General features: G+C 50.5%; 1 protein-coding gene across 1 annotated transcript; it reads left to right on the top strand.

The window, feature by feature from the left end:
* Positions 1 to 16,930: 16,930 nt before the first annotated feature.
* Positions 16,931 to 53,898, top strand: LATS2 (large tumor suppressor kinase 2; the record flags this gene model as incomplete). Its single annotated transcript, XM_079721695.1, has 7 exons — positions 16,931 to 17,328; positions 43,418 to 43,550; positions 44,552 to 45,831; positions 46,736 to 47,318; positions 48,264 to 48,446; positions 50,079 to 50,185; positions 53,401 to 53,898. Exons 1-7 carry the CDS (start codon positions 16,984 to 16,986, stop codon positions 53,896 to 53,898), a joined length of 3,129 nt encoding a protein of 1,042 aa, XP_079577821.1. The 5' UTR covers positions 16,931 to 16,983.
* Positions 53,899 to 70,997: the final 17,099 nt, after the last annotated feature.

Consider the following 70,997-nt stretch of genomic DNA (forward strand, 5'->3'; position numbering starts at 1 on the left):
GAAGATACCTCCAAAAACAAATTTGAGGTGTCGGTCCACAGGACGGCACCAGCACCCCAGTTACGTAAGTGAGAACCCAGGAGCCACGCCCTTCTCGCGTGGTCCAGACGGTCAACCCAGCACTGGGGTCTCAAAGTTTGACCACTGTTATTTCTCCATTTCAGCTACTTTTCCCCTCATCCATTGTTACCATCCTGGCTCAAGCTGCATCACCTCCCTCTGCAACTAGTAACATTCTGGCCCTCTGTCTCCACCCCCACCCCACCCCCAACTCATTCCCACACAGCCGATCCTGTCATTCCTCTACTTGGGACCCTTTCATGACTCCCACTGTTCTGAGTATTAAGACTGAAATCCTTAAAGTGACCTTAAAGGCCCTGGGTGCCTACCTCTCCTTCCTCACCTCCGATCTCTCCCTGCATCTCTGCACTCCAATCACAAGGGTCTTTTTCAGTGTTTGAGATGCTGGGTCTTGTTCCTTCCACCACAGGGCCTTTGCACACGCAGTGCTTCCCCCCACCGCACCCCCTCTCAGAATGCTTTCCCTGTTCGTCTTGTTAATTTCTCCTCTGCTTTTGCATCTCAGCTAAAGTGCTTCCTCATTTCCTAGACCAACCAGGTCACATCCCCTCTATGATAAGAGCTCAAGGAGCTGTGTGTCTTTCCTTTACAGTATTAATCACAATCCAAAATTTCCGTGAGTTTGTAGTGTTACCTGGTGATTATTTGCCTCTCTGCTAGACTTGGAAGCTCCACAATAATGTCTGTTGTCACTGTTTTGTCCCCAGGGCCTAGCACATCTGGGTGCCCAATAATGTTGAACAAATTAGATGCTGCTGGAGAGGGTGACAAGCCTGGCATATCGTAAGTTCTCAATAAATATTTGTTCTTTTGACTTTCAAAGGTTGTCGAGACACAAACGGGAAAATGTCTAGCAAGTAGTTGAAAGTGTGAAAATGAAAACATTGGATTTTTGTGATGCAGATCATAACTTTTGTGACCCATGAACACACCAAAAATTCCCATTTATGCAAAATACCAGAGAGAAAGGGTAGGCAAACTCAAGACCTTGCTTTTCCTTGAGGTCGTCTTTCAGTGTGGACGTAAACCATGCTCCACCCTTTTGCCCTATGAACCCTGGGCACTGTGACGCCTTCCACCAGAGTGCAGTCCTCTCACCTCCGACCTCTACTTGAGCTCAGTTAAATGTTCTCGCACCTCCTGGGACAGCTCCCAAACGTTTCTTCAGCTCCTCTTTTCCCCGAGGATTGACGCGACAGCACGTGGTCACGGAGCTGCCACCCACCTGCCCTCCGCCTTCTCAGAAGCCCGCTCTCTGCGTGTCTTAAATGCCTGCCGTCCTGTGACTTGCTTCTGCCGTCCCCCCCTTCCCAGACCTTTGCCTTGAACTCTAGTTCCTCCTCTCACCTCTGACTTTCTGAAGGGCATTAGCTCTAGGACATTTTTCGAGTTCCAACCCCCAAGCCCAGAAACTCTTCTTCTCCTGGGGTTACAAGCAATCCGATGCAGTCTGCATGCCTGCTTCCCGACGTCTGTAGGTTTCCCTTTGCTCTGTCAAGTTGGGCAGCCGGTCTGTCGTGGGCCTCCTTCCACTTCTGCACAGGAAATCACCTTATGATAATCTCATCATGGGTTTCATGATCAAAACCCATTTATCCAGCATCTGAAGAAAACACTCAGTTTTTCTTTTCAGGTCTGGTTGATAAAGCAAAATACATGGTCTTAAAAGCAACTGTTGGGCTTCCCTGGTGGCGCAGTGGTTGCGAGTCCGCCTGCCGATGCGGGGGGCACGGGTTCGTGCCCCGGTCCGGGAAGATCCCGCGTGCCGCAGAGCGGCTGGGCCCGTGAGCCATGGCCGCCGAGCCTGCGCGTCCGGAGCCTGTGCTCCACAACAGGAGAGGCCACAACAGTGAGAGGCCCGCGTAATGCAAAAAAAAAAAAGCAACTGTTCAGTGACAACCATAAGAACAGTTAGTAGTTAATTATAAATTAAAAGTTAAAAATAGACCATGAAAATGTTCTTTTTACAATTACACAATTAAATATTTCCGGTCAATTTAGATTGGCTCAGATGTTTCCCTTCGAAAATGTTAATTTTGTTATAGAGATTGATTTTGTTGAGACAAGAGTTGGAGCCTTACACTTTTTGTTCTTCCTAGAGCAAGTTTTACCAATGTTCACTGCAAAAGATTAGATTAAAAATCTGAATGGAATGTTTTAGAACATCTAGGAGCATACAGACCTTCACAGTAGGATTTTTCTTTCAATTACAGACACAAGAACATTCTGCTCATGTCTGCAAAGGAAACAGAAGTTGCAGCCAACTATAAATGTAATGAGAAGTAAGTAAATAGCTTGTGTCGCTGTCACAGCTCACTCAGCATAAAAAGTAAACTAACGGAGGATGTGGTAAGAAAAGAAAATTCGTTTTAGCAATTGTCTCTCAATAATGTAAAGTGTCAACATAAGAATTCTTTAAATGCAGAATGTGATTTTTATCTTGACAGTGTTTCTTTGAAGTCTTCTGGGAACACGTCTTAAATTATTGAGCAATTCTGACTTATGCAATCACATACTTCATTATTCATCTGAGAAGCAGAGTGGCTATTCGGAGAATGAAGCTGGGTTCTGTGTTGGAAAGGGCTGGAAAGGCAGGTCTGCAGAGACTGGCAAGGTGGCCACCCTGTAAGGCCTGCTGTGACCCTGGGCCTTTCCCTAAATATGCCCTAGAGGTTTTTACCAAATTTTCCAGGAAGCTCTTTTTTCCAAAATGGCTCAAAGCAATTAGAAATAAATTAAAATCAGAGAAAGTTTACTCTCTCATGATTTTAAGATTGGAAAACACATGTAAGAATTGAAATTTAGGAAATTCCCTGGCAGTCCAGTGGTTAGGACTCCACACTTCCACTGCAGGGGACATGGGTCCCATCCCTGGTGGGGGAACTAAGATGTTGGAAGCCACATGGCGTGGCCAAAAAAGAAAAAGAAAAAAAGGAAAAATGGTTAAGATGGTAAATTTTATGTCAGGTATTATTTAGCACAACTGAAAAAATAAAATAATTTAAAAAAGAAACCTAGTGGTAGAACTATTACATAAAGGCTTTTGAAAAAAATATAAGGTATGAAACATTTCTGGTTATTCATCTACTATCTATTAATTGACTACTCTCTTAAAAACAGTGATAATCCACTTTTCCATAAGTCTGACTTCCAGTAATATAAACCCTTTGGGAAATGTCCAGAAACTGAGGACAAGAGATGTTTTAATACTTGAAATAGCATCACAGGGTCCTAGCTCTCCTCTGCATAGGAAAGGCTTTTAGGAATAAGAGGTTTTGTTAGCTCTTAGTTTACATACAGTTTTGAGAAGCAAAGTAATCTTTCATAGCCAACAGCAGATTAAAAGCAGAAAATTAGTGGGAATTCCCTGGCAGTCTAGTGGTTAGGACTCCATGCTTCCACTGCAGGGGGCGCAGGTTCGATCCTTGGTTGAAGAACTAAGATCCCGTAAGCTGTGTGGCAGAAAATTACCTAACGGAGGAAAACAACAAAAAAATCCCTCAAAAGAACAATCAAGGTGGGGAGGGAAATAGGGTATTAAGTGTTTAATGTGGACGGAATGTCAGTTTGGGAAGATGAAAAAGTTTTGGAGATGGATGGTGGTGATGGCTGCACACAATGTGAAGGTACTTAATGCCCCTAAACTGTACAGTTAAAATGTGATAAAATGGTAAATTTTATATTATGTATATTTTATTACAATAAAAAAAGACAGTAAAAAAAAAGAAAAAAGAGTTCGTCATCAAAGCATATCCCCCAACTAATAAACCTGGTACTGCCAAGTCTTTCTAGAAGTTCCTACAAGTTTGCAGAACCAAAATCTCCAAAGAAGAGTGTACCAGGAGATCTCCCTGGCTGACCCAGAGTGCTTGGTTCTGAGAAAAAGGTGATCTTTAAAATGTTGATATTTCAGACATTAAAAGAGCCTTTAAAAGTTCATTCAATGCATTCAGATCAGCAGTTAAGTTCTCTATATGTAGTTTTGGGGGGAGAAAATGGTCCTTGTTCTTGAGGAATTTATATTTATAATCTAATTAAGGAGACAGACCACATGGGTATAAAAAAAATTAAATCAGTGTAGCACATCTTCTTTCCAGTTTTCCAGGCCTTTCACAATCTAACCCTACTCTACTTTTTCACTACCCCCCACAGAGAACATTCTTTGTAGTTAGGCAGATTTGCTGTGCATCCTCCACGGATTATTAACAACGAGGCCTTTTCTTTCCAGAAAGACAAAAATTGTCTAGAGACCAGAGCCTGCTTTCCAGGCACTAAGGTATAAAGAGGCTGAGTCATAATCGGGTTTCTTGCATTCACGGGTGGGGGAGGGGAAGCAGGTAGGTAGTCTCAGGGCGCATTGCACAGCAGCCTCAGGGAGAACCCCTAAAACATCCTGGCCCCGCCTCTGCAGGTGAGGTGATGCTGGTTCCTGCCAGCCCTCAGCCTCTGCTCTGTCTGCTGCGGGAGGCCCTGGGCCCCGCTTCCTCACTCCACAAAGACCATTCCTCTCCCCTCAAAGTAAAAGGGAGCTGACTTGGTTGCAGTTTCCTTATTATTAAGTACATTGCGATCATGACTGTTTGAGATGACCTGAAGACAGCTTTATAATTCAGTGCTTCCAAGCTCTGGCATCAGATCTACCAAGGTTGGAATCCCAGCTCTTTGGTGTCTGGTGAGTTAGTTGGGCTCTGTGTATTTTAGGGTCTTCTTCTATAAAATGGGGTTAATAACATGGTTGACTAGAGGATTAAATGAGATAATACACAAGTTTAGGGCAACACCTGGTATACACACATAGTATACATGTTAATCAATTAATTTATACATGGAGAGGTTGCCACTGCCACAGGCTTTGTGCTCAGGGGGACTTGTGCTGTCTCTCTCTTCTCCTCTTGGCAACTGGATGCATTATGTGGATGAACTTATGTAGCTGATTATTTAAACAGTTTTTAACTATCCTATTTAGAAGTATCAGGAATTATAAGACAGAAATCACCCAGAATCACTATATCCAGAGAATACCACTTTTAATATTTGGCTGCATACTTTACTGGACATATATACATATTTTTGTTTGTTTAATATACGTTATATATTTTATACTATATAATATATATCATTTATATTTTATGTATATAGCTTAAATATAAATACATGTACTTATATTGTTTCACCAAATTAGATCCTGTACCCTATTTTGTTACTATATTTCTTTTTTTTAATTTTTATTATTATTATTTTTATTTTTTTGCGGTACGCGAGCCTCTCACTGTTGTGGCCTCTCCCGTAGTGGAGCACAGGTTCCGGACGCGCAGGCTCAGCAGCCATGGCTCACGGGCCTGGCCGACTCCACGGCATGTGGGATCTTCCCAGACCGGGGCACGAACCCGTGTCCCCTGCATTGGCAGGCGGACTCTCAACCACTGCGCCACCAGGGAAGCCCTCTTTTTTTTTTAATTTTTATTTATTTATTTAAGTTTTGGCTGCATTGGGTCTTTGTTGCGGTACGCAGGCTTCTTATTGCGGTGGCTTCTCGTTGAGGAACTACTAGGCGTGCAGGCTTCAGTAGTTGTGGCACACGGGCTCTAGAGAGCAGGCTCAGTAGTTGTGGTGCACGGGCTTAGTTGCTCCGCGGCATGTGGGATCCTCCTGGACCAGGGCTCGAACCTGTGTCCCCTGCACTGGCAGGCAGATTCTTAACCACTGTGCCACCAGGGAAGTCCTATCGCTATGTGTTTTGAACGCATCAACAAGAGTGTAAGCTCCACCAGTGGGTAAATCGTGTAGTTTTGCTCACTGTAGTACCAATGGTGTTTGGTTTAATCCATGGTTCATGGCAGGTCCTCAAAAAAATTTAAAAAACAAAAAACCCGAAGGAATGATTGACTGCATGTCAATAAACGCAATGTTCTTCTATATGGTGTATCAGTTTCCTCAAGTAAGCCTCTGTTTGGAAAATTACCCATTTCCAATTTGTTTTATATAGATAGATAGATAGATAGATAGATAGAAATGTTTAAGATATTTTTTAAAAAGGCACAAAGAATAACACAGTACACATTATTGAATCTAATCAGAATCAACAAATTTTAAGATTTGGACAATTTGTTTCAAATAAAGAAATAAAGCACTGGAGAGAAAGTCGATGTCCTTACGTTCCTCTCCTGAGTCTAGTGTCTGCACTCCTTTCTACACCGGCCACATCTGTCATGAGTCTGGTGTGTACATTTTCAGTCCGTGACTCTATTTGTATAAAGAACGTGATTAGCATAGGTTCTGTGGGGTTTTATCTATCAACGTGGTATCATAGTGTACATATAGTTTTGCAACTCCCTTTTCTCCACTCTACAATGATTTTTGAAGTCTATCTACATATCCTTTGAAAAGTGCAGCTAGTTCATTCACTTAGCTATTTTACATATTTTATTTTCCCACAGCTCCCTACTGCTGGACTTTTAGGTTCTTCCTGATTTTTCACGATTGCAAACAATTCTATAATGGTCATTGTAATCCCAAAATTTGATTAGGTGTCTCGCACATAAATTGTAAAGTCCATTAAATTCCTTTTATTTACGATATACTTCTTTCAGTTACCTATGTTTCTGTCGTTGAAGACAGAGCAAGGGCAGGACCTTTACCTGCACACAAAGGGAGGAGGGGGCCAGCCCCTGGGGGGGGCGGGGGGCAGGGAGGCCTGTCCGGGTGCGAGTGCCCGGGGCGCAGGTGAGGGCGGAGGCGGCGCCGCGCCGCGCGTCCAGGTGAGCCTCGCGGGGGGCGGGGCGCAGGTGAGCCGGATCCCGGCGCTCAGCGATGGCCGGGCCATCGGCGCGCGGGGACCCCGGGCTGTCCCCTGGCAGACAGTCCGGAGCCCGTCCGCGCGGGAGGACGCGGGACGGCAGCGCCGCGGGGGGGACGGCGGCTGAGGCCGCGGGCCCCGCACGGACGGGCGGACGGACGGCGGCCGGGCCCCGCGCCCCCTGGGCGGCCGGCGGGCGCGGGCGGGGGCGGCGCTGACGCGGCGGTCACGTGACGCCCCAGGAATGCCAACAATGTAGCGAATGTCCCGCTCGGGCTGCGCGCTGGGCCGCGGCGCGAGCGCCGGAAGATGGGGCCGCCCGCCCGCCCGTCCGCCCGGCGCCCCGCGTCCCCGCCCGCCGGCCGCCCCAGGGCTCGGCGTCCCCCGCGAGGCCCCGGAGCCGCGGGCCAGGCGGCCGCGGACGGCGTAGACGGCGCGAGGTGAGCGGGGCGGCGGGGCCCGGATCGGGACTCGGGACGCGGCGGCGGGCGGGGCCGCGCGCTCGGACGGAGGGGGGTCCGCGCCGTCGGGCCACCTCGGCCCTCGGCCCCTCGCGGGCAGGTCGTCCCCGGACGGAGGCCGCGCCGCCCTCCCCCTCGCGGGCCTCCCCTCCCCCCGGGCCGCGCCCCCGGGTCTTCCCCTCCCCCACCTTCCCCCACCCCCACCCCGACCCCCGTCCGGAGTCCGGCCTCCCGCGGCGCTCCCCTGAGCTCGGCGCCCGCCGGGCTCCGGACGCGGGTTCCGACCCAGTTCGCGGCGCCTGGCGACCCGGCGGAGGCAGGTGGGGCCGGGGAGACACACGTGCCCCGCCCGCAGGCCTCGGTGGGACCCGGACGGTGCGCGCTGTGTGCGGGGTTCGTCGTGTGGACCGATTACACGTACGTGGGGGGCAGGGGAGGGGGTCTCCCTGGACAGGAGACCAGACTTCAGAACTCACTAGCCCGGGACTGTGTGAGACCCAGCGCTTGGCAGGTAGAAATGCAGTGGCCAGACAGCTCTCTTCCCAAAGTGTTCAGCAAATACGTGCAATTGTAGGGGAAAGTTTGCCCCCATTTTACTAAGAAACTTGAATGGAAAGTCACAAAATGTGTGATGTTCGCAGAGGTGTTCAGTTTGAATTTTAACCTAGGGGTTGACAGGCCTTCCCTTAGTAATGGAGAAAGTAACTCCTGGCCCATTATTAGGGAAATTGTGCTCAAGAGAGCTTGATTCATAGTTTTAGTTGAATCTTAACTAAAATCCCTGCGTGATGGATCACGATTTTTGAGCGCTCAATCAGGAGACTAAGCTACTTTGTATCTTTTAAAAGTTTTTTCTTTAGCAAATGTATTAATAAGAGAGTAACAGAAAAATCTTCAAAATAAGAATGCACAGACTGTTTAAGAAAGTCTGTTTTAAATTATAATTAACAAGACACTGTGTTATTCAGCCTGTCATAAAATTTGGTCTCATTATCCAGGTATATATAGCACTGTTTAAAGAATATGCCAGCATTCCTTTGAAATTAAAATTGCTGAACATTTAATGAATCTCAAAATGTCAAGAAATTTAAAATGATAATCTGGGCAGAAGCTGTCATAAAAAATTATTAAGGTGAATTATGAAAATCTCGGAATTTTTGAACCGGAAAAGATTCTTCTAGCCTCTTCATCTAATTTGAAATCGTTTTGACTTAGGTGTAAATGGGAGCTGTACATATTTCTTTCTTTCTTTAGCAAATCGCAGGGTTGGGGGAGGGACTTTCCTTTGGTGGGAGGGGAATGTTTTCACAATAAGATGCCTTGTTATTTTAAATGATGTGCTGTAAGTAGCCAACCCCGGGCTCCTAAATCCCACTGCATGTGTGGGTTGGACGTGAGGAGGGGTGTTGAAGCTGACAAATTCGCCGTAAACACCCAGGAAACATTTGGGGGAACTTTGGGGGGGTGTTCTGATTTGTATTGGAAAAACCAGACTAACACAGGTTTTGAAAAGCTGCTTTTATGTTTTATTTCATGGTTATAATAATGTGAAACTTCTAAATAATGTTCCTTACTGACTTTAAAAAAATAAAAGGTTTGAAGAAATACAGAAGATAAATTCACTGCATTTACTTTGTTTTGACTGTAAATCTGCTCTAAAAAGGAGCAAAATATTCTGATCAACAGAACGAAGAGCTTGGGCTTGAACATTTCTAGAACATTTCCGACTTCCAGCATGAAAAATTCCCTGAATCTCCTTACTTTTTTTAAAAAAAGCCTATTGCTCAGTAATCCCTATGGACAGAACTGGGCGTCCCGAGTCCAGGGGTCACCATCCCCACTGTGTGCTGGTGGCTGACGCTCTGTGTGGGGCGGGGAGTGGGCTTTATTACAGAGAGCACCTGTGACAGCTCCCAGAGCCTGGAGGTAGCCCTGTTTGGCCACTCATGTCACTAAGTGTTAGTGTTAGTACTTTTGAGCCTAATGCTGTTTGATTTACAGTTTCATTTTGAAAGTATGATTAGAACAAGGTAATGCTGGAAGTAAGGATAGTAGTTACGGTGCTAAAATTAGGCTGGAAACTGGACGTTGTTTAATGTTTGCCGTTCACTCTACGAAAGCTTTATTTCGCTTGCCACTCGACCACGTCAACCTAACAGTGACAAGTGGTTGTTTAAGTTAATTAAATACTTTTTGTTCATATGCCAATATTTGACATTCATAGGAAATTTTCTGGAGGACAAGGGAAAACTCTCATATTGTGTAGCAGTGGCTTGTGTTTACTGTTACCTGTTCCTATACTGTGGCATAGAGCAGATCCTGTAGTCTCTAAATTCGTTAGCGCGGTGAGAATCTTTTCGAGGTTGTAAGCTGGCTTTTGAATGGAGTGGGCTTCTCTTTGGAGTACTGACCTCCCTGTCTCCAGGCCGTGGTCTTGAGCAGAAGTGCTAGGGACCAGCTCGTTCCTTACTAATTAATTAACTCCACCCTGTCTCAGGAGTGTCACTCCTGTGTTTTCATTAAACGTACCCAGATGCACCTGCCTTGCTCCCCGACATTATCTGCCTGTTCATCTTTTCTATGTTTGAGCCTTTTCACAGGAAGTTCCGGACTCCAAGAATAGCTTCACGCTTCCTCCATCAAATCATAGCCCTTGTGCCTTTCCAACTTTGGTGAAGCGACCCTTTCTCTGGGAGGTTTTCTCCAAATAGGCCTGTGCACTGGGATTCCTTGGATGGTCATGTATCACCTCTGTCCACAGCAGTGACTCTCCAGTGGCATGGGTGGTCCAATCCCTGGCCGCGGAGTTTCCGAAACTTGAAGGGGAGAGGGTTTCAGAGGAGGTGAGGCTCCTCAAAGAGTGAAAGCCCCTGCCGGGGTGTGGAATGGAATATAAGGGGACCCATCCTGTTGGGTTGCTTGCTGTTATGATTGCTACAGAGAACAGGTGACAGATTTATCTACAGCCTGGTCGTTCCACGTGGTCATCTTGAGTACAGACTTCTCTGGCTCCATTTCTTTATGCTGTTATTCATAATGTGTGTCTCTAAGTGTATGTATGTGTATATCTATATACACACACATATATATATATCATACAGGTATCATGTACAAAGCAAACAGGGCATGTGGTAGTTTGTTTTCCCTGGATCGTAAACTTATTTGGAGGTGAGGCCCAGTTTTACCTGAGTGAATCCATACAATGTCCAGTACAGCCTTTGGCACGAGTGGAGACCTCTGTACCCACTGAAACCTTGTGACTGCGCTCTTGGTTGGAGAGACGTCCTCAGGGACCCTCCTGGTGAGGGGTATCCCCTGTGAGGGTTTCCTGGCTGGGGCAGCCCTGGAGAGGTCCTGCAGCACAGTGGTGTTTGGTTCTGACATTCAGCATCTGGCTGCAGGCCTGGCCCGGCTGCCTGGTTTATTTCAGCTTTGCTAGTTAGTTATAGTAAGGATATGATTTAAATAATAACTGGAATTTTAGGTCCAAGAAATACTGTGTAAAAAATGCCAGCATGTGTCCTTAGTGCGGGTCCTGCGGTCCGTGGGTTTGGTTGGTTCCTTCGTTGGTCGGGGCTGAGTGTGTGTTTGGCAGCCAGTGTGGGTTGTGAAGTACTGGGAGAAATTAGAATAAAAATTCTTCAACATCTGATAGCATTTTCCAGGATTGGTTTAAGAACTAGAACTGGGTTTGGTAGGGCCAAATTAAGGGATGATTAAAATATTGCTCTCATATTAAGTTTTTACAGGAGCCACCTATACTAGGAATAGGATTTAGTAGTTGTCACAGCTCCAGATTTGAAAATGAGTTGTTTTTGTCTTGTGAGTTGTATTGCAGTTTTTGTTGTTGTTTTTTTTTTAAGAGGCATGAGAGAATAACACTTCATTGTTAGGAGATAATACAGGGGCTTTCTTTGCACACCGAGAGTATTGCAGTTTTAAAATTCCAGTGTCTTGTAGTTTATTTTACTATTTTATTTATTTATTTATTGGCTGCTTTGGGTCTTGGTTGCTGTGCACGGGCTTTTCTCTAGTTGTGGTGAGCGGGGGCTACCCTTCGTTGCGGTGCGTGAGCTTCTCACTGCGGTGGCTTCTCTTGTTGCAGAGCATGGGCTCTAGGCGTGCGGGCTTCAGTAGTTGTGGCTCGTGGTCTCTAGAGCGTAGGCTCAGTAGTTGTGGCTCCGCGGCATGTGGTATCTTCCTGGACCAGGGCTCGAACCTGTGTCCCCTGCATTGGCAAGTGGATTCTTAACCACTGCTCCACCAGGGAAGCCCTGTAGTTTCTTTTAAAGTATATTTAAATCAGTTGATACCTAAGAAATTTCTAAAATTAGATTACTTTGCTTGCTACTCCTGTTTTTTTTTTCTTTTCTTTTTTTTTTTTTGGCTGCACCGTGGCCTATGGGATCTTAGTTCCCCAACCAGGGATCGAACCTGGGCCCCAGTAGTGAAAACACAGAGTTCTAACCACTGGAGCACCAGGGAATTCCACTACCCCGATTTTTTAAAGACCCATCCATGAGGCTTTAAGGTTGTATTTGTAAAATTCTTGATGAGAGAGCTTATTAAAATGATACAGTAGAGTGTCAGAGTAGCTCATTTCCAGCTGCAGTCTTAATTTGACTGATGAGTATTCTCATGAAAAATGCTCTCAGAAGTTCATAATTTCACCATGAAGTCAACTGTCGTCAAACTAACGTCTAAAATACAAGGTCACAAGCTGAGAAAATACTTTCATTCTCTGTGTAACTGAAGGAGAGTTTCTTCCTTACCACATTATTCAGGCAGGACCAGTTTGCCTGTAGGTGTCCTACGTCCTCACCTAGGGAGCCAGGTATGCCCAGGAGACCGAGGTGGGAAGGTGATGAGAAGGGGGTGGGTCCCGCCCGGCCCTGCACACAGGAGCTTTCCCAGGCGCGGCTTTAGGAGGTATCACTGAATAACTCTTCCAGCTTTCCAGTATGTTTGAAAATTTTCATAATGAAATGTTGAGGGGGAAAAAAGAAAAGAAACCAGGACGTCTGATCCAGTTTCTGTTTGGGGGTACCTCCACCTGGTATTTCTTAGCTTGGGTAGAAACACAGATGTCGACACAGAAATGTCTAGTCTCTCCCGCGCTGCTTGGCTTTATAATTGGAATGTTTGTGGGACACATGGGCACTTAAACCCCCAGTATTTGCAGGCGCATGGCTCTGGGAAGCCCCTCCCCGTTGTGTGTTTCAGTGTCCGGGTGGAGTGCGGAGGGGCACGAGGTTCAGACCTCCTGCGAGGAGAGTTTGTCCACTGCCAGCACCCAGTTCTGAGGTCCGGCCTTTCCTCGTGTAGCTGTGTTTAGTGAGGGGACGCGATCAAACACTAGCTGGATGTGAACAGTTAGATGACTTTGCATAACGCTCATCATTGTAACCATTCCTAAGTGTGCAGTTCAGAGGCATTAAATACATGAACACTGTCACTGCAGTCAGCACCACAGTCTATATTACAAGCTTTTTCATCGTCCCAGACACAAACTCTGTACCCATGAAACAACAACTCCCCCTCCGCCAGCCCCTGGTGACTCCAGTCTTCCGTGTCTCTCTGGATTTGCCCCGTAGGAGTGGATCACACACTGTTCATCCTTCGGTGTCTGGCTCATGTCACGCAGCGTAATGTCCTCAGGGTTCATCCACGTCGTAGCAGGTGCGAGAACTTCATTCCTTTTTCTGGCCGAGTAATACACCGCAGTCGTGCGACTTTTTATAGGAGTTTTGTGTAAATGTCAGGAACACTGTGTCTGAAACCTCAGAGAAAGGGCACTGTGTTTTCCGAGGGCCGTCCCCGTCCACAGCCCGTGCTGCGTGTTCTCCCGAGAGCGCCGTGGGGCAGGTTTTACCCCCAGTCCAGGATCGCGGGGACAGACTCAGACGCTTCCGGGCAGCGGGTGGGGGAGCCCCAGCCCTCGTGGTGCTTACAGTTCAGGTGATTCAGGAGGAAGGCGGGCACACTTGACAGTGCTCTGGGGGGCTGTGGGTGGCCCGCAGGGTCTCCGTGGTTGGGTGGGCGGGAAGACCCTCTGCTGTGGGTCACAGCTTTCAGTGCTTCTCCCTTTTAGAGTAACTCCCAGGGAATTTACTCAGAATCCTCCTCGCGGCCCCACACCCTTCTCTCTGCTTCCGTGGCCAGGCAGGGAGGCCGGCCCTGTGTCCTGGCTTTGACCTTCTTACAGCTCTTTTTCCTTCTCCGTGGACCATCTCCAGGGGCCGAGTGGAGAGCCGCTTTGCTTGTCCTGCCTGTGTCGCCTGGCAGCGGCCTGAGGCCCATCACAGCCTGCTGCTGCTCTGAGGACTGCCGCTCACCCGCCTAGCTGTCCCTGTCCACCGGGGGTGTTGCTGCTTCTCACCTAGGCCCCTGTCGTCCACCTGGACTGTCCCAGCTTTGTCCCTCCCAGCCCTCTGTCCAGTTGGCTTCCTGACTTAACTCTCTAAAGGGCGCTTGGCTGTGTCACTTCTTAGCTCGGCCGCAGACGGTGGCTCCCCGTGGAGTCCAGACGTGGCCGTGATCTGGAAGGTCCTCCCCATCAAGCCCCTGGGCGCCTCCCAAGCACCATCCCTCCAGACTCGAGGAAAGGCCTCTCCGCGGCCCTCAAGCTGGTGGAGGAACCTGTGGGCGGCGCATTCCTCAGCTCCTTTGCATATGCTGTTCCCTGGGCTGGAATTCCAGCCTTCCCTGCACAGAGGTTTAGTTCTCTCCACTCCGGAGCTGCTGCTGCCTTTCTCCTTTATTCTCCCATTTGTCAGATGATTCTCTCTCTCCTCTTGGGCGTCTCTTTCTTTGGAGCAGTTTATCTGCCTCCCTCACCCGCTCCTGTCTCTGCGCTGTGACCGTTTGCAGGGGGGATGGGTTGGGGAGGGGTTCCGGAAGGACCCTCCCTGCGTGTTGTCAGGCCCCTCCTTCACATCGGTTATTTATTGCGAGGACAGTATGATTTATGACTTCTGTATTTCCATTTTCAAAGGAAGGGAAGAGAACTAAAGATTGGAAACAGAGTGGTTTGTGTGAAGATCGTAGGAAAAGGTACAGCTCCCGTCTGGTCTCAGACTCCAGACGTGCTCAGCAGCTCCTTGAGAATCTGTTCATTTTTGTTGGAATGTGAACTTGTGGTTTTAGACAGTTAGGTGTTTCAGAACAGATGCTTAGACCACGAGGTCACTGAGAATGAGTGTAGGTGCAGTGTGCCCCATATTACACCAGTGCAGCAGGGCTCTGGGCTCGGGTCCACGGCCCGGGAGCCTCAGCTGTGTCTCAGCCAGTGGGTCACTATCGCGTACTCAGGGCATTTCAGCGACTTTAACGTATTAGATGTTGTGTTTATTTATTTATTTATTTTTGGCTGTGTTGGGTCTTTGTTTCTGTGCGAGGGCTTTCTCTAGTTGTGGAGAGCGGGGGCCACTCTTCATCGCGGTGCGCGGGCCTCTCACTATCGTGGCCTCTCTTGTTGCGGAGCACAGGCTCCAGACGCGCAGGCTCAGTAATTTTGGCTCACGGGCCCAGTTGCTCCGCGGCATGTGGGATCTTCCCAGACCGGGGCACGAACCCGTGTCCCCTGCATCAGCAGGCAGACTCTCAACCACTGCGCCACCAGGGAAGCCCCTAGATGTTGTGTTTAAAAATACGAATTTCATGTTGAAAATTTTATGTAGCCTGCTTCTTACTTTCTAAATAGAATCTTCTTATAGTTACAGTGAGAAAAGGGGACAGGTAAAACCTTTTGAGACCTTCCATCTTCCCATCTCTAAGAAAGGAATAGTAATTTTATGTCATGTTTTCAGATTTACTGTTGTGTATGGTAATGTAATAGATCTATGTAAGCTAATTCACATGAAATGCTTAGAACAGAGCCTGGCGCTTAGTAAATACTGGATAAACATTAGCTATCTCCCCACCCCAGCGGGGAAAAAGGGGTGAAAAAGGCTGTGAAGCATAGTTCCATTTTACAGTTTCTAAGTTCCTCACTGAAAGAAGTCCAGACCCCTGTGCTCCTCGCCTTTTAAAGGATGCTCCAAGAAGGGATCAGTTTTCCTTTGTTCATTAAAACTCAAAGTGATTGTCCTTCACTGTCTGCTCACTGGGTTCTGTGGTCATGGCCACGTGGGCTACCTCCAGGGCAGGACAGCTCAGGACAGAGCGGCAGTGACCACGGGACGCTGAGCCTCACTCTGTGCTCACCCGCTGCTGCCACCTGTTGGGCGGAGGGGAGGGAGGTGACCTCACCTGTCCCAGGCTACGCAGCCCTGAGCCCCTGAGCCAGGTGCTGCCAGGCAGTGTCAGGGCTGGGCTCGCCTTCTGACTGCCAGCATGGCAGCGCTCAGTGAGTTAGCCGGCAGCAGGTATAAGCATTGTGGGAAGTGCCCTCGTGACAGCGAGTTCTGTACAGAGAGGCTGCTTCCCTGCTGAGGGGTGAGTGCCGCATGCAGACAACTTGCATCTACACAGCCCTTGTTACTGTGGTCACCGCGTGACCACCCACATGCTGTTACCAGACCCCTCCATGCAAGTGTCAGTTTCCACAAGCGAGACATTCTCATTTTATTTTTATTATTATTTATTTATTTATGGCTGTGTTGGGTCTTTGTTGCTGCGCGCGGGCTTTCTCTAGCTGCGGTGAGTGGGGGCTGCTCTTCGTTGCGGTGCGCGGGCTTCTCATTGCGGTGGCTTCTCTTGTTAAGGAGCACGGGCTCTAGGCGTGTGGGCTCAGTAGTTGTGGCGCACGGGCTTAGCTGCTCCGCGGCATGTGGGATCTTCCCAGACCAGGACTCAAACCCGTGTCCCCTGCACTGGTAGGTGGATTCTTAATCACTGTGCCACCAGGGAAGCCTCGAGACATTCTTATTTTAGTATTTAGGTCAAAATGCCGGTAAGAAGTTGACCACTTTATTAAAAAAACCAGAGGAGTCGTGACCCTCAAAGTCTCATAACACATTGTGTGAACCTCCAGCGTGACAGGCTGTGGTTTCTTTCAGGAGGTTTGGGAGGGTTTTATAAGAAAGAGTTCCCAAGAGGTGGAAGGACCCCCGGTTGAGGTGAGTGGAGAGGCTGGTTAGTCAAGCTGTGGGGATGCGGGACGTGGTGTGGACCAGCCGCTGACCCCTCGAGCTGTGGATTTCCAAGTGAGGTCATGTTACACAGGAGAACTTTAACTGAGCTGTCGGTTGTTACTACTGTTGTTCTTGCCCCAGATTGAGTATTTATAAGAAAGTGTTGGCTTCCGGAGCGGAATGTCATTGCAGGTTCCATGTTACAGGAGACGCCTGGGGTGGCCCTGCCTGTCACGGGCTCTAAGCAGAGTTGAACCGTGTCTTTATCTTTTCTGAGAGGTGGTGTGTTCTTTCTTTAGCTTTCCAAGTGGAATATTTTCAGGATCATTGTCCATTTCTGAGCACCTCTCGTTTTCCTTTTCAGGTAGAGATGATCTTCAAAATGAAGCCTCTGGAAAACGGTCGGTTCTCTGCAGGAACTACAAAAATGGAAGGAAAGAACATTTTCAAAACAACCTTGTTGTGAAAGTGTGTTTACAACTAACTGATACTGTTGATGGTTTCGTTTTCGTTTTAACTAATAGACACTTTAAGAAGATTGTATTTATGGTCAAAGGAAACTGGACTAACCATGCGGCCGAAGACTTTTCCCGCCACGACCTACTCTGGGAACAGCCGGCAGCGGCTGCAGGAGATCCGCGAGGGGCTGAAGCAGCCACCCAAGACCCCCGCCCCGGGGCCGCCCGCGGGGCCGGGCACTGATGCCGCCCTGGATGCCAAGGCCCTGGGGGGCAAGGACGCGGCCAGGCAGCAGCAGCAGCAGATGAGGACAGCCCCGAAGTTCGGGCCTTACCAGAAAGCCCTGAGAGAAATCAGATACTCCTTGCTGCCCTTTGCTAATGAATCGGGCCCTTCGGCCGCCGCAGAAGTAAACCGACAAATGCTGCAGGAACTGGTGGACGCGGGCTGTGACCAGGTGGGTGGACGCTCCCGGGAGGCTGCCCATCTGGGGTGCAGAGGAGACCAGCGAGGTCCCTGGAGAGGGGTTTCTAGGCTACAAACCCGAGGCCCTTTCTGCGTCCCATTGCACTGTTTTCCACCTTCTCTCCAAAACCATCTTGTTAGCTGCTTTCCTTTTCAGGCAAGATCCAGAGATTTCTCAACTCTCCTGAAGCTGTGTCACGTGCACTTTCTGTCCTGTCCCTGTGAGGATGGGAAGGCTTTCCCACGTAGCCCTCTCCTTGGGGTTTATTTGGCTTATTCTGAGCTGTCATGGGGAAGAGACTGGCTTCTTTGAACTGGTGTTTGGTTTGTGCATTTTCTAACTCAGCTAAGGGGAAGGTTGGTTAACATGAGTCGGCTCTTTGCCTCTGTTTTCTCCTGTTTTAAAAGGTAGCATCTATGCTATCAGAGGAGACGTAACTATATTAAGGGAATGAGAAAGACTAGAAAATAAAAAGCTTGAGAGATCATCAAGGTGGTGACAACACAGTCTGACTTCTCACTGCTTAAGAATAAAGGCCAGTTAATGGAGGAGACATCAGTTACCCAGAAACACACACGGGGCCGTGCGTTTACGATCTTGTGCTGTTCACGTAGCTGAATAAAGTCCGAACCAAGGGGCAGGACCGTGTAAAATGGAGCTCATGTCCAACCAGGTAAAAACGTGTCCGTGACATGTAACTGTCTTATGAAATGGCTTCTGAAAGCAAGCGCTGTATCACCACCTGTCGTGTGAAAGTCAGAGCTGCATGAACGTGGAAATAGACCAGGCACATCTGCCGCCTTGCAAACTGAGTAGGATTTCATGCGCAGAGCACATCAGGATGGCTTGGGCACCTCTAGTTTCTTAGAAACAGCCTAACTACGTACTCCTGGCCTCACAGTCACGGGAACTGGGAGGAAAGAGAAACAACGCCCTCTTTTATTTCCAAAAGCTACCTCAGCCCTCTTACAGTTTCTTACCGGAGAACTTACATTTCTCAGATGATCTGTTTGGGAAACTAGTGGCGCTGTTTGTGGGGCTTCCTTGACCCTCCGGGATGTGCTGGGGTTGACCTGGGTAACTAGCTGCTTTCTTGAAGCCCAGGCTGTGAATAGTGGGTGCAGAGGGTTAGCAGTGCGAGCTGACAACACAGCCATGGCCTTTCTCTCTGTGAAAATATGAAGCTGTCCCCTGACCCACAGAACTTGATGCTTTTGAAGATAGGATGGAGCTGTCCCAGGGAAATAGTGGGTGAGATTGCAGATACTCAGCCCAATAACAAAGCTGAAAACCTTGTGTAAATCCCTTGCAAACAAAAGAGGTAATCAGAGCCGCTGTTCTTGCGGTCATGATAAAAACAAACAAATGAGGCAAATGATCCAGAATACAGGTGGGATCTCATTGTGGTAAAATCCATTCGTGATAATTACAGTGCAAAAAATCATGAAGCTGGTGCCGTTTATAGTAAAACACAAATATGATAAAATTAAGGATCGGGACACCCATAAGTTCCCATCAACATTTAATTTATGTTAATTGCTAGTAGAAAAGACACTTTACCCTTTTAATGCTCCTGAAATAATCCGTCAGTTTGGTGTATAGTGTTACTTTATGACTTAAAACAACTCTGCCTGCGCTCTGACCCTCCAACTCAGACTTTTTCTGGCCTGGTTAGAGGGTACATTTGCTTTCAGAGAATTCTGGTTGGAAAGTCATTATGGGAACCCAAATAATGTGAGAAAAAGCTCAGCAGTACCTCTAGAGTTGTGAGTCTTGGATAAAGCAGGAGATTAGAATTCCCGTGTAACAGGTACAGAGAATTCCTGTTGGTGCAGCTTTTCCCCTTGTCTCCTGTTGTATTGCCTTTTAATTTAGGTTCAGTTTTGTTTTCTTATATTTTGAGTTTAAATGCCATTTTAACCCTATAAGAATGGCAATAAACTCCCAGTTTTCCCAAGGTCTTATAGGTCCTTGTTGGTGGTAACACACTTTTATATGCAGTGTTTTATCTATTGCATGCGCACACACATTTTTTCCCACATTTTATTGGGACTCTGATTCAGTTCCTGGAAAAAAGTAAAAGACTGTTCACTGCATAATGGTATAATGTCTATGTCAAACGATGTAATGTTCATAAATCTTTTGCACATAAATCACTAAAGACTTATGAAAATTTCTATAGGGAAAACAAAGAGGCCAATAGGTTAATATTTCTTAAGGAAGGAGCTGTTCTTTAAATATAGATTTAAGGAATTGGAAAGATGTTTTTGATTATGAGCATCCGTTTTGTTTCATTGGGTAGTCTCTTATTAGCACAAGTGATGATTTAAATTTAGCTTTGACTTTATCTTTCTTATAAAATTTAGTTTCACTTTAAATCTTTATGGTTCCAAACGACCATATTACCAGGTGTTCTCTCTTTTTCTTCCTGAGACAGTTTTAAAAACGGCTAATTCAGTTTTGCAGCAAGGTTAGTGTGTGTGACATTGCAGCTTCTCGGAAGCACTGATTTGCACTCTCCTGCCGCATCGTGGCGGGTTAGCGCAGGTAGGGCGCCCTCCGGACGGGCCTGCAGCCCTTGGGGCTGCCCAGAGTCTGTGTGGGGGCCTTGGGAGAGCAAGGATGCCCATGGCTCCTGGGCCCTTAGAGCAGCTGGACATTCCATCACGGTGTGTCCCCAGAGGGGGACTCAGGTGAGGAATGTCTTTCAGACGGGAGTCCTGGGACTGGTTCGTGCTTTTTCCCTGTGGATGACCTGTGTCCTGACCCTCCCCGGCCTCCGTCCTTGCTCTGCCGTGGGCGGTGCTGAGTCCAGGGCTGTGGCCTGGCGCGGCTATGTTCCCCTGGCCCCGAATTTCTCTGTTGGTATAATTTTCCTAATCCTGACTTAATCCAGTTTTCCTCACTTTATTGTATGTGTTTAAGTGATTAAAATCTTTAACTAAATGCAGGTAGGAAGAAATGTAAACAAACAAATCGATTTATTGTGCCCAACTCGGCCTGAGGAAGAAAGCCAGTGGTCAGGGACCCGAGCACAGCACCAAGTAGGCTGGGGTGATTTGGTCAGTAGGAAAAGGGAGAGAATTCTTGGCATCCTCAAGCGAAAAAGGGCCGAAGAATCACGTTTCTCAGCCCATCATACAGGGTGCTCCTTGACCCAGGTCCTTTTGCAGAGGCCGCGGCACTGGGTGTGCTGCTGTCACAGCGGAAGGACAGGCCCTGGTGGTGGCTGCGACCGTGTGTCCCCGCACTGTTCTGAGACCGCGTGGCAGCAGTCAGAGAGGGTCCCAGTTGCGACCCCAGTGACTCAGGCTCCCCCCGCCGCGGCAAGCGTGGTCGCACGTCCCTGTCACACATGCTCGAGCGGACGGAGGCCAGCGGTGCCCGCGGAGGGGCTTTTCCTCCTCAGCGACTCGGCCCCTCGTCTCTCCCCCCTCCTCCCCCGGCCGCGCTTGCCCAGCCCCCCTTCCTCCGGACAAGCTCACGCCAGGGCTCTGTGGACGTGTCACACTGTGTCGGCGGTGATGCCATCTCCCCTCGTCCCCGTCAGATCAGCTCTCCTCCTGCAGGAACCCTGGTTCTTGCCTCCGGGTTTGAGCCGACCCTGGTCAGACCTCCAGGCTCCGTTGTTTCTTCTTTTTTTCTTTTTGGCTGCACTGCATGGTATGTGGAACTTCCCCGACCAGGGATCGAACCCCTGTTCCCTGCACTGGAAGCACGCAGTCTTAACCACTGGACCTGCAGGAGAGTCCCGGGGTCCATCATTTCTAACTCGTAGGCCCATGGTTGGCCACCCCTCTCGGGGCTGGACCCACGAGTGCACCCCCCCTGTGCCCTGGAGGCCCCGCGTGGACATGGGGCTGTGCCCCTCATTCGGCAGTAGCAGTGATGGTGGGAAACGCAAGCTTTGCAGAGAGGATTCCGGGCGCTGGTCCACTAAACTGTCCCTCAAGTCTCAGGCACTGGAACAGACAGAAGCACAGCTCCGCTTTGCTGTCCGTTATCAGGAAAGGGCCAGGGGGTGACCCTGAGGGGCGCCGATGCGAGGCTGCCATCCCTTCATCCTGGTGACAGGTGGCCTCGGGTGGTCTCACTCTAAGGCCGGGGTTTTGCTTACGAGAGAGATGCAGGGATTCAGGTGACTCGTATGTTTCCTCCTCTTCCTCTGGAAAGGGGACTAGTGTTCAGGGTTGTCACTGCCCTGAAATATTAATAAGAGCAGGAGGAAAAAAGAAACACTTGAGTTGAGGAATGTCAGTCCTGTAACAGGAAACTGTCTTAACAATGACTGTGGGTGTAGCAGCCTTTGCCTTTTCCCCCTCTTTTTTTTTCTTTTTTTTGATTTTCAAATTAATTTCAGCCCTGCCAAAAGATAAACTATACCTTTCTAAATAGGATTTAGAGTTACTTTCACAAGACACAAGCAAATCATACCTTTGTGTCGTACCTTCCCCCAGGCTTCCCCAGGTTATTAAAGTAGCGTGCGTTCATTGTGCACTTTTGGAAAATACAGAAAAGTATAAAGAGAAAATAAAAATTGCCTGCAATTATATCAGCCCAGATATGACCACTCTGAACATTTTGGTATAAAAGTGGCCACATTTTATTTCTAGTTAAAGGAAATTAAGGGAAGTTATCAAGGAGCGATGAGCCCAGGGTGACAGGTAGAAACAGGCTGATCACAAAACAGCACGTACGATATGATCCCAGTTCTTCTGTTGCAGAAATATACGCGTTGACTCTCTCCCTGCTCACCTTCCCACTCAGCTCTCCCGCCAGGCCGGGGACCACAGGCTCCTGTCCCCATCTGTTCCCTGCACAGAACCCTCCGAGCGGTCACTCTGGAAAGGAAGGATCCTGTCCTTTCCCTCCGGAAACCTTCCCACTGTGCTGGGGACGAGTTCTTAGCCTCAGGTCCCGCCCTTTCCCGCGGTCGGCACCCTGGCCCCGCCGGCTGTGTGGCCTCTTCTCAGGCTTCCCAACTCCAGCCGCCCCTTGCCTGGGTGACGCCCTCTCCTCTTTGGAGGCTTGTCTTAGTGTCATGGATTCAGAAAAGCCTTTTCTGATCCCCGGTCTAAACTGGAACCCCCTGTTTTTGTTCTTTCATTACAGTGGAAGTTCCCTCCGTGGCTTTTATCAGAATTTGTTTCTATGTGTGTAGTTGTGTATTTTGTTCAGTAACCATCTCTCCCTTCAGGTTTCAGACCTGTGAAGCAGTGGCTTTGTTCTGATCACCATCCTCTAGGCCCTAAAACTGTGCAAACCCTCAGAAGTGAAGAGATAAAGGTTTCATCATACACATTCTTGTTTGTAACATCTGTGTTATATTCCATTGTTCAAACAGATGTTCTGTGATTTATTGTAAATAACTGGTGTTAAAAGGTAAACCGAGGCATATTAAACATTTTAAGAGTTTGTTTGAGCAAAAATCTATTTGAGTTGGACAGCACCACGTCGGAAGTGTTAGGAGCTCCAGTGACCAGGCAGGGGAGAGGGAAGCAGGAGGTACCGGTGGGCTGCAGCGAGGCCTGGCCACCGCGAGGGGCGGAGTTTCGGGCTCGTGCCCGGGCTGACATGGCATCAAACCACGCGGGGCTCGCGGCCTCCTCGTCTGAGCAGCTCAGCGCTGGCGATGAACAGCCTTCTGTGGGAATCATAACGGATTTCACTGATTTCCTGGGAATAAATTTTAGAAATGGAATTACTAGGGCAAGTGATAAGAGCCTTTTTATAGTTTTTATTTGGATCGCCACATTTCTTGAGAAGTGTTTAAGTTGCACTTACGCTTTCAACCCTTCCAGCAATGAGTGAGATCTGTCTCGGATCGTCCCTGACCAGAGCCGCTCCTTCAGTCATTGTTTAATGAACACTTTCCCCGATGCCTGCTATGTTTGCCTCCCAAGTAGCTTTCACATCTCTGTCTTTTCCGTGCTAACACCCTGCCCTACCCTAGATAATCCTGAGAAGGCCCCCGACCCGCATTCCTCCCGGTGGCCTTTTCCTGAAACGCGGCCGCAGCCACCCCCTTGGGAGCCACTGCGCTTCCTCATCCGACCCTGTCCTTTCTCTCGTTGCCAGGCACACCCGCCTGCCCCGGCCGTATCCCCCTCCTTACACGCCGGCGGCCTCCAGGCCGAGTAACTGCCCCGCCCGCACTGTCCGTCTTCCCGCTGGGGCCTCCCCGGCAGCCCCGCTGCATCCCACCCCGCCAAAGCCCGCTTCTTCCGTGGTCCATTGTGTGGCCTCCTTGGGCAGTGGGTTCCCGCGTGAGCCGCGTTCTCCCTTCCCTGAATCCCCGTTTCCATCAGGACCCCCCAGGCAACCGTGGTGGATTACACAGGGTCTTAGGGATTCGCTGGCCCACCTGGCATGTTTCACAGGTGAATTAGCTGAGAACCCACAACAGTAGAAGGAATCGGTGAAATTAAATATGGATCAGTGGACATCACACAAGCAAAAAACAGAGAAAAGATTGAAGAGAAGTAAACAGAATCTCAGCGGCCTGTGGCACGGTAACGAGGGGTCCAGGATGTGTGACGTGTGTGAACTGGAATCCCTGAAGGAGGAAAGGACAGAAAAACATCTGAAGCAGTAATGGCCGAAAACTTCCCGAATTCGGTGAAAACGTTCAGGTACAGGCAGATCTCAGTAAAACGAGGCTTCGCTTTGTCGCGGCTCGCGCACCGGGGGTGGGGCTTAAGTGGAGATACCACTGACCCTTGAACGACTTGGGTTTGAACTTCACGGGGCCACTTATCCACAGATTTTCTTCAGCACGTGTGTCCCACGCACTCTGTGGTAGGTTGAATCCACGGACATGGAATCACGAGTGCGGACGGCCGACTGTACAGCTGTACACGGGTTCTCGGCTGTGTGGGCAGTTGAAACCCCTAACCAACCCCCATTGCTCCGGGTCAGCTGTAGCAAGGGTCCTATATTTTTCCTGACACAATTAGAAATCAACATTTAGGTAGGTTGTGGTACGTTAAAAATGCATGTTGCAGCCTTTAGAGCCGTCACTAAAATGCAGTTGGAGGAGACAGATCTGCAGAGTCAGTGAGGAATTCAAGCGAACGACTAAAGCAGCGTTTGCTTAGCGCGGAAGGAGCCGGGGAGGGCGGAGTGGCGGAGTGAAAGCCAGATGCGTGGGCAGGAATGCAGACCTAAGTGAAGCCATAGTGATCATGACACTCGCTGTGTAAAGGGATTAAGCCCCCCAATCAAAAGGCAGAGACTGTCACACAATAAAAAAGCAAGATCCACCTCTGTCCCGTCTACAAGGCACACCTGTTACAAGGACAAGGACACAAAGAGACTGAAAGCCAAAGTCTGGGGGAAATGTCTGCCCTGCAAACCGTAAACATAAAGTAGATGCGGTGGCGACGTTGAAATCAGACAGTACCCTGAGTGAGTGAGGGTTACTTGAGACAGAGGGGCACAATAATAAAAGGGCCAGTACGTCAGGATGATGTACCAGGGAGAACACACCTGAAGACAAAGCTTCAGGCTCTGTGGGGTGAGGTGTGCCACGCGGGAGCTAAAAGGAGCAGTAGACAAATCCATGGTCGCACGTGGAAGCCTTCACCTGGCTCTCCCATGGTCGATGGAGCGGCAGACGAGGATCGGTAGGATGCAGGACACGCAGCTCCGCGTCCCTCCAGCCTGGAGCATCGTGCGGGGGTCCTTCCTCCGTGCTGCGGGGGGGAGGCCCCGCCCTCCGTGAATCAGCTGGCCACTCACATGTAGTGATTCTAGATGCTGACGGGGACAGTCGAGGCCCAAATTGGGTAGGTCAGTAGTTTTGATCCCAAGCCAATAAAAACCAGACAGGGTTTCAGGCTGCTGTGCCTCGCGTCATGGACAGAGCTGAACACCTGAATGACCCTGCGTCTGGGGAGGTGCTGAAAGGCACTTGCTGAACAAGAAGGTGCCACCAGCTTGAGCACCTTCCCTCTGAAGATGCCTTGCATGGTGTTCCGCAGGTGCGCCCGTGCTGGCCCCGGGACACCAACAGAAACTTCTCGGTCAGTGTACTTGAATTCTAGTTCATTAACCGTGCAGAACTCACTGGCAGTAGTAAATAGTAGCTTAGACGTAAAGGAATACTGACGTAGTTGATAATAACCTGTTAAATAAATAAAAATCCAGGAATCAAAAAGCAAAACAGAATGAGACGGCCAGTCAGTGGGCAGCTGCAGCCTGCCGGGTTCTGCAGTGGGCGCTCGGTGGGCCCGGCGGAGGCTCCCAGGCCCTTACTGCCCGTGGGGGACACCTGCGCTGACCCAGGCGGCTCGTCTGAGTTGAAGTCTGCGCTGAGCCTGATACACGCCTGATTGGGAGGACTTCGTGCAAAAAAGAGAATGTAAGATATCTCTGTACCTTTAATATTGATTGCACTTGAAAGAGATATATGGGGGTAAATAACGTATTAACACTAATTCCACCTTTACCTTTTTCTTCTTAAATGCGGCTACAGGAAAATGAAAGTCCCTCTGTGGCCCGCATTAGCTCTCTGTCGGGCAGTGGTCAGTTGTGCCAGTGAAGGCGGTCAAACCCTCACTCACTCCCTGCCCAGACCTCGTGCACTAGAAATGTCAACCAGCTTGGAAAGGGCAACTCATAATTTCATGACTACTATAGGTGTATTGTTTTCAAAATCGTAATTTATGTTCGTTATAGAACATTCTAGACATTGTAGATGAAAATGAAAGCAGCTGAAAATCTTACCTCTGAAAGACAGCCACTGATAAGATTACGTTTTTAACATCAATATTTTGATAGATAAGCACCTTCAGTCGTGTGTGTGTGTGTTTATTTATTTATTTGTTTATTTATTTATTCAGTCCTCGTTGGGTCTTCGTTGCTGCTCACGGGTTTTCTCTAGATGCGGTGAGCAGGTGCTACTCTGCATTGCGGTGCGCAGGCTTCTCATTGTGGTGGCTTCTCTTGTTGTAGAGCACGGGCTCTAGGCACGCGGGCTTCAGTAGTTGTGGCACACATGCTCAGTAGTTGTGGCTCGCCGGCTCTAGAGCGCAGGCTCAGTAGTTGTGGCGCATGGGCTTAGTTGCTCCGCGTCATGTGGGATCTTCCCGGACCAGGGCTCGAACCTGCGCCCCTGCATTGGCAAGTGGATTCTTAACCACTGCACCACCAGGAAAGTCCAATATGTATGTATTTTACAAGAAAACAACTTTTTGATTTTTACTAAAGGCTTTAGGTTTATCATTCCATGAATTGCTGCTTCTTTCCATATACTGGTTCTTTTTCTTCTTGTGTTTAAGTCCGTTCATGTTTTTTCACAGTTGAATATTGAACTTTTCTCTGTGCAGGTCTGTAACTCGCTGTGGCACCCCCACAGGATGCCAAGATACTTGCTTTGTTTTTTCCAAAGTCCCCCGATTCTTTTTCTCGTAGCCAGTAGCACAGAATGTGTCATTAACTGGACCTCTCTCCCATCCTTTTGGAGCCCTCAGATCTTGTTTCACTGTCGGTCCTCCATTTCACAACTCAGGAGCCCAGTGTTCTTGTTGAGGGTCGCAGGCTCCCCGCCTGCAGGCGCTATCGGGTGAGCAGCTGATCCTGAGTGAACCCGGTCCCCACCGCGGGCACCGCGCGAGCCCAGGCTGTGCGACGCAGGGCTCGCAGACTGGACCCTAACGCTTTATTTCTTGGGCAGTTGTGTTTTATTCTGCCCCACATGGTGTCTTACCCATTTTTTAAAAAGTCTGTTGCCGCTTTTTAAAAATCAGGAGGTTTCACATTATAATTTGGGTTTTTCACTTCCCTTGAAAAGTAGAAGCCAGTTCTTGTCCCTCATGTGGACACCAGTCCCGGGGCTTTGGGATGGCCCCTGAGCCCTGTGCTCCAGCCCTGGTTCAGTGCTGATGCAGGAACAAGTTATCTAGGGAAGCTGAATCCTGGCGCCAGCGTGGGGTGGGGAGGTGTCCAGCCCCAGGACAGCGCCCCGAGTGAGCACCCACTCGCTCCTCCGAGCCGGTGCAGCACAGACCCCGGTGCTCCTCCACCTCCAAAGAGAAGGTCAGACGGACACACACAGTGGGATGGTCCTCTGCCATGGAAATGAGGAAACCCTACCATTTGTGACAGCAGCGGTGGACCTGCTCAGTGAGATAAGCCTGATGGAGAAAGACAGATACTGTGTGATCTCACGTGTGGAACCTCAAACAAAACAGGAAACAAGCTCATAGATGCAGAGAACAGATCCGTGTCACCAGAGGCAGGTGGGGTGGGAGGAGAAATGGGTGAAGGGGTCAAACGGTAAAAAGAAAAAAAAGTAAATAGCGGTAGTAGTAAAATCAGTTGTTGCCAAGGTTACTGTTATTATCATGACACAACACTCCCAAAGGATTATCACTCCTGCATTGGGACAAGTTGGCTCTAGAAGAAAAAGGGGGAAAAACAGTTAAGTTTAAAATTTTCTTTATTCGAATTATAATGAACTTTTAGGGACTGCACCAGAGATGTTAAGAAAAAAAAGCGCGGGGGCTTCCCTGGCGGTCCAGTGGTTAAGACTCCGTGCTTCCAGTGCAGGTGGCGCAGGTTCCATCCCTGGTCAGGGAACTAAGATCCCACATGCTGTGCGACGCGGCCAAAAAAGAAAAAAAAAAAAGGAAAAACAGAAAGAAAAAAAAAAAGGAATTAAAAAAGATGCCTAAAGTACATGAAAAGTTCTCAACATCACTAATTATTAGAGAGATGCAAATCAGAACTACAATGAGGTATCACCTCACACCAGGCAGAATGGCCATCAGCAAGTCTACAAACAGTAAATGCTGGAGGGGGTGTGGAGAAAAGGGAAGCCTCCTCACTGTTGGTGGGAATGTAAATTGATATAGCCACTATGGAGAACAGTATGGAGGTTCCTCAGAAAACTAAAAATAGAGTTACCATATGATCCAGCAATCCCACTCCTGGATATAAATCCAGACAAAACTATAATTCAAAAAGATATATGCACCCCTGTGTTCAGTGCAGCACTGTTTACAATAGGCAAGACATGGAAACAACCTAAATGTCCATCGACAGATGAATGGATAAAGAAGATGTGGTACATATATACAATGGAATATTAACCATAAAAAAGAATGAAATAATGCCATTTGCAGCAACATGGATGGAACTAGATATTACCATATTAAATGAAGTTAAGTCAGAAAGAGAAAGACATATATCGCTTATATGTGGAATCTAATTTTTAAAAAGATACAAATGAACTTATTTACAGAACAGAAACAGTCTTACAGATATCAAAGAACATCTTATGGTTACCAAAGGGGAAACATGGGGAGAGGGATAAAATAGGTTGGGATTGACATACACACAGTGCTGTATATAAAATAGACATTCAACAGGGACCCACTGTATAGCACAGGGAACTCTACTCAGTATGCTGTGATAACCTATATGAGAAAAGAATCTGTAAGGAATGGATATATGTATATGTATAGCTGAATCACTTTGCTGTATACCTGACACTAACACAACATGGTAAATCAACTCCAATAAAATTAAAAAAAAAAAAAAAAAGATTGCCTAAATGGGGAATACCAAACGCCAGCCATTGGCAAAGCATCCCACTGAAGAGTAAAAAGGGGAATTTTTATTACTTTTTTAAAAAATACATGATGAAGATAATAGATGTGTCCCAGAAAAAGTCATTGTTCCTTTGAAAGCAGAGCCTCGACGCTTTTTTCTACCGCCAGAGTATCTGGAAAATCCCTTTGTGAGCAAAGTGAGGCTCTTCTGTTCTCAATCAGGGCGAGTAACTCTCTAGCAGCTCCAGTTTCTCAAAAACACGTGCGTGAAGGCTGTGGAAACACTCCTATCTGGAGTGACTTGTGTCTGTGTCTGTGATACCCCTGGTCTCTCCCCTGCTTGCCGACCAGCCCGTAGAAGCCGTCCTCTGACTCGGTCGGTCTGCTTAGAGCCGGGCTGGGAGGGGGGCGGGGTCGGGGTCGCGGAGCTCCGGGCCGGGTCCCCGCTCCTCCGTGGTGTCTGTCCTCTTCCTCCTCACGTGGACGGACCCTCTACCTTCACCCCGGTCACCGCAGGGTCACTGGGTGAGGTCAGCTCTTCCGATTCGAGGACGAAAGTACAGGACGCCCAGTGGAGGTTTTCACTCACGGTCGTGGGGCTGAGAGGGCGGCCGGTCCGCACCCGGTGCTGCTCTGTGACCGGGGCCCGGGGCCCTGGGAGCTCCCCTCCTGGGCCGGCTTCCCGGGGGCGGGAGGGAAGCGAGGAGCCGTGCCGGGTTGGAGGCCGAGCCGGAGCAGGGCCTGTTCTCTCTGGGACCCTGGGTGTGCGCAGCAGCCGCGCCTTTCCACGCTCTTCGTCCTGGAAACCGCTCACTTTCAGGGGCGGCCGGAATGGAACGCACCGCCCCACGCGCCCGCCTCCCAGGGCCACGTGGCACCGAGGACACGCCTCGGGGCTGGTCTGGGCTCCAGAGGCGCAGTGCGGAGGGGAAGCCCGTGGCCTCCGGGTGGCAGGGGCCGGTCCTTGCTGACCTCGTGCAGCTGGGCCCGGGTGCCTCGTCTGTGCGCAGGTGTTTGTGGCCAGGTGGCCATGTCTGGACGGTCTGCGGCGAGTCCGGGCGCGGGCCTGGGGACGGAAACACTTCTCCGGCCGGGCGCGGGGCCCCTTCCCCTGACACCCCCCTCTCAGGACTCTCCCCACGGCTCCAGGACCGGGAGGCGCCCGCAGTCCCGACCCTGACGCACCGGGGAGCCGGACGCGCCTGGACCACAAGGTCCTCGCGGCTGACGGAGACGCCTGCCAGGCTTGCCCGTGTTACAGCGGAGTCGCTGTTGTGCTCCGGGGACGTTCTTTTATTTTTTGTTATTATTTTATTTTAGTAGAATTGCTTTACAATGTTGTGTTAGTTTTTGCTGTACAGTGAAGTGAATCAGCTCTATGTCTGTGTGTGTATATATATGTATATGTATATCCCCTCCCTCTTGGACCTCCCCTCCCCCACCCCGTCCCACCCCTCTAGGTCATCACAGAGCGCCGAGCCGAGCTCCCTGTGCTCTACAGCAGGTTCCCCCTAGCTGTCCGGTTTACACGTGGTCGTGTATTTACCTCACTCCCAACCTCCCAGTTCATCCCACCCTCCCCTTTCCCTGCTGTGTCCACAAGTCCGTGCTCTACGTCTGTGTCTCTATTCGTGCCCTGCAAATAGGTTCATCTGTACCATGTTTCTAAGATTCCACATACATGCGTTAATATACGGTATTTGTTTTTCTCTTTCTGACTTACTTCGTTCTGTATGACAGACTCTGGGTCCATCCACATCTCTACAAATGACTCAGTTTCGTTCCTTTTCATGGCTGAGTAATATTCCATTGTATATATGTGCCACATCTTCTTTATCCATTTATCTGTCGATGGGCACTTAGTTTGCTTCCATGTCCTGGCTATTGTAACTAGAGCTGCAGTGAACATTTTGGTACATGTCTCTTTTTGAATTATGGTTTTCTCAGGGTATATGCCTAGTAGTAGGGATTGCTGGGTCATATGGTAGTTCTATTTTTAGCTTTTTAAGGAACCTCCATACTGTTCTCCATACTGGCTGTATCAATTCACATTCCCACCAACAGTGCAGGAGGGTTCCCTTTTCTCCACACCCTCTGCAGCATCCGCTGTTTGTAGGTTTTTGATGCTGGCCACTCTTGCCCGGTGTGAGGTGACACCTGACGTATGTGGGTTCTATCTGGAAGGGGAGGGATGAACGGCCACCGGCCTCAACCCCTGCAGCACAGCCGGCATCACTCACAAGAAAACCCACGCTTCCTGTTCTCCAGGAAAGTGTGCCAATGAAAAAACAAACAAGCTTAGTTTTCTGAGAGATTTAAAATATTTAATTAAAAACTCAAGCAAAAAGACAACATGGTCTCATTTTTCTAAATGTCCGATTCCTCTGTCGGCCGTGGTCGCTACTGTGCGGACTGCCGCTCTGCGTACCAGGCACCACACAGGTGCTCACGGCAGGCGAGAAGAGGAGGAGGCAGGTGGGCTGCTGGACCTGCTTCCCGGGGGGGAAACAAGACGCAGCGCTAACTTAATTGTCACAAAACAGACTCGATCTTAGTGCAGGTCAGGTCGCTCCGCTGGAAAAAGAATGTTATTTGTCAATTTCTGAGGAAGGAGTTTTCATTTGGTTGAATCTGTAAAGTTAAGCTACTCAGCAAACTTTTATTTTTTTTGAGTGTCTCACTCCTCCTTCCTTGGCCCCGGGATGTTTGGCCTGTCGCTCAGATTAGACTTTCAGCCTGAGAGCAGCCGGCAGAGCTCGTGTCGCTGCTGGGCTGGCAGTCACGCCTCTCACCCAGGGATGGAGGGTGCGATGCCGCGGGGGTCTCAGCATCTCCATGCTTCCTGAGAGTTGCCAGAAAGCCGTCCTGGTGGGTGACTTTCAGGAAAGGATCCAGCATACGGTTTTCCTCCAGAAACAGCCATTCACAGGAGTCCTGGCCGAGGGATCGCGGCACTCATACTGCAGCGCTGGAGCCCCACGCGGGGTGAGGTGGGCGGGCGACTGTTTACCTGCCGGCCTCCCTCCTCTGGCTCCGGCCTCCCTCCTCTGGCTGCTGCCTCGGCGTCGGGCGTGTTTCAGGCAGACAGTTTGTCTCCACCAGGTTTGGTGATGGCAGCTGTGTTACAGACCTCACCGCCTGTTCTAGTTTTCTAGAATTATTTTAGGTGTTTTTTTCCCCTAAATATTTAGCATTTTAGTTCCACTTCCTTGTTTAATTTTAAAATGATCTATTGACATTTAATGGAAGGACAAGAACAAGGACATTCCAGAGAGGAAATAAAAAGAACATTCCAACACAACACGGAAGGGCCCCTGTAAGACAGGGTTCTGTTCCGGCCTTTAACAAGGTCAGGGCCGTGTGTCACTTAGAGCCTTTCATTACCTTTCCTGCTTGTTTTAGAGCTTGTCTACAGAAAATCAGACTCTTTGCATGGATTTTGGAATCAGCAAACACTGACTTGTGCTTCTATAAGGTATAATGATAAGTATTCCCTGGAGCCCACTGCTCAGTCTAAGAAATGAGCATATCCTTCGGCATCAAGTCAGGGCGACTGCTCCCGTCCAGTTGGGACTGACGTGGTGAGGCCACGGCTCTGGTGAGAGTCACTGGAGGCCCCAGAGCAGCCCTGCTTCACCTGCCACCGCAGCTGGGGCTTAACTGGCCCGGGCAGCGTGTGGGAAGTGGGCAGTGAGACCCACGGGTGTGGGCCTCTTCCTGCCCGAGGGGGCACCTCCCTGTCACCCCCGCGTCCCTGCAGCCGAGACCGTGAAGCCGCCGACTCGAGCACTGCCAGTTGCTCTGTAACAGCTACAAGCGCTTTTTTTGTTTGTTTGTTTATTTTTGACTGTGTTGGGTCTTCGTTGCTGTGCACAGGCTTTCTCTAGTTGCGGTGAGCGGAGGCTACTCTTCGTTGCGGTGCGCGGGCTTCTCGTTGCGGTGGCTTCTCTTGTTGCGGAGCACAGGCTCTAGGCTCAGGGGCTTCAGTAGTTGTGGCACGTGGTCTTCAGTAGGTGTGGCTGGCAGGCTCTAGAGCGCAGGCTCAGTAGTTGTGGCGCACGGGCTTAGTTGCTCCATGGCATGTGGGATCTTCCCGGACCAGGGCTCGAACCCATGTCCCCTGCATCGGCAGGCAGACTCTCAGCCACTGCGCCACCAGGGAAGCCCCGCTACAAGTGCTTTGAGTGCCTCTCCTTCCTATCTAGTCCTTGCTATCACTGTGGCTTTGGGTAAGTTGCTAATCCGTCTTACTCTCTCGGTTTTTGCATCTCTGACACGTGGCTGGCGGCACTCAGTTCTCGGGGTGATTGTGGCGGACAGGACGGGGCTCACATGCAGGGCCCTCTGTCCACACATTCACTCCACAGGCCTTCCTGCTGCTCATTTCTTTACAAATCTGCCAACAGCCTGTACGTGCGACTCTCCGACAGGGGTGCTAATGGCATTTTCTAAGAGCATCGTTTTAAAGTGGGACCGCTGCTAGGTAGAAAGTTTGGCTGGAAGATTTCCTAGTGGAGCTCCGGCAGGTATTGATGAAGCTTGTCGTCTTTGGAACTCTTAACTCTGCAGCAGCCCAGATGTTTGAAATTCCTGGCCGAGGGCAGAGCCTCCCATTGTACGGACCTGTCCCAAGGTGGGTTAAAATAGCTGTTTTCTCAGAGAAAACGATCGTGCGCCTCCAAGCACGTGTGTAGTTATCGTCTGGTGTTTAGTCTGCTGCCTGTGGGCACGTGACCAGCTGGAGAAAGCCAGGCCTCCCTGTAACGAGGAGCATCCCTGCTGTGGTGTCACACGTGTCCGTGGAGGGTGGAGAGGACACGGGTTCTGACCCGCAGCCGGAGCTGACACACACGCACGGTCTCTAGAAGCCCGTCTCGATAGAGCCGAGAGAAGGAAACATTTTTAAACAGCAGCCAAAGAAGAGGTGAGAGGAAGTAAGGGGGCCGTGGGTCCCAACACCAGAGGACCTGGTGGTTACGTGGCTGCGTTTCTGGAAGATCGTCAGGCCCCCATCGCTCTGAGGTGCCACCGTGAACATGTTGGTATCTGGTGTGATTTTTTTTTTTAATTTACAAAATGAGGTCATATCGTATGTGCTATTGGGTTTGTTTGCTCTGGCTTGTGTTGGAGGCTGTTTGTACGTGGGGGTGATGGCCACAGTGCTGAAGGCAGGGGCTGCGCTGTAGGGTGGCTGGCTGGAGGCCGGGCTCACTGCTGCCCACGTCCGGGCTTGGCTTCTCCGGGGGAGGGGAGACCCTCAGCTCCGTGAGGTGTGGCGGTGCCGAAGGGCCGTGGCCTGGCTCCCTTGACCCTCTGCCTCACTCCTGTGCTGCCCGTCTGCCCCTCTCTGTGCTGCAGTCTCTGGTCGGAGCTTCGGGTCCAGTGTCCCCAGGGGAGGGGAGGGCCGGGCCGGGTGGGACCTTGGGTCCTCATCCTCTCCTGCCCGGTGGGCTCACAGCTTGCTCCTGGGCGTTTCACCCTCTCCCTCTGGCTTCTCTATTCCAAAACGTCCTGAGGTCCCTCCTCCACTGTGACTGTCGCGTCAGAGCACGGATGGAAAATGATGAGAGTGATTTGGCGGCTGATGCAGCAGGTATGAGCCGAAGCCCCGTGTATGTTTTTGTGACCCGCTTTTTGTGCTTGGCTTGTTTTACTTTACGGTATATCGTAAGCATTGCCCCGTGTCATTTTATTCTCCGACACACTCTCTAAAAAAACAAAGTGTCGTATTCCAGTGAATTGATGATAGACCTTGGTCTATTCTGGGGCACCCAGCTTGTTGGAACGTTGTCACCCGTAAGCGACAGCCAGTGGGTAGGACCCTCATTAACTCTTTCACTGCTGGACAGGACCCGCTGGGCCACAGGAGGGGCTGTTTGAGGCAGGAGCAGGTGCGGAGGGGGGTGGGACTCGGCGCCTTGAGAGCCTCCAGGGCGGAGACCACGCGGGACGGCGCTCTTCCCGCCCCCTGCGCCCTCACAAGGTGGGGCCGCCAGGGCAGGAAGGGCTGGGCTTTGGCCCGTCTGTTCCTCCGTTCGTTCATCGCTTTCCGAGCGCCCAGGCAGTTCCTGTCTGCCAAGCCGTGGACACAGACGTGAGCAGGACGCAGCTTCTGGCCCCGAGAACTTCAGGATGAGCAGGCGGGATTGTGGACAAGGGGCACAGGCCGTGCGTGGGCAGGCAGCACCGGGGCTGGCCTTCCTGTCACACATGCCTGTGATGGCTGATGACGATGTAATATTTCAGACGTCTTTAGAAGCAGAGAGAATGACGCAACCGTCTCCCACCTTGTTCCGGAGACCTTCGGGAGAAGCGCCGTGTCACACGGAGCAGCTTCTCTGTGCCTCCGTGCTGGGTTCCTCATCCCCATTCCTGTTCGGTGCTGTTGCTTCAGACGCATTCTGTAACCAATCTGCGGTGTTGTTTTACAAGTTTTTTAAAACCCCTGTATAATATGATTTTGCAGCTTCCTTTTTCCGTCTGCATCATGTTTCTGAGGCTTGTCGACGTTGATGGACGAGGCTCCCGTTCACTGTAATTGCTGTCATTTCACCGCCACTGACGTCTCCGTTATCCCACTAATGGGTGTTTAGATTGTTTCCAGTTTTCCATTCTCGACAGAAGTGCAGCAGGTGTTCTCCTGTGTGTCTTCCTGTGAACACGTGGGGACTTTCTCCGGAAGTGGGGTTTGTGGGTCACAGGATGTGAGCATCCCTGACTTTACCAGATGCTGTCACAGTGTTCTGTGTGGTTTACAGGTCAGCATCTCGTCCTCAGCCTCTGCGGTGTGGTCTTCCCTGTCCTAGCCAACACTTGGTGGTGTCAGGTATTTTAATAACTTGTCCATCTAATGAGTGTGAGATGGCCCCTTGTTTTAAAAAGTGCAGGCTCTGATTACTGATGATGTTGGACTTCTTTTGACTATTTGCATTTTGAGTTCTGACTTTACCACTGACTGTATGAACTTGGGAAATGATTACTCATTCTGAGCCTCAGTCTCCTGATTTTTAAAAAAATATTTTATTTATTTATTTGGCTTCACCGGGTCTTACTTGTGGCACGAAGGATCTTCTTTGCTGCGTGCGGGATCTTTAGTTGCGGCATGCGGGATCTAGTTCCCCGACTAGAGATTGAACCCGGACCCCCTGCACTGGGAACTCGGAGTCTTAGCCACTGGACCAGCAGGGAAGTCCCAGTCTCCTGATTTTGATAAAATACAAGCACCTGCATTTCAGGGCGATTCCAAGACTCGGAGACTCGTGCACAGCTCCCGCTCTCTGTCTCAGTCCCGAGTCCTCCCACCAACAGGCCCACGAGTCTGCGCCTCCGTTGAAGAGACCCTCCCAAAGGCTGGTCTGCAGCACGAGAGGAGCTGAGGTCCCCCTGGGCTGCGAGGGCCCTCCCGGGAACCCAGCAGGAGTCTGTGGGGACCTGGACAGTCGGTGCGTCTGCACGGTCACGCCGGCCCCTTAAGCTCCCTCATCCCCCTTAGACTGTGCTCTCCACAGCGCAGCCAGGGGACCCTTTTAAAACAGAAGTCGGATCTTGTGCTCCAAACGCTAGGTGGCTTCCTGCCTCGATCAGGGTAAAAGCCAGCGTCCTTGTCCCGGCCCACTCGATGGGCTTTCACACTGGGGGTCAACATCCATTTAAACCCTGAAATCAGTTTAAAGGATTTCAAACATGTTTTTTAAACAATATTTATTTATTTATTTGGTTGCCCCGGGTCTTAGTTGCGGCACGCGCGTGGGATCTAGTTCCCCGACCAGGGATCGAAGCCGGGCCCCCTGCATTGGGAGTGTGGAGTCTTACCCACTGGACCACCAGGGAAGTCCCAGTTTAAAGGATTTCAGAACCACGGGGTTGAGTCGGCCAGAAGGGTGCCTGCAAAGCAGCTGTGTGCCTGTGTATGTCCATTTCAAGGTTACACTGTAACTTCTTCTTTGCTTTTTTTTTCTTTTTAATAGATTGTTTTTTGTTTGGTTGGTTTTGTTTTGGGCCGCGTGAGGCTTGCGGGATCTGAGTTCTCCAACCAGGGATTGAACCCGGGCTACGGCAGTGAAAGCCTGGAATCCTACCACTAGGCCACCAGGGAACTCCCTAACTTTTTCTGAAAATTACATAAAAACTAGCTTGGAAATTTGTCTTCAGTACCATATTTCATAATTAAACATTTTTGTAAATTTCACTGTATCTTTCAAGGGTGTAGAAGTAGCAGAAGACTGTCTTCCTTCTTAAATGAGCCCATAGCTTTCTACATCACCCCCTTTACTTGATAACATTTTAAAAAACAACCACAGAGAAGAGAGCTCCCTGAAATCTGCATCTAGACGTCCCTTCCCTTTGATGCCTGTGGGCTGATGGTCCCCAGCAAAGTGGGACGGAGGCCGTGCAGAGGGCTACAGGACACACAGGAAAAGCGCAGCTACTCATTTAAAGCGCAGAAAGGAGCTCGAAGGTCTGTGACTAAGGATGCTTGGTGGGGAGGCGCATGTGCTGTCTGTGGCTGAGACGTCTGAATGGCAGAAGTTGACGGTGGCCCTTGTCTGCACGGGAAGAGTCTCCCCACACACTCAGGCCCCTGAATTTCGGGAGCCAAGCCTGGCTTGTAGCTGATGAAGAAATCTGTTCTTCCAGAATCACGCTGAGCCGCTGGCGCTTGAGCTCTGCTGGCTGGTCCATCTCCCGGCGTCCTGACGCCCAGTCGCGGCGCAGGTCTGGCCTTCGTGGCTCCATCTTGTGTCCGCAGGTACCAGGCGGCGGGCAGCCCCTGCCCCCGTCTCCTGGGCCCAGGGTCCCGCTGCTCACGCACTGGACTGCCACCTCCTGCTTCGTCGTCCGGCATCGTGGGCTGAGACAACAACCGAATCCTTTCCTTCGTGAAAACCTTGTACCTCTGACGACAGAGTTCCCAACAAGGGTGCGAGCCGAAGCTTCCCATTAAACCCCTCCTCGATTCCCCTCCTGGCCCCGGAGGACAGTGGCCGGAGGCCCTTGGGCCTGCCTTCTCACCGGTGTCTTCTCTCTACCCTGTAGAGTCCACAGTGCAGTTCAGAACCAAGTGTGCAGAGCTTGGCAAGCCCTTCCTTCTGGACCCTTGTCCTGACCTCTGATCTGCCCTGAAAGGAGCTGGGGCCCTGCCCAGCGGGGGAGCGGGAAGGCTGGCCCTGGGCCCCGTCGCACCGCGTGCCCCAGTTCAGACCACCCAGTGAGGCTGTGTTGTCCCCAGGCTTTCTCTGCCTGAGACCTTCTCTTCTGAACTCTGCCCGCCCCAGCTCCACCCTCCGTCTGGCATCCTCGGCTCAGGCTTTGAACGCGCCTGTCTCTCTAACTTAGCGTCACGTTCTTTGTGTTGGGACACCACGGACCTCTACCCACTCGTGTCGCCAGGCCCTCTGGCTGGTGGTGACCAGCTCCCCCCTGGAACCTGTCTTCTGAGGGGCCCGCACCATCCACCCCTGTGCTCTCTGCCACAGGCTCCTTGCTTCCCCCAGAACTCAGAACGCCAGGGCTCGTCTCTCCCTGGCAGGGACGGTCTGGCTCCTTCCTTGTTTCCTGGGGCAGAAGAGACTGTCCTAGAGATTTTGTGAAAGGGAGGCACATGGTTTTGTGTGTGTGCCTATTTATTGGGTGACTTGTGCGAGCCAGGTTTCAGAGGACCTGTCGGTCTCCCTAAAAGCAGGCATGTGCTGGTGAGGGTGCCGTCAGGGGTTTCCTGACAGAGCACGGGGGGGGGGCGGGGCATGCTGGGGAGGCAGACCCTGTTCCCTGAGCCCAGCGGCGGGCCCACTGTGTCCACGGGCAGGTTCATGCCGCTGACCGTCCTTAGGAGGCCCTGACCCTGCGCGGCACATGTGCTGTTAAAACTGGTTCCCTACCCTTTCCTGGAACACGGCAAAGTGGTTTTGTATGTTATAGTCTATTTCTCTATGGCTTTTCATTATTGACAAAAATGGGAGTGTTTTTTTCAAAAAGAGGTTGGACCTAAGTTATCGTAACAGGCGTATCCAGGAGTGTAGTGCTCCTTTAAGAACAAATCCCACGAAGATGTAAGAATGGTTTTGTAGTTAAATATTAACCCAAGTAAAATACTTATTTAAGGGCCTGTGAAGTTGCAAGAGCATTTAGAAAGCAGTACTTCCTGCTGACTGTGTAGCCAAATTATGATAAATAGAAGCAAAGTAGGTATTTTATTATTGGGCTCATAATAGGACAACTGGAATAACCTGCTGGATAGACTGAAATAAAGACGTTATTTAGGTTCTCAGACTTCACTAATCACACCAGTAATCAATATTATGATACCATTCTCATTTCCTCTGTGTGTGTGTGTGTGTGTGTGTGTGTGTGTGTGAACTCATAGGGGATTGTGGTAGTTTCCCTGGAATGGGTCACACCTCTGCTCACCTATCTCAATAGTGCCAACAGAAAATCCTTAATGTTTTAGCAAACGTCCCTCAAAATCATGGAACTTTCCAGCTGAAGGGAGCTTTGGGATGACCTTGTGAAATCTTGCCCTCTCACTGGACTCAGCTGTGATCTGGAGGATTTTTGTCATCTGCCCACAATTATGTAGCTGGATAACACTGGCAGCTTTATTATAACGGAACTGGACGTACGCATAAGTCTTCTCATCATCTTACGCTCTTTAACAAGAAGAAATCATTGCATATTTCAACATAAAACTGTCAGACTTGTTTTCCTCGTGTTCTAATCAAGCCCTTGTCTGTAGACGATGCTCAGACACATTTTGCACGTCACTATTTCTTCATGTTGTTTACCCTATTGAAAGTCGCACATTTTGTTCACTGCTGTGCACTCTGTAGAGGAGACTATTAGATGCTTAGTGCTTGTCCAGTAAGAGAATTTGGCCGTAGCAAGTATTCTTGGGCTGCATTACGTGTATCCCAGGGAATACGTTCATTATACTTCACATGATGATTCTCTCACTGGATTATTTACGGCCTCTCGACTCCTGCCCCACGCGCTTCTGTTTGAGGGGCTGATTTATTGTATTATATCTAATGCGGACAGACATCTTTATGCAAGTGGACTTTGAAATCAGGGCGCACGTTTAATAACTTTTGGTACTTGTTAACAAATAGTCACCTCAAAGGACCAAATATATATGACTGTGAAGAGTTTCACCAGCCCATTTGCCTTTATAACTGTTTTGTTTTGGTGTTAACAATTCAATATAAAACGCTATTTTATTAAAAGTGTTTCTTTGATCCTTGGTAAGGTTGAGCATTTTCCATGCGTGTTTAATTTTAGCCCAAATTTCTTCTTCATCCCCTACCTATAAGTTACTCTAAAAAACATCTTTTTCCTCGGAAGCGCTCAGTGGGCGCCCTGCCCCGCGGCCTTGCTGTAGGGCCGGGGCCTCCAGGGGCCACGCCGGGGCCGAGGGCCGGAGTGGTGCCTCATCTTCTCGTCACCCACTCACAGTTCAGAGGCCCCTTGCGGGTTTGCTGGGCCTTAGTTTTCTCTTCTACTTCTCCGGGAACTGCGCGGTGCCGGGTGTGTCGGGCTGGCTCGGGATCCACTCGCCCCGCGGGGCCTGCGTCTCTGGCTCGGGCCCCGGGCAGGCTGGGTCGCCCTTTCCTTCACCGTCACAGACAGCCACCCGCCCTTCAGCCTCTTGGAAGCGCCGGGAAACGGCCGTGAGGAGCTGCCTGCCCCCGGGCTCTGGCGCTGCGGGACTTTCAAGCCGGGCAGCTCGCGGGGTGGAGCACAAGGGACAGAGGGAGGGCAGGCGGGAGGGGACGTGGGTCTAGAAGCCGAGGGGCAACGGGGTGGCGCGGGGGCAGCCGTGCAGACCCTGGGCCCCTGCGCACCTGCCTCCCGAAGGCCGGGGGCAGCGTGCCGTCCGGCTGGGGCGCAGCTCAGGGGCAGGCTGTGGGCGGCCCCGGGCACCGCTCTTACAGCGGCACGCCACGCTGCCGGCCTGACATCTGGGCACTGGAGTCACAGAAACGGGGTCCTGCTTTCTGGAGGGTGGAGGTAAGACAGGGTTGTGATTCCTGATGTAAAGATTTTAAAATGATCCCGAGTTTCCTGCAGTCTGTGGGGTTTTTTTAGTATTTATTTATTTACTTACATTTTATTTATTTTGGCTGTGCCAGGTCTTAGTGGCGGCATGCGTGCGGGATCTAGTTCCCTGACCAGGGATCGAACCCGGGCCCGCTGCATTGGGAGTGCGGAGTCTTACCCACTGGACCACCAAGGAAGTCCCTTCCTGCAGTTTTTAAAGCACGCCTATACATATATGTCTAGTGGTGTCTCTGAGAGTTAATGTACGGAAACTGCACACTTGCTCAATTTGGTGGAAGGCACAGACGGCAAGGGCAACACTGCCTGACTGGCTAGTTCACTAAACAGGAGGGCGCGTCAGCGTGGGCGGGTGTGTGATGGGTGTATGGTTCGTTGTGCGATTCGAAACAGCCCTGTGGGGGCTTCCCTGGTGGCGCAGTGGTTGAGAGTCCGCCTGCCGATGCAGGGGACACGGGTTCGTGCCCCGGTCCGGGAAGATCCCACATGCCGCGGAGCGGCTGGGCCCGTGAGCCATGGCCGCTGAGCCTGCGCGTCCGGAGCCTGTGCCCCGCAACGGGAGAGGCCACAACAGTGAGAGGCCCGTGTACAGCAAAAAAAAGCAAAAAACAAAAACAAAAACAAAACAGCCCTGTGAGCAGGCAACCTGTGGTTGCCTCCCGGTGTTTTTGCTGGTTAAGTTCCTCGACTGGAAGCGAAGCGTAAGGAAGGCTGGAATCTTGAGGCTGTGAGGCCAGTGCGCAGCAGGGAGTTTGAACACACACACGGTCCGGCGTGGTTCGTCCTCAGGGTCGCCGCTTCCTTGACACGTAGCCGGTCTGAAGCGACGCACACGTGTGGCCGGTCACCCGAAAGAAGCCAAGGCTTCGGTCCCGTCCCAAGCACAGCAGATGGGCTCTGTCCGCAGTGGGCTGGCTCTCCCCCAGCTCGTGCCCTTTCCTTCGATCCCAAGGCAGCTCTGGCTACCGCTGCCCAGCCTCGCGAGCCGTCCCTTCCCGCTGCTGCCCCCAGAGGCCGCCTCCCCCCAAGCCCTTGGCTCGCGGGCGGGGCTCTTCCTGCCTCTCCCCGAGGACACAGGCACAGGTCACGGCCGCGTGCGCGCTTTGTGCAGCCACCCCGTGGGGCCCGGCCAGGATGGGGTTTAATATTATGTACACAGTCAGTGGATGTGAAGCACCGGACTCCTTCCCGTCCCTGTGTTAGGTGGGTGGGCACAGCCCTGAGCCACAGGAGGGTCAGGCCCCCAGGCTGTCGCAGTCCCAACAGAGGGGCAGACACACCAGCGTGGGGACAGGTCCACTCTGTCAGCCGCGAAAAGCCCCTGGCCCGGCAGGCGGGGAGAGCGGCTCGTCCATCCTCAGGGTCCGGGGCATCTCCTGGGCTCCTGCCGTGGCTCTTTGCTGACCGGCCTCTGTCCTCTGGGGACCCGGGGTCGGCCTGGGGTCCTGCTGCCTGCTCACTGCCTTCTCCTCTCCGGTCCGAGCTACAGCAGTCTCTGTCAAGGCTCTCCCACCCCTGCTGCTCTCAGGCCCCTGCCCTCCGGTCACCACCCGCTTCCTGCATTTGCAGTCCCCCCCTCCCCGCCCACCCACCCCTCCACCTTCAGAAGACCCCCGTCTGTCCACAGAATCCCCTCTAGCTGCCCCTCCGGGTTCCATCCTTGAAGGCTGGCTCCGCTGTCTGCCCACAGCTCTGCAGAGCCGACCCCGGGTGCCTGGGCCACAGCGCTCGCAGCCCTCCCCCTCCGCCTGCGCACCCGACCGCGGTGTCTGCAGCCCTGCCCCCGGCCCATCCTCTCACGGACCCCTGACCCTGCTTGGAAAGCTCCCGTGACTGCCTTCAGATAGGGGCCCGGTCTGCGGTGCCTCCCCGCTGTCCCCTCCCGCCTCCCCGTTCTCCCCGCTCCAGGCCCCTGCTCTGACCACCTGCTGCCAAGAATACCCTTCCTCCACTGAGCCCTCCGGCTGCCCAAATCCCGGCTGTCCTTGAAGAGCCGGCTGTGCCTCCGTCTGGCCTGTGATCAGTCCCTGGTCCCTCTCCGTCCTCCGGCCCTCTTCCCCGGGTGCTCATCCCGCCAGCAGTGCTGGGGCCTGTCCTGGGCTGATGTCCTCTCTCACCCGCTGCCGCCCGCATGGGCACGGGGCACTGTAAACAGTAGAGTGCAGCTCTCCCCTCGAGGCAGGGGTCCCTCCCCCAGGAAGCCTGGGGTGGGGAAGGCCAGTTCTCTGACTTGCACAGGCCAGACGGGAACTTCATTCAGTCTAGTCGCAGAAGTTTTCTCAGCAGGAGCGGGACGTATGGTCCTCCAGGCCCATCGTCGCGGTCTGGGGGTCAGTGTGTGTGAAGTTGTCATTGGCCCCAGTGGTGCTGGCTTGGAGCCGGGCGCAGGGCGGGAAGGCAGTCCTGGAGGCTTCGTGTCGAGGGGACGCACGCCCAGGCCCCCACTGACGTCTCTGTGTCCACCCCACCCCCAGGAGATGGCGGGCAGGGCCCTCAAGCAGACCGGCAGCCGCAGCATCGAGGCCGCCCTGGAGTTCATCAGTAAGATGGGTTACCTGGAGCCGGGCAAGGAGCAGATTGTGCGGGTCGTCAAGCAGACCTCCCCAGGTGAGCACGCTGGGGGCCGCGGGCAGGGGCCATCCTGACGGTCGCCCAAGGGTGGGGACAGCGGGTGGCAGATATGACACTGAGCTGGGTGCTTCCTACTTGCTGGGTTTGTGGACTTGTTTTGCTTATGAAAGATCGGAAAATTCACTGGATATTAAAATGAGGCAACCCCGCAGGTTCTTTCTGCTTTCTCTTGGGCTTGTGGGGGAGTCTTTGAGGGGAGGCTTATTTCATTGATTCTGAAACACTCCGTTTCCCACTCTGTGGCCTCTGAGAGCAGGCTGCCCAATGGCAGGTGCCTCCAGAGCTGGACACCTTGGGCAGAGGTGTGGGAAAGCCCCCTAGTGCCCCTGGGGAGGGCCAGAGGCCCCAGCACCAGATGTCCTGCCTTGCTGGCTGTCACTGAATCTTTTTGTTTGCTGGTAGAGCAGATGGGGCCACTTTGGTGACCTGAGGTCCCTGGGTGTAGTAAGGGATTCAGGATATTGAACAGGAGTGTTCCCTGTTTTGTGGGAGACCTTGGATAAGCCCAGTTCATCTGCTGAGGGGGAAATTGCATGGGCTTTGTAGCCGTATCTTCTTTGTGAAGAGGACACAGGTTTCTGTTTTCTTCTTGACTGAGGAGTTCCCTTAAACAGTGCCTCGCTGGCCACCGTGTCGAGACTCTGAGGGTCCCGGGGTCTGTGTTGCAGCCCAGCCCCTCAGGAGGCGGCGCCCACTCTCTGATGACCCCGCACCTGCCTTGCTCGTGGGCTTTCTGATGCATCATCTTAGCCTGAGAACAGTGTCATTTGCTGTGGCTTCTGCTGGAAGCACAGCTGCAGAGGGTCTGGGCTCGGCCAGGTGCTCCGCGGGGGCGTCCTCGGACAGGCAGGGCACGGCCTTTGGACTGGGAGCCCGGCGCTGCCCACGCGGCCGTCACTGGCGTCAGGGGCCTTCCCAGGCCCTCGGCCGCGGAGTAGCCGTGCCGCGGCGTCAGCCTCCCGTTCCCTCCTCTGCAGGAAAGGGCCTGGCGCCAGCCTCTGTGCCGCGGAGGCCAAGCTTCGAAGGAGCAGGTGACCCTTTCCCGCCCTACGCCCAGGTGAGCGGGCCGGCCTTCGAGGGCCCCGCCGCCCTGGAGGAGGCGCCCCGCCAGTACCCGGACTTTCTCTTCGCCGCCGTCGGGCCTCACTGCCGTCCGCACCCACCCAAGGGCTACGCCACCGCCGGGGAGGCCGCCGGGATGAGCCTCCCCGGCCCCGGGGGCCCGGCGCCCCCGCTGCAGGGCCCGCATTACAGGGCCCCCCTGCTGGTGCCCGGGGAGCCCCTGGGCTACGGCGTCCAGCGCAGCCCCTCCTTCCAGAGCAAGACCCCGCCGGAGGTCGGCGGGTACGCGGGCCTGGCCGCCAAGGGCCCGGCCGTGCAGGTGCAGGTGCAGCCCGGCCTCGCGTTCCCGCCCCCAGGCGGCGCCGCCGCGTACGCGCCCCACCCGCACCCCAAGCAGCCCCACCCGGTGCACGCGGGGGGCCCCCGGGGCGCCGTGTTCGCTGGCGACAGCCCCCCGCCGGGCCTAGCCACCCCCTCCCGGACCGGCCTTGGCGCCGAGCGGTTCGAGCAGAGCGCGCCCCCCGCGCCGCAGTGGCCGAGCGCCGGCCTGGCCCGACGGGACTCGCTGCAGAAGCCGGGCCCCAGCAGGACCGGCTCCTTCAACGGCCACCAGGCGGCGGCCGCGCCCTCCCCCAACGCCATCACGGCCGTGACGGCCGCGCACATCCTGCACGCGGTGAAGAGCGTGCGGGTGATGAGGCCCGAGCCCCAGACGGCCGTGGGGCCTTCGCACCCCGCCTGGGTGCCGCCGCCGGGCCCCGCGCTCGAGGGCCTGGAGCCCCAGGACGAGCATCCCCCCGCCCCGGGGGGCGCCGAGGCGCGGGGCCGGCCCCCGCCCTACCCCCGGCACCTGCTTCGGCCGCAGAGCCGCGCCGAGCAGTACGACGTGGACGGCCTGTGCGCGGGGCTGCAGCAGGGCCTCCGGGGCAGCCGGGCCGCCGAGCCCCCCGACGGGAGCCCCAGGAGCCCCAGGGGCGCCAAAGGGGAGAAGGCGGGCAAGGACCGCAAGCAGATCCAGACGTCCCCGGTGCCCGTGCGCAGGGGCTGCCGCGACGAGGAGAAGCGGGAGTCGCGCATCAAGAGCTACTCGCCGTCCGCCTTCAAGTTCTTTATGGAGCAGCATGTGGAGAACGTGCTGAAGACCTACCAGCAGAAGGTGGCTCGCAGGCTGCAGCTGGAGCAGGAGATGGCCAAGGTGGGTCGTGGGGTCGCCGCGGGTCCCTTCTTGCTTCTGCTTCACGCACCTCCCCTCCAGGCCGGTGGTCTCCCGGGGAGCGGGGCTGGTGTCGGGGGTCCCACCTGGAGAAGTCCAGCACGTCGCGTTCCCCTTCCCCCTCACTCTTGGGAGGGGACGGGCTCTGCCTGATGCGCCGGCACGTAAATGAACGCATTGGTTTTTATGGTGTGTCCTTACTCGTGCACAAATCCACCAAGTTTTTCTAACTGCTAAGGAAACATTTTGAAAGAGTAGAAAGTTGGAGGTTTTATACATTGAAATTGTGGGATTTATAAAGACAAATATATCTAGTAGTGATTCATCTCTTCCTTAAGTCTACAGTTAGCAAATAAGGTTTGAAATATACCCTAGCTGGCACTAAACTGTTAGAAAAGGTAATTATTAATGAAATTATTTAGATTAAAGTGCCATGGTCAATTTAAATCACAGAGAGCCGGCAACTCCAAATTCCAAAAATAAGCTTTGTGCCCTTCCCGCTGTCCCAGTTTCGTTGGCTTTGCCTGTTTTCCCATCTTCCCCTGAACTGTTATGAACTTATTACATTTTGCTCTTAGATCCAGGAATTTTGTGGCTCCCTTTCCCCCAGAGTTTTATTAATATAAGCTTCCTGTGGTTTTTAGAGCCTAAGGTCGCCTGGAGAAAGAAGTCCCTGTTATTATGTCTTCCCTTTCGATTCCAGATCTGTGACTCCGTGTGGATGTAAAGAACAAAGAGTTATTTTCTCGCGTGTACTGTCTTGACCCCGTTCTTGTGCACCCTGGTTTCCGCGGATCGATTGGGGTCCCCTGCGTTCTGGGGCCTCTTCCCCACCCCTCCCCCTGGGCTCCCCCAGGGTGACCCTCCCCTGTTTCCTCCCGCACAGGCCGGGCTCTGCGAAGCTGAGCAGGAGCAGATGAGGAAGATCCTCTTCCAGAAGGAATCCAATTACAACAGGCTCCGGAGGGCCAAGATGGACAAGTCCATGTTCGTGAAGGTGAAGACCCTGGGCGTCGGCGCCTTCGGGGAGGTGTGCCTGGCCTGCAAGGTGGACACGCACGCCCTGTACGCCATGAAGACGCTGAGGAAGAAGGACGTCCTGAATCGCAACCAGGTGGCCCACGTGAAGGCCGAGAGGGACATCCTGGCAGAGGCGGACAACGAGTGGGTGGTCAAGCTCTACTACTCGTTCCAGGACAGGGACAGCCTGTACTTCGTCATGGACTACATCCCGGGTGGCGATATGATGAGCCTGCTCATCCGCATGGAGGTGTTCCCCGAGCGCCTGGCCCGCTTCTACATCGCGGAGCTGACCCTGGCCATCGAGAGCGTCCACAAGATGGGCTTCATCCACCGCGACATCAAGCCGGACAACATTCTTATAGATCTCGATGGCCATATCAAGCTGACAGACTTTGGCCTCTGCACTGGGTTCAGGTGGACGCACAACTCCAAATACTACCAGAAAGGTACCGTCTCAGGCCAGGGTGGATGCAGCTGTGCCGCCTCAGGCCTTTCCTTCCCCTCCTGGGGCGCAGCTGTCACTGGGTGATTTTATAATTTGGTGTGACATCCTTTTTTTCTCCCTGAAGCAGTCGTATGACGTGTGAGGTGGGTTTTTTTTGTAAGTTAGTGGCTTCAAATTTTACTAATATGTTTTTAGGACAGTAGGCCATAGGGTCTCATGGGACCTTGCTGAGGAGCCATCACTGTGCCCTATTAAAACAAGCCTTAAAAAACAAGCCTCCCAGCTTCCCAAGGAGCCCTCTCTCACAGCCACCCTGAATCTACCTGCAGGCACAGACCTGGCTGTGGAGCCAGCTTAACTCCACCTCCTGTGGTCCTGCTACCTGGAAAAGTCAGAAACAGCTGGTCATTATCTTATTTATGGCTTGAATTTTTATAATAGTTTTTTAATACTCTGTAGCTCAGGCTTCTATTTTTTAACTCAAAACGAATCCTAAATCATTTTATTCATTCCCATTTTTTGGCACTGAAGTCATTTGTGTTCATATTTTCTAAATCCTCTCACTCTTTTCCATGCCCGTCTTAAAACATGACTATCAAACACGTGGTGTTAGCCTTTGAGACGGGCCTGAGAGGCTCTGGGACCACCATCCTACAGTCCCTGAGCCTTTCTCACCGGCCCCGCACTGTCACCCAGCACAGGGCACAGCCTCCGCGGCCGCCTCCCCCATGCTGCCCATGTTGGCACGGGAGTGCACCTCACGGCTTGGGTGTGAGACCCAGGACCTCAGCCACCTGCGAGATGGCGGGAGGAATCTTTCTCTCACTGTGTCAGGAGCTGGGTTGGATTACTTTTCCTTTTGAAGCTATGGGTTTGTTGCATTGTTGAAGAGTGAAAATTAACTTTTTCATTCTCTTCTCTCCTCACCCCGCTTCCTGGGTGAAAGGGAGTCACACCAGGCAGGACAGCATGGAGCCCAGCGACCTCTGGGACGACGTGTCTAATTGCCGCTGTGGAGACCGGCTCAAGACGCTGGAGCAGAGGGCGCGGAGGCAGCATCAGCGGTGTCTGGCTCATTCCCTGGTTGGGACCCCAAATTACATCGCCCCAGAAGTGCTCCTCCGAAAAGGTGCGTGCTTTGGCCCTGCACCCAAGCCAGGTGACCTCGGAGGGTCCCGAGCCCCAGCTTTCAGAGACTCGAAGTGTCCCCACTGTGTCTGTGCTCACGGGAGCCCGAGAGCTGGATTCTTTCCTTAGCAAACACGGCCTCCAGTGTGTGTCCCTCTGTTTGGGAGCTGCCTTTGCTTCTGGCCCGTCTCCACTTGCCCTTCCTTAGGCTGGAATTGACAGGCTGGGTGCGAGGTGGGCTTGCTCCCCGGAGCCCAGAGGAGTCGCTCCAGAACTGGTTTTGACAGAGTCCTGTGATAGACAGGACTGTGGCGGGAGATGCAGGGGGGGTCCCACCTGGGTCAGCCACCTTCACTGGTCAGCGGGTGTGAGGATACAAACACTGTGTCCTCCAGTTCTCCGCCGCAGGTCCAGAAGCACCTTCAAGGTAAGATGTGGGGACAGCAGCGCTCCGTCCCATCCAGCGGGCGCCTGGCCGAGCACGAGAGGCATCTGACAGTCAGCTGCAGGGCCCGCAGCGCTGCATTTGTTCATCGGATTCCGTATGATGAATCCAGAGAGCCGTGGCTTGTCTGCTCTCACGTGTTGTTTCCAGTCACTGGAGCCAGGACCCTCGGTCCTCGCCCGTGTTCTCTGTGAGCTGCGTGACCCAGCGCGGGTTACTAGCCTCTCACCGCCTCACGTGTAACAGCAGTGCCTTGAGAGGTTAGAGTATTAACCTCCCTGCCCAGTAAAGCTCTCCCCCTCCCCCTCCTTTCAAAGAGGGAGGGGTGGGTGCTGGCCTGCGGGGCAGGACACCCGTCTCCCCCAACCCCCCGTTCGCAGCAGCCCAGCGGAGCCTCCGGGGCCAGACGGGCAGGGGCTGCAGGTGACACTTAGCAAGAATTCGGTGACAGCAGACCGGAGCGGGGCTTGGACTGGGACGTGGGACAAAATCAAAGATCAGCCTGCTCCGCAGCCTCCACGAGGCCTCCCTGCCCGAGCCCCAGGCCGCCGGAGCCCTGCGGGGGGGCCTGGCTCCCTCGGTGCCCCCAAGGGGCGCGACAGGTGGCAGCCGTTCCCTTTGCCAGTTTCCTCCCCCCGGTTCTCCCAAAACCTCCCCAGGAAGCCTCCCCGGGAAGCCTCATCACTGGTCTCACCTGACCTCAGATCACAGAATTTCTGCTTTTTAGTTTCTACGATTTTAACTTGTGTCTGTTCGTGTTCTTTAAGAACCTAAAATTCGGGTTACTGTTGTTACTAACAATAACAGTAATCTTTTAAAATTAAAAAGCCTTTTATTACAAGAGCATCCTGTGTTTATCACAGACTAACGGTGGAAAATAAAATGCTCGTGACCACGCTTCTCCCACGTGGAGACCGTGGACGCCCCAGCAGCGTTTTTCTCGCGGACTGTTCTAAGCCCCGCCTGAGGGAGGCAGTGACGTCACGCGCGCGTCGCCGAGTGCGGAGATGGTGGCATCACGTGTGCGCCGTCATGTGCGGGAGGCCGTGACGTCACGCGCGCGCCGTCAGTTGGGGCGGTGACGTCACTGTGCGCTGCCTGGAGCTTCCCCGCCGACGTGAGCCGGTTCTCTCGGGGTGTGTGCGGAGGACGTGTGCTGGGTGGGAGCTGAGTGACGCTGTCTTTCAGGATACACCCAGCTCTGCGACTGGTGGAGTGTTGGCGTGATTCTCTTCGAGATGCTGGTGGGGCAGCCGCCCTTCCTGGCGCCGACTCCCACGGAGACGCAGCTGAAGGTAACGGGGCACGTGGTTTTCTGATGAACCCAGGAGGCTTAGGCCAACATTTGACCTTTTATTCCGAATAGTGTAGGGACGTCAGTTGTATGTCATGGGATGTTTTCAAGTATTCTTGTTATTACCTATTAATTTTTTATCTGGGTAAGTAGAGGCACAGGGTCAGAGCTGAGTTGTGATGTGCGCGTGAACCAGAACCATGGTCGCCTGCCGATGTGGTGCTTCCAGGTGAGAACTAGGAGTGGGCGAAGCACCGAGGCCGCAGGTCTGGGCCCAGCGGCAGGTGCCCCGTGCAGCAACCAACACGGCTTTGTGACTGTGCCCGAGGAAATCGGTTTGATACTTGGATGTTCTGTCATTACCGTTGGCCAATTATAAGTTATGTGTCAGGCTAGTTGTGCACATTTCTGATATTCATTTCAAGTAATTAAAAAATTACTCCGTCAAGTAATAACTCAGTACTAAAGAATTCGTTTTAGAATGGTAGCCATTTACTCTCTGAAATGAATGATTTGATTACTTAAAGACTAAATAGAGAACCTGATGAAACCTTTGGAACTTCTCAGAACAGTGCCTTTACACATGTTCACTGACAGTTCTAGGATGTATTCACATACCCCGGAGTCCACGGTGGACCCGAAATTAATAACCTCTTAATTAGAAAAACCCTAAATTAAGGCTTGGTTTCTTTACAGTAACAGTGAAATTGGAATTTGGCATTAACTATATCCTAATTGAATTGCTGAACTAGTTACTAATTCGCATGATAATAACCCAATTTTTAAAATTGTGATGAAGTTTACCATTTTAACTACTTTTAACTGTACAATTCAGTGGCGTTAAGTACATTCACAGTGTTATGCAACAGTCACCGCTACCTATTTCAAGACATTTTCACCATCCCAAGCAGGAGCTTAACTACTACATGATAACTCCATTCCTCCCTCTTCTCTGTCCTTATAACAGCTCTTGTATCAATACTCTCTGTCTCTATGAAGTTGCCTATTCTAGGGACGTCATATAAGTGGAATCATACAGTATTTATCCTTCTGTGTCTGGCTTATTTCATTCAGCATAATGTCTTCAAGGTTCATCCATGTTGGAGCCTGTGTCAGAATTTCCTTCTTTTTTAAGGCTGAATGATATTACATTGTATGTAATATTGAGTAATACTCCATTGTGTGTAAATAACATTCCATTTTTTAAATCCATCATCTGGCAACGGACGTTTGGGTTGTTTCCACCTTTCGGCTCGTGTGAGTAGTGCTGCTGTGAACATAAGTATGTGTACAAGTATCTGTTTGGTCCCTGCTTTCAATTCCTTTGGGTATGCACCCAGGAGTGGAATTGCTGGGTCATATGGTCATTCTGTGTTGAAACTTTCTGAGGAACCTCCATACTGTTTCCATAGTGGCTGCACATTCCCACCAGCAGTGTACAGAGGTTCCTGTTTCTCCATATCCTTGCCAACACTTAATTTCCTTTTGTTTTTTTTTTAAATAGTAGTTATTATAGGGGGTGTGAGGTGGTATCTCATTGTGATTTTGATTTGCATTTCCCTAAGGTTCAGTGATGTTGAACCTCTTTTCATGTGTTTCGTGGTCATTTGTAGATCTTCTTTGGAGAAATGTCTATTCAAGTCCTTTGCCCTTTTTTAATTTGGTTCTTTGGGTTTTTGTTGTTGAGTTGTAGTTCTTTATATAGTCTGGATATTAATTCCTTGTCAGCTATATGCTTTGCAAATATATTCTCCCATTCCATGGTTTGTCTTTTCACTCTGTCAGTAGTGTCCTTTGATGCACAAAAGTTTTAAATTTTGATTAAGTCTGTTTATGTTTTTTTTTTGTTTTATTGCCCGTGCTTTTGGTATCATATCCAAGAAATGATTGCCAAACCCAACATCGTGAACGTTTTCCTTTATGTTTTCTTCTGTGAGTTGTATAACTTCGGCTCTACTGAAACAACAACTCAGTTTCAAGCCAGCCCTTGCACCGCCTGCCCCCGTTGCCACTCCTGGTTATACTGGCCTTGCTTTATCCTGACTCCAGGTGTAAACAAGAAGTCCCTTAGGCTTCCTCCTCACAGCAGACAGGTCTCTGTGAGCGTCCTGATGGCCGATGTGTGTGGTTGAGCACCACCAGTTGGGGGTGGCTTCCTCGCCCTGTGCCTCAGGCTGTGGGCTCCTCCTGAAACCACACTGACCATTTGTAGCTGCTCAGATCCTCCTACGTCTGTTCTGTTCTCCCATCATGAAATTGTCAAGATCTTTTTAAATTAAAAAAAGTTATTTTCATTGAAGTATAGTTGATTTACAATATTGTGTTAGTTTCAGGTGTACAGCAAAGTGATTCAGATATATATTATTTTCAGATTCTTTTCCATTATAGGTTCTTACCAGATACTGAATATAATTCCCGGTGCTATCCAGTCGGTCCTTGTTATCTACTTTATATATATTGAATAGCAGTGTGTATCTGTTCATCCCAAACTCCTAATTTGTCCCTCCTTCCCTCCCTCTCCCCTTTGGTAACCATAACTTTGTTTTCTATGTGTATGAGTCTGTTTCTGTTTTTTAAATAAGTTCATTTGTATCATATTTTAGATTCCACATATAAGCGATATCATATGGTATTTGTCTTTCTCTGTCTGATTTCACTTATTATGATAATCTCAAGGTTCATCTATGTTGCTGCAAATGACATTATTTCATTTTTTCATGGCTGAGTAGGATTCCATTGTACATATGTACCACATCTTTATCTATTCATCTGTTGATGGACATTTTGCTTCCATGTCTTGGCTATTGTAAATAGTGCTGCTGTGAGCATAGGGGTGCATGTATCTTTTTGAATTATAGTTTTGTCTGGATATATGCCCAAGAGTGGGATTGCTGGATCATATAGTAGCTCTGTTTTTAGTTTTTTGAGGAACCTTCATACTGTTCTCCATAGTGGCTGCACCAGTTTACATTCCCACCAACAGTGTAGGAGGGTTCCCTTTTCTCCACAGCCTCTTCAGCGTTTATCATTTGTAGGCTCTGATGATGGCCACGCTGACCATTGTGAGGGGTGTACTGCATTGTGGTTTTGATTTGCATTTCCCCGATGATTAGCAATGTTAAGAAATGATCACGTTCTTTAACACCCTGTCCCGGGACGGCCCTCATCGGCCTCGAGGTTGAGGAGGAAGGAACACCGGGTGTATTGTCCCTGCAGGTGATTAACTGGGAGAGCACGCTGCACATCCCCGCGCAGGTGGAGCTGAGCCCCGAGGCCCGGGACCTCATCGCCAAGCTCTGCTGCTCGGCTGAGCACCGGCTGGGCCGCAACGGGGCCGACGACCTGAAGGCCCACCCGTTCCTGGGCGCCATCGACTTCTCCAGCGACATCCGGAGGCAGCCTGCCCCCTACGTGCCCACGATCAGCCACCCCATGGACACGTCCAACTTCGACCCAGTGGACGAGGAGGGCCCCTGGCAGGACGGCAGTGAGGACAGCTCCAAGGCCTGGGACGCGCTGGGCCCCCCGGGCAGCCGGCACCCCGAGCACGCCTTCTATGAGTTCACCTTCCGGAGGTTCTTCGACGACAACGGCTACCCGTTCCGGTGCCCCAAGCCTGCGGTGGCCGAGGCCGGGCCTGCGGCCGAGCAGCCAGTGGCGGGGGGCCCGGCCCCGGGGGCACAGGCCGGGGGCTGCCAGCCCGTGTACGTGTAGACCCTGGGGGACCGGGGGGTCAGCCCCTCAGGTCAGTCGGCCCATTGCCCCTTGAAAGTCTGGTCTGCACCCAAAACCAAAGCAGAAAAGCTTCTGAAAGAGGACTCGCCTCTGACGTCTTCTCCACATTCTGGTTGATGGCGGGGCGGGTGTCAACGTGGCCTGGAATTGGCTTTTGAGGACCTTCACTGCATTAAAACAATATTTTTTAAAATTAGTACAGTTTAGAAAGAGCACTTATTTTGTTTATAGCCATTTTTCTTACTAAATTATAGGGATTAATTTTGACAAATCATGCTGCTGTTATTTTCTACGTTTGTATTTTATCCACAGCACTTATTCACATTTAGGGAAAGACGTAAAGATTGAAGAACATGTGATAAGAAATCTCTGTGCAATAATGTTAAAAAAAAAAAAAAAGATAACACTGTTCTGATGTTACTGATACCATTTTATTCACACAGTGGTTTTTGTTTTATATTTTTCCCACATTTCAAAATTGTGATATATGTTAAAAGCTGCTTTTGTTTTGTTCTGTTTGCTTTTTGCATATTATAGTATAATAGGAAGTGTGAGCAGGTGATCACGCGGGTGTGACTTCAGATGCCAAGTGTGGAGAGATCGCTGCATGAACAGGGTTTTTCTATTAAAGCGTGACCGTGTCTTGCCATTCACAGCGGGTTCTGTGAATACGTTTTGAGTGAGTAATTCTGGACAGTGTGCTGATGCCGTGTCGTCCTGTGGTGACTTCCTCGCTGTGACTGCACCCCTCCTCTCTCGTTGAGGAAATGCACGTGTGCCTGAGAGCTGATGTGACTGTATGTGTCGTGGGTGTGATTGGATTCTTTGGGGGGCAAAGACGTTTGTCCTGCACTACACTTGTGTACATCAAAAGGGATTCTCTTAGCTCTGCCAAAAAAATGTAAGTTAGTCGTGGACCTCTGTCTGCTTCGCGAGTCAGGATGCTGTCCTGGTGGTACAGCCGCCACGGGTAGCCGGAGCCCCGCCCGGCAGACGCCCCGCGGAAGGGCAGGGATCTTGGGGTTCTCTCACCGGAGGCAGCCTGCCCCCTACGTGCCCACGATCAGCACGTGTGCTTTCTAGTGTGCTTTGAAGGATCCATCTTAACTTGGTTTTAGAAGCACATTTTTCTAATCTTTGTGAAACAGCAAAGTGATGTTGAAAAAGAAAAGATATTTAAGCCATACATATTTTCTTAGGAGTGTAAATGTATATATAACTACATAGATAAACACAAAATATTCCTATTTCAAATTAGTATGATTCCTATTTAAAGTGATTTATATTTGAATAAAAAGTTAAATTCTTTTTTTGCTTTTTAAAAACCTGATGCATCATATTTTTCATTATGTTATTCCACGTATTTTTCCTTGAGGTTTTTAGCATAATGTATCCATTAGTTAGTGTATCTCTAGGCAGCACACTTACGCGTCTATCGATGGCTAAACTGAAGAAGATGATTCCTGTGTACTGGTTTACATGTGTGTGAGTGGCAGGTTCTGGGTCTGCTGTGCTGTGTCGTGACTGTCAGTGTTTCTCTAGTTTTGCAGTAACGCCGTGTTGTTATTTACGCTCTGACAGACGTCATGTGGTAGGTTCTTTCTCAGGAACTCAATTTAACTATTATTTATTGATATATCATTGCCTTTGAAAAGCTTCTACTGGCACAATTTATTATTAAAGTTTTGAATCCAAATCCACTGGTGTCAAGCTTCATTGGAATTTGTAAGTTCTTGCTTATATCATGTGTTGCGACTCCCCCAGGCTTTCCTGTGATTCACGCACAGCCAGGGCTGCCATCGGGAGGGGGAGGGGGGAGGAGCGCCCCCAGAGGAGATCGGGTTTCAGGTCAGCACACGGTCCAAGTAGGGGTGCAGTTGTGTGACCAGCTTCTCTTCGTGAAGGTGGTGACAAGTATATGGCATTAGATTGTCGAGCAGGTTAAGTGGGGTGTCAGGTAAATCGTGAGTGGGAGCTGATTCCCCTGCTCGGGACAGTTACGCTGACAGGGCAAGGCTCACGCCTCACCTTTGCTTTAAGATGGTTGACGGTAGTAAGAAATACAGAAAATACCGTTTGTTTTACTCTGAGTTGGTCTTCTGAAAGGTGCAGTGACGTGGTCCCCACTGGGCAGTCGCGACTGCACCAGGACAGGGAGGGGCCCCCCTTACTGCCGGCCCCCGCTTTCCTCTTAGGCTGCCACGTTGGGGAGGCATCGTCAGCCAACGGGCGTGGAGGTCCCAGCGTCCTGCCCTAGCAGGAGTTCTGGCACGTCACCCCAGCAGGACGCTGCGGGCTCTGCTGGCAAGGCCGGGGGCAGGGTTTTCTGGTCTGACTGGCTGTACTGGAGCAGTTACTGCCCGTCTGTCTGCCCGTCTCCTCTGGGACGGGGGTCGGGCTGTCGCTGGGACCCGGCTTGCTGGCACTTGAAGGTTGCTGGCCTCAGCTCCAAGCCTGGAACCGAAAAGAAACCCCGGAGCACTTAGCGCCGCGTCGTTCCTCAGGCCCCGAGGCCCAGCTCCGCTGCCGCCGCCTCCCCACCTCTCAGCGTCTTCCGTTCCGCCTGCCGTGTCCAGGAGTTTTAGTTGTTCTTGGTGGGAGGCGTAGGAAAAATCTGCTGCATCTTCCTGGAGGTGGAAGTGGGTTTCGGTTTCAATTTCAGTTTTGAGTAATGAAGGCTCACAACTCACCTCCTCAGTCACGCCAGCCACGTTTCGCAAGCTTGTCGCCGTGCGTGCTCAGCGGCCCACGCTGGATAGCACGGGTCTGCGCAGAGTCCTCTGGCTGTGCGTTAGTCCTCGCGCTGACATCTGGCAGAATCTGGGGACTAGCGGAGCGGTTGGCCTTCATCTCTTTCTCATGTGTCATTCCCTCTTGGGTAGTGGAGAGACCACCCTTCCTCGGCAGCGGGTCAGCTGACCTGACCACCCCCAGTGTCCAGCCTTCTGCTCTGCAGCAGCATCGCGCCCTCTGCCTTTCCTGCTTGCCCGCTGCTCGACCCTCCTAAAATCACCAGCTTCCTGCCTTTTCTAAGCCGATGACTGGTGTCTCCAAAAGGACCAGAGTAGCTTATGGATCCAGGACCTGGATACAGACGTGAAGCCCGCCTCCCTGCCCCTGCAGTGGGGGCTCGGAGTCTTAACCACTGGACCGCCTGGGAAGGCCCCAAATTATATTATTTTTAGAAAAAGAGTCTCTGTCCATATCTCGCCATTTCCTGCTTCCCAAACACAGCCTCTCCCATGTCTTCTATGTCATTTTTCTGGCATTTTCACCAATAGGCTCTTAATGATATTTCTTGATTTACTTATTTTAAAATTTTCTACCAATGACACATATGGTAATTCTCTTATAGGCCTTCCTCAACCTCTGTTTCCTAGTGTAAGTTCTCTCACAACTTTTAGTTAAATCAGTTATCAACGTAAATATTATTAAGACTATGCTGGGGAATTCCCTGGCAGTCCAGTGGTTAGGACTTTCACTGCCGTGGTCCCGGGTTCAATCCCTGGTTGGGAAAATAAGATCCCATAAGCCTCGAAGTGTGGCCAAAAACAAAAACCAAAAAACAAAAGACTGCTAGGCTGTTTTTGAGCCAAATAGTGTATTCTGATTATGTTTCCTTCTCATACAAAAAAATTTTCCTCTTGGACTTAGTAATTACCTTGGTTTTTCATTTACTTGGTTTTCGTTGAAAGTACAGGCGTTTTGTCCATCCTTCCTTCCTTCCCTCTTTCCTCCCCTCCCTCTCTCCCTCCCTCCCGAGTTGCTGCCATGGATCTGTCAAATCCCAGACTGTTTTCCAGGAGCACAAGTGCTTTGTCCACCTTATCCTGCAGTCTGGACCACCTGCCCTTCAAGCCTGACAAACAGCTGTCATCTTGGGAATGCTCTTTGTCACTTTCCTATGTTGGATCCCATTTTGCCAAATGCCGTATCTTCCTTTTCCTCAGTTTACACCTGGAAAAAAGTTGGGGTTCTTGCTTGTCCAAAAATGTCCCTTTTCTACTTTATTGAAACTATAAATAAATCTAAGATTCTAGGATGAAATTCGCACAGCATTTTGGAGGCATTAGTCCTGTTTCCCAGGTTCACAGTCTTGTTGAGTACCCTTTCTCTCTAGAAGCTTCTAGAATCATCTCTGTCTACCCTGTGGTCTACACTTCATGGCGATGTTCCTCCATTGGTTTCATTTATTGTCCTGAACGCTGAGGCTTCAACCTAGAGATGTGTGCCCTTTGGCTCTGGGGAATTTTCTTGCATTATTTTTTAAAAATATTTATTTATTTATTTATTTTGGCTACACTGGGTCTTAGTTGCGGCATGCATGGAGGGTCTAGTTCACCGACCAGGGATTGAACCTGGGCCCCCTGTATTGGGAGTGCCGAGTCTTACCCACTGGACCACCAGGGAAGCCCCTTCTTGCATTATTTTGAACTTTATTCCCTCCAAAGATTCTCCAACTCCTCAGCTGATTCTCTGATTTCTTATATTTATTTCCTGTCATCCATGTCTTTTTTATTCCACTTTCTGGAAGATTTCATTGACTTCATCTTACAGATTTCATATTAAATTTTGGGGGTGAAGGTATTCTCTTTTTAATTCCCAAGAGCTCATTCTTGTTCTCCAATCAGTCTGTCCTGGTTTTATGTCTTCAGTATTTGTGTTTGTTACCCCTCTTATCATTTCAAGGGTTTTTAATTCTGCTTCCAAATTGTCTGTATTTCCTCTGGGCTCCTTTGTATTATGTTTTTGCTGCTTGTTCTTTGTTTTACTCTTTCTCCAAATCCATGTTGGAGGCTTTCCTTAAATGACTCTGACCGACTTTTTTTTTTTTAAATAACTTGAATGAAAAAAAAATAATAAAAATAAATAAATAAATAACTTTAATGAGATATAATTCACATAAGTACAAAAATTCACTCACTTAAGGTATATCATTCAACAGTTTTTAGTATATTCACAGACTTGCAGAAACATCACCACAATCAACTTGAGAACATTTTTATCACTCAAGAGAGGCCCGGTTCCCTTCAGCCTTAACTCCCATTGTTCATGGGCATCACAAGTGCACTCCTCAGACAACCACTGATCTACCCTCTGTCTCTACGGATTTGCCTCTTCTGGACATTTCATATAGATGAAATCATGCAGTAAGTGGCCTTTGGTGACTGGCTTCTTTCACTTAGCATCATACTTTAAAGGTTCACCCATGTGGTAGCACTGTCAGTATGTCATTCCTTTTTATTGTCAAATAGTATTGCATTGTGTAGATTTATCCCATTTTATTTCTGCTATTTATCCAACAGTTAGTGAACGTTAGAGTTATTTCTGCCTTTCGGCTATTGTGCATAGTACTGCTCTGAGCATTCATATGCAAGTGTTTGTGTGGACATACTTTATTTCTCTTGGGTGTAAGCCCAGTAGTGGCTTTACTGGGTCAAATGGCAACGCTAGGAACCTCCTGAGGTGGTGCCAGACTGTTTCCAGAACAAGTGCACCATCTTACATTCTCTCCAGCAATGTATGATGGCTCTAATTTTTCCACATCCTCACCAATTTCGTTTTTTCTTTTTGGTGTTCTTTGATGTCCCCCCCATTTTCTATTTTGCTGAGGTCCAATTTATCTATTTTTTTCTCTCATTGTTTTTGCTTTGGGTGTCCTATCAGAGAAGACTTTGCTTAACCCAAGGCCATGAAAATTTACTCCTGTATTTTCTCCCAAGACTTTTATAGTTTAACCCTTCATTTAGGTCTGTGATCCATTTTTAGTTTATTTTTGTGCAGTGAGATGAGGGGTGTGATTTCACTGGTGTGCGCATGAGTACCAAGGAGTCCCAGAACCATTTCTTGAAAAGACTAACCATTCTTTCCCCGTTGCATTGACTTGGCACTCTTGCCAAAAATCAACTGACCCTAAAGTTTTGAAGGTCTGTCTCTGGACTGCCCATTATGTGTACTTGACCTAGCATCAGTCCTTACCGTCCATTCTCGTGTAAAAGCTCAGCACTGACCACTGACTGGAAGCCCCTCCGGGGGTCAGGGAGTGTGCTTTGGTGGCTGTGAGCCTGAGGTCTTTTTGTGTTTGCAGGGAGGGCATGCCTGCTGGTGCCTGCTGGTGGTCACACACCCAGGTACGGGCCTTCCCTGTGCACCACCCCCCCCCGAGAGCCCTGCCCCGCTGCTTCCACTTGGCCATGTGCTGCGTCTCCGGAAGGATCTTCCACGGTGTGGAAGGAAGCCTCCTTGCAGCTTGACGGCTACCTGAAAATGGTCCCTGGTTACTTGGCATCTGGCCCTGCCGGCGTGTCTGTGATCCTTAGATGGACCACTGCGGGCCCTCTTCACTCAGTGCCTTGTTCCCGTGCCTTCTGTTTGCACTGAGAGCTCTGTCTGTTTCCCCGGGACCAGAGGGGACCAGCTCCTCCTGCTGCTCTTCACCTCACCCTCTGTCTCAGTGTGTTGTACGGGCCCAGCTGGCTACGGATCAGGCCTCTGGAGGTATCTGCATCCTCCCACTTCCCTGACACCATTGACATGACAGAAGAGAGATTTTGTAAATTAACAAAACTTATTTTTCAGAGCAAAATGGAGCAGAAGTACAGAGAGTTCCTGTCCACCCCGTCCCCAGACACACAGCTTCCCCCCACCGTCAGCATCCCCCCCAAGGTGGTAGCTTTGTTACAGTCAGAGAACCCACACTGACACGCCGTCATCTCCCAGAGTCCACAGTGTGCATTAGGGGGTCACTCTTGGTGTCGTACTTGCTATGGTTTGGACAAATGTACAATGACGTGTATCCACCTTAGAGTCTCACATGGAGGAGGTGCCCTACGAGCCCTCTGTGCTCCACCTATTCATCCCTCCCTCATGTAACTCCTGGAAACCACTGATGGTTTTTTACTGTCTCCATAGTTTTGGCTTTTCCACAACTATGGAATCACACAGTCTGTAACCTTCTCAAATTGGCTTCTTTCACTTAGTCATATGCACTTAATGTTCCTCCAGGTCTTTTCATGGCTGACAGCTCATTCCTTTTTAGCACTGAATTATATTCCATTTTCTGGATGGACCACAGTTTATTCATTCACCCACTGAAGGGCATGTTATTTGCTACCCAGTTTTGGCAATTATGACTAAAACTTTTATAAACATCCAGGTGCAGATTTTTGTGTGGACATACTTTTTGACTCATTGGGGTAAGTACTAAGGAGTGCAGTTGCTAGATTGTATGGTGGGAGTGTGTTTAGTTTTGTAAGAAACTGCCAAACTATCTGCCACAGTGGCTCTTCCATTTTGCACTCCCACCAGCAGTGAATGAGAGTTCTGTTGCTCCACATCCTTGTCAGCTTTTGGTGTTGTCAGGGTTTGGGATTTTGGCCATTCTAATAGGTGTGTAGTGTGGGTCGTTTGAATTTGCTTGCATTCCCCTGATGATATGTGATGCTGAATGTGTTTCTGTGTGCTTTCTTGCTATCTGTACCCCTTCTTTGGTGAGGTTTCTGTTGAGATCTTTTGCCTATTTTTTGACAGGTTGTTTGTTTTCTTACTGCTGAATTTTAAGAGTTCTTTGTATATTCTGAATAACAGTACTTTATCAGATGTGTCTTTTGCAAATATTTTCTCCCAGTTTGTGGTTTATCATCTCATTCTCTTGACAGTGTCCTTCACAGAGAAGTTTTTAATTTTAATGAAGCTCAGATAATCAATTCTTCCTTTCATGGATTGTGCGTTTGGTGTTGTATCTAAAATGTCATCGTTGGTACTTCCCTGTCGGTCCACAGGTTAAGGCTGTGCTTCCAATGCAGGGGACGTGGGTTTGATCCCTGGTCGGGGAACTAAGATCCCACATGCCGTGCAGCTCAGCCAAAAAAAAAGTCACTGTCATACCCAAGATCATCTAGGTTTTCTCCTACGTTATACTCCAGGAGCTTTATAGTTTTCTGTTTTACATTGAGGACCATGATTTTTGGTGAAAATAATTTTTGTGAAGGGTGTAAGGTATGTGTGTCTAGATTCACTTTTTTGCATGAGGATGTCCAAGTGTTCAGGGACCATTTGTTGCAAAGACAATCTTTGCCTTTTCTCCTTTGTCAAAGATCAGTTGACTATATTTATGTTTGTTTATTTGAATGTTGATCCAGCCTTTCTTACATGGGATAAATCACACTTGGTTGTGGTGTATAATTCTTTTTATACATTATTGGATTTGATTTGCTAATATTTGTTGAGGATCTTGCATCTATGTTCATGAGCGATATTGGTCTGTACTTTTCTTGTAACATCTTTGTCTGGTTTGGGTATTAGAGTAATGCTGGCCTTACAGAATAAGTTATATTCCCTTGGCTTCTATCTTCTGGAAGAGATTATAGAGAATTGGTATGATTTCTTCTTTAGTGTTTGGTAGAATTCACCAGTGAACCCATGTGGGCCTGGTGCTTTCTGTTTTGGAAGGTTATTCATTATTGGTGTAATTTCCTTAGTAGATACAGGCCTATTCAGATTATCTGTTTCTTCTTTTTCTTCTTCTTGTTTGTTTGTTTGTTTTTAATCTATTTCTTCTTGTGTGAGTTTTGGCAGCTATTGTGTTTCAAAGAACTGGTCCATTTTATCTAGGTTGTCAGATTTACCCTTTTAATGCTCATGTGCTGGTGATAATCCCCTCCTGCATTTCTGATATTAGCAATTTGTGTTTTCTCTCTTTTTTTGTTAATAAGTCTGGCTAGAAGCTTATTGATTTTATTGATCTTTTCAGTGAACTGGCTTTTGGTTTTATTCATTTTTCTCTTCTGATTTCCTATTTTCAATGTCAGTGGTTTCTGCTCTCTTAAGTCTTTATCATTTACTTTCTTCTGCTTACTTTGTATTTAACTGCTCTTTTTCTAGTTTCCTAAGGTGAAAGTTTAGTCTGTTGATTTTATATTCTTCTTCTTTTCTCATATACGCATTCAATACTATAAATTTCCCTCTTGTCACTGCTTCTGCCACATTCCACAAATTTTGATAAGCTGTATTTTCATTTTCTTTTAGTTTGAAATATTTTAAAATTTTCTTGAGATTTCTTCTTTGACCCATGTGTTATTTAGAAGCATGCTGCTTAATCTCCCAGTATTCTGGCATTTTCCAGACATCTTTCTGTTATTGATTTCTGGTTTAATTCCACTGAGGTCTGAGAGCTATGATTTCTATTTTTTGAAAGTATAAAAGTGTGTTTTGGGGCTCAGAATGCAGTCTATCTTGAATGTTCTTACTAGAATAAAGAGGACTGGTTGAAAGTCTGCTTTAGAAGTTACCCAGGTCGTCTCCGCAGCTCCAGCTGGACACGTGGCTGCCCTTCCCCAACCTGGAAAAAGACGGGAAAGTGTTCTCTGAGGATGGTAAGCTGGAGGGTTGCTATGGTTACAAGGCACGGTTTGGGCCAGAGCTATGAAGTGAATATGTGCATACTGAATCCTTCAGCCCTCTTCTCCCACTCAGCTCTCGGAATACCGGCAACAGGTTTGTCATCCTCTGGGCAGGAGATGGGTGGTCTCCTCTGGGGCCTCTGAACAGCCCAGGAGGAAAAGACTGGAAGATACTGATATCAGGGTTCCCCAAGTAGAGGGCCCGGCTGGATTACCTTGCATGGCAGCTTCCCACCAGCATTTCCACGGCCAGCCCTCAGATGGGGACCTCTGAAGAGTAACGTGAAGCTGACATGGACGACGCAGACAAAAATGAGCCCAAATGAGATTGTACAAGAAGAGCTTCAACAAACTGTCACTGATATTTTCAAGATAAGAGAAGATGTTGCAACATCGAAACAAGAAGAGAATATATTTATTTATTTTTTAAAATTATTTTTATTATTATTTTTTTTTTGTGGTACGTGGGCCTCTCACTGTTGTGGACTCTCCCGTTGCGGAGCACAGGCTCCAGACGCGCAGGCTCAGCGGCCATGGCTCACGGGCCCAGCTGCTCCGCGGCATGTGGGATCTTCCCAGACCGGGGCACGAACCCGTGTCCCCTGCATCGGCAGGCGGACTCTCCACCACTGCGCCACCAGGGAAGCCCAAGAATATATTTAAAAAGAACATTCAGAGAACAAGAGGGAGGTCTTTGAAAAATTAGCAATGATAGCAAAAATTAAAGTCCGTGGAAAGTTTGGACAGTGAAGTCAAGGAACTCCCCCAGAAAAAAAGAGCCAAAAAATGAAGAAATGGAAAATAAAAGGGAAATGTAAGGAAATTAGAAGATATGTCCATGTCCATATCTGAACTGTGGCAGTTTCAGAAAAAGAAAAATATGTTAATGGAGTTGAGGAAACCTTCAATTCAGTAATTCAGGAAAATGACCTAGAGCTAAAGGATATGTTTTTAGATTGAAAGGAGCTGAAATGCCCAGAACAGTGGGTAGAAATAGACCCATACAAGAGTACATCATCAGATATTCCAGAATGTCTGGAACAAAGAGAGAATGCTACAAGCTTCGGAGAGATAAAACAGTTCATATACAAAGGATCAAGAATCAGAAGGGCTTTGAAGGTAACACCAGCTGTAGACATTAGAGGGTAATGGAACAAGGCCTTCAAATTTTGGGAAAATAATTGTTTTCAACCTTAAACTCTATCCCCAGACAAGCTATTAATCAAGTATGAGGGTAGAATAAAGACATTTCAGACATTCAAGAATTCAGAATGTTTTCCTCCCATATCCTCTTTCTCAGGAAGCTGGAAGCAGACATGGGGTCCAAGAAACGGGTCTGACAAAGGGGAGGACGAAGGGGCTCAGTGGGAGCTGCTGAAGGGGTCCCAAGTGACAGCTGTGCCCCAGGTGCGGGGGGCAGGCTGCTCGCTCGGGACCAGCAGAGGGTCTAGGCTGGCCTTCGCTGGGAAGAGGTCCTTCGCCTGCCTTAGAGGAGATTCGGTACTTGGGGAACAGTTTGGGATTGGGTTTGGGTTGAGGATATAAAAACAAAAACTAAGCAAATGGAAAACATGAGCCAATTATTAATTCTAGGGAAAACTAAAGGTTGTATGGAAAAGTGAAAGTGATTATAGGAATACTATGGTTCGTTTGGGGATAGCGTTTACATAGTCGTAGTAATATGTTAATTATTGACTTAACCAAACGTCCAAAAGTCTGACAACGTGCATTAGGAAGAAAAGGGAATGGGAAGGGCATGCCTGGGTATCAGGGGAAGAGGGTTTAAAAGGAGCTAAATTCTCATGGTCCATAACGGGAAGTAATTACGTCATGCCGAGACGAAAACTCAAGACACTGCTTTACAAGGATGCAATCTGGATACAAGTCCTACGTATTGAGAATATTTTATCCCATTTCCTTAATGGTGTCTTTTAAAGAGCCGGTTTTAATTTTGATGAAGCCAAATGTATTATTTTTCTCTTATTGTTAGTGCTTTTGCTATTCTATTTAAGAACTCGTTTCCTTCCTCAAGATCGTGAAGAAATTCTCCTGTGTTTTCTTCTAGAAGCTTTTTAGCTTTAGCGTTTATATTTGATCTGTGATCCATGTCAAAGTATTTTTGTGTTTAGTGATTTTTGCTAAAGTGAACATGTCTTACTCTTCCATTGACTTCCTGTGCCTTTTTTTTTTTTTTTTTTTTTGCAGTACGCGGGCCTCTCACTGCTGTGGCCTCTCCCGTTGCAGAGCACAGGCTCCGGACGTGCAGGCCCAGCGGCCATGGCTCACGGGCCCAGCCGCTCCGCGGCATGTGGGATCTTCCCGGACCGGGGCATGAACCCGTGTCCCCTGCATCGGCAGGCGGACTCTCAACCACTGCGCCACCAGGGAAGCCCTTCCTGTGCCTTTTTGCACATAGCAGGCACTCGTATTTTTGTTGTATTTTATCTATATGCTTACCTATATGTTCCTTCTGAGCAGGACCTATGAGACAGTCATTTGTGTTCTCCCTGACCCGTCCCCATCACACACTGCTCCACACGGTAACAACCCTCCGAAAAAGGAGCCCAGAGGAGCCAGGGCACCAGCCACAGCTGTTTGTCCCTGTGCCGCGGAGCCAGGCAATGCTGTGTTCCTCAGATCCAGAAGGTGCATCTCGCAGGCACAGGTAGAGCCCGCCTGGGAAGGCCGCACACGCTGGGCACTGGGCATGGGCAGTGGCTGGCCCTGGGGTCCGTCTTCTGGCCTTTTCTTCCTGGGATTTCACATGCCCAGATGCTGGCGTTCAGTTTCCGTGCTCTGAATTCTAAGCCAGCCTGTAAGCCAAGGCCACTTCTTTTCTCCCTGGGAACTCTTTGATCTTAAGCTTTATCTCCTAGTAGCATGGAGTCTCATTGCAAAATAAACCCCACCTGGGAGTGCACACAAAGTCAATATCAGTAAATCGTTAGTACTTAAACACAAACATTTTTTTACTTTCATCTACCCAAATACAAAGTAAAATATCAACCACAGTCATGGAATGCAGCCACCAGCTTCCTGCTGAGAAAACCCAAATCTGCAGGGACTTCCCTGGTGGCGCAGTGGTTAAGAATCCACCTGCCAATGCAGGGGACATGGGTTTGAGCCCTGGTCCAGGAAGATCCCACATGCCACGGAGCAACTAAGCCCGTGCACCACAACTACTGAGCCTGCGCTCTAGAGCCCGCCAGCCACAACTACTGAGCCCACGTGCCACAACTACTGAAGCCCGCACGCCTAGAGCCCGTGCTCTGCAACAAGAGAAGCCACTGCAATGAGAAGCCCTCGCACTACAACAAAGAGTAGCCCCCGCTCGCTGCAGCTAGGGAAAGCCCGTGCGCAGCCGCGAAGACCCAAGGCAGCCAAAAATAAATTTAAAAACCCCCCAAAACAAAAAACAACCAAATCTGCACTGGCTCCGTCACCATGGAACAAGGACAGGAGCAGGAGGGACACTGAGGGCAGCGCTGGGGCGAGGCCCTGCCCCGTCTCCCGGGACACTCGCCAGCTCTGGACTCGGGCACGGCTTCCAGCCCAGAGCGTGTCCTTGTCCTCATTCTTCTGTGAGAAGGAATGACGAGAGGAGGCTGTGGAGGACCAGCCCTCCCCCACCCCCTTGGGGCCCTTGAGACCACTGCCCAGACGTGAGCTGCTGGTGCCCGCCTTCCGGAAACAGCCCCAGTCTGAGCGCATCATCTCCCTGATGAAGCACCTTCCATGATTTCCGTTGCCCGAAGACAAGGTGGTCCAGTGCTGGAGAACCTGGCCAGCCCAGCCCAGGCCCCTCGCCTGTGGGGGATGGAATCGTGGGAAGCTTTGGCTTCGGATGGACTTGACTTTCAGTTCCTGGTGGGTCTGAAGCTGTGTGACCTTGGGTGCTTTTCCTAACCTGGAAGAGTTGCTAAACACCTCAGAGGCTCAGGGCCCTTAATTCCTGAACACAAAATGATAACGGTGCCAGTGGGAGAATTAAATGAAAAGCATCTGCAAAGTGATGCAGATACTCTAGATGCTCCTGCCCGGCCGGTTCCCCTCTTGGTTCCCCTCTCGCCTCCTGCCTGGCAGCCACCCGAAGCCGCTCCCGCATGAATCCCTGTGCACTCGGCCCTCCTTTGCCTCTTTCCTTTACCTGAAACGTGCTGGCCTTCAGGCCTTCACCTGAAATCTACCACGTGCCCTGAACACCAGGTCACTTGCCGGCATCACTGTGAAGGCCCGCCTGCCCAAGGCACCCGTGGTCTAGCCCAGCCAGGGAGTGGGCCTCTGGCCCAGGAGCCACACCTGTGTTGTTAGGGCTGAGGCTTCTCCGAGGCTCCCTGGAGGCGTCGCTAGGACCCAGCACCGCTGGGCACACAAGGAAGCACTTGAAGTGTCTGCTGAGTAAATGAGTGAAAATTAGTACCTGTTGATCCCCTCCCACCCTGGCGTCTGAGGGAGGGCTGCCGCCCTTGTTAAATATGACCATAATCTCTCTGAGCCTCAGTCTTCTTGTCTGTAAAATGGAGCTAATACTAGTGTCTATTTCAGAGATTTTATTGGTAAAGATGAAGGGATACACTGCAGGGAAGGGATGCACTGATGATCTTTTAAAGCATTAGATCGCTGTCATCAAACTGTGCTGCCCTGGGTAAGTCACACAACTGCCCCTTCTCAGCCTGTGCATCTGTGAAAGGCCAGCACAGAGCCAAGTCATTTCTAAAGCTATTCAAGCCTCCAAGGATTTCTGTAAAGTCAGTGTTTAACAAGCTCATATGATTCTGAAAGGGCGTTTATAGAATAAGCTCTCTTTTGTAGTAAGAAATTTGCAATTCAGGGGCGTGGGAGCACGGGATGGAGTCTAAAGCAGCTTTAGTAAATGAGTACAGCTGAGAAGTGATTCACTGAGAAGTGATTTTTATGGAATATTTTTTTAAAGTTTCTTAAATATCTACACAAAATAGAAAAACTAGTCTTCAGCTATTAACCTAACTGCTGATCCCTTGTGTCAGGAAACGTCTCCACATCTTCCTTCACAGTGAACTGTCAGAGCGTACTTTTTGTTGGTCACTCACAAAAATAACAGTTTACACTGGATGATGTTTTTCAGCTTACAAATATTTTCATGCCTATGATCTCATTTAAAATTTGTCACAGGGAGGGACTTCCCTGGTGGTCTAGTGGTTAAGACTTTGCCTTCCAATGCGTGGGGTGTGGGTTTGATCCCCGGTTGGGGAACTGAGATCCCACAGGCCGCAGCCAAAAAGTAAAAAAAATAAGTAAATAAAGAGAAGACAATTTAATAAATAAATAAACAAAGAAATAAAATTTGTCACAAACCTGAAAGATGGCAAATACTGGCAGTTCACCGTTCAGCTGAGGAAACCGAGGACGGGAGACCTGCCTGGGAGAGCGAACACGTGTCACCTCTGTGCTCCCAGCCAAGGCTTCAGACTTCGTGTCCTTCTCAAAGATTCTGTTCAAAGGAGACATGCATTCTTCAAAATAAACAGCGCCGTGGTGGTTAGTTTTATGTGTCAGCTCGACTGGCCATGGCCCGCGCAGATGAAATATTATCTGGGTGTGTGCGTGTGAGGGTGTTTCTGGATGAGATGAGCATTGAATCGATGGACTCATATTTTCTGTATATCTAAATTTTCTACAATGAAAGCGTGATCCTTTACATCCTAATTGTAAGAAGGTAGAAATAGGGGCTGGGCTCTAGGATCTAAGTGCACTTTTCGCTCTAATATTCCACAAAGTTCACACTTCACAGCACATGAGGGTTTTTTCCCTCCACTGGTATAGCAGGATGTAGTACAGGTTTGCTAATAGCAGTGCTGTCTGGCATTTCGCTTCTAAATCTCGGGCAAGACTGCATTGTTATCTGTAGAACTTAAGTGCTGAATCGTGTCCGTCTGCGAAGTTTGTCCACGCTGCCTGAGGACCAGACTGAGCTAAGACATTAATGCATGGAGAAGATAATAACATTTTACTTGTAAAGGTGACGTCACAAGTGGCAGGGCAGTTGGTGCAGCACTTACTTATCCCAGGGGCGTGTTCCTTCCTCCAAGATGTGGTAACGCTTCTGACAGTTTCTTTAAGGCAAGGCGATGAGCCCAGCCTGCTCAGAAAGGCAGACCCAGGGGTGAACTCGGTGTCTGCGCGTGCGGCCATGTGCCTTCAGTCCCGATTTCCTGTCTTTGTTCCCACCTGGGGCGGTGGTGTGTGCAGAGGGAGGGGCGGTCTGAACAGGCTGCCCCGGGGCAGGGGTAGGAGGCCCCTGGCTGGCCAGGCCTGTCTTCGGGGCCGTCCGTTGCAAGGGAGGGCACTGCCTGCCTCGGGTCGCTGTGGGGGGCTGGCTGAGGCCCCGGCGGTCTCCTCTGGTGGCTCGTGCGAGGTGAACGCAGGGCCTCCGGCCCGGATGGGTCCCGGCCTGAAGCCCCTCAGCGTCTGGGCTCTGCCCCCACGGTCACGGCGGTGGTGCCCCTTCTGGACACGTATCCTGGGCCGGGTCCCAGGCCTCGGGTCATGAGGCACGGATTCCCGTCGGTCCCTCCCCTCCCCCGCCTGTCCCACGTCGAGTCCCCTGCCTGCAAAAGCCCGTGTCTCTACGTTCACAGCCGACCTTCACACGCCCCCTTCAGGCCAGAACCCAAATCTTCAGCACTTCCCCCGCCAGATGTGTTCCTCTCTCCTCCGGAGCCAGGATGGCTCCGTGTGGTGGGTGCACGTCTTCCACCAGCTCCTGGGCGGGTGCTTTGTGCTAGGCCTCCGAAGCCACAGTCTGGTCTGGAGGGGCGGGTGCTTTGTGTGCCTGCCCACGGTGCCCCGCTGGGGACTGCGCGCTGCTTCCCCTGCTCAGGCCACCCCGCCTGAGCGTCTCACGCTGTTCTTCCACAGGAAACAGAAATATGGTCGATAGAAAAGAAACAGTTTCTTTTTAAAAAATGCATGTCTTTGTACACAAGTCTTTTCTGCATCTCTCATTATACCCTTTAGACATTTCCGAGTGGATTTTCTGGAAGGGGTGTGCTAACTTACACCCCGTGGGAGCGTTAGCTCTTAATACCGTTTGTGAAGGTTCTCTTAGTCTTTAAGTTAAAAACATCTATTTATGTTATTTATTTGGCTGTTTCGGGTCTTAGTTGCGGCATGCAGTATCTTTAGTTGCGGCCTGCGACATCTAGTTCCCTGACCAGGGATCGAACCCGGGCCCCCTGCATTGGGAGCGCGGAGCCTTACCCACTGGACCACCAGGGAAGTCCCTCATTTCTGTGTTTTGAATAAATGTATGACGTGATGTTTCCTGTGGGCTTTTCCTTCATTCCAGGCTCAAAGGCTTGGCCGGAGGTTGTTAACATCTCCACATTCCATTCCGGGAGCCTGGGGACACCCGGGCTTCCTGAGGCGTGCAGGGCGGCGGCCCACGTGCCACCTGTCAGCCCTCCAGACCCTCTCACTCTTGGCAGCAGAGACTTCTTCACTGGACGGACATCGGCTCAGCCAGAGCTGTTGCCCGTCGGGAACCCTGTGTCCCCCCAGTGGGAGAAGGAAAGCTGGGGAGAGGTGAAGGTTCAGGGTGGGCAGGGGATCAGCCCAGCTGGCCTCGGGGCCAACCCCTCCCTTGGGTGGAGTCGAGGCCGTGGGTGACCAGCGGACCGCAGGCAGCCAGCTCGAGAA

This window comes from Hyperoodon ampullatus, assembly GCF_949752795.1.
Source record: "Hyperoodon ampullatus genome assembly, chromosome: 16".
NCBI classification, from domain to species: domain Eukaryota; kingdom Metazoa; phylum Chordata; class Mammalia; order Artiodactyla; family Ziphiidae; genus Hyperoodon; species Hyperoodon ampullatus.